General features: G+C 36.7%; 1 long non-coding RNA gene across 1 annotated transcript; it reads right to left on the minus strand.

The window, feature by feature from the left end:
* Positions 1-11,668: 11,668 nt before the first annotated feature.
* LOC138174491 (uncharacterized) lies at positions 11,669-12,391 on the minus strand. Its single transcript, XR_011171741.1, has 2 exons — positions 11,868-12,391; positions 11,669-11,805 (listed from the first exon to the last, which is right to left on the minus strand). It is a non-coding gene; the product is annotated as an uncharacterized lncRNA (long non-coding RNA).
* Positions 12,392-63,196: the final 50,805 nt, after the last annotated feature.

The following is a 63,196-nucleotide window of genomic DNA, read 5'->3' on the forward strand; positions in this document are numbered from 1 at the left end:
CTCTCTCTGTCTCTCCTCTCTCTCTGTCTCTCTCTGTCTCTGTCTCCGTCTCTCCTCTGTCTCTGTCTCTGTCTGTCTCTGTCTCTCCTCTCTCTCTCTCTCTCTCTCTCTCTCTCTCTCTCTCTCTTTCTCTTTCTCTCTCTCCCTCCCCTCTCTGTCTGTCTGTTTGTCTCTGTGTCTCTCTCTCTCTCTTTCTCTCTGTCTCTCTCATTCTCTCTCTTTCTCTGTCTCTTTATCTCTCTCATTCTCTCTGTCTCTATCTTTCTCTCTCTCTCTCCTCTTTCTTGTGCCTCCCCACTTTTCTCAATCTGTTTCTTCCCCCCATCCCGTCATCTCCAGTCTCAACCTTGAAGGAAGAATGTCTCATACTTTAAAGAAAAAACCTTAAACACACCCCAATCATGTCACAAAATGAAAATGAACTCATGAGCCAGTGGTTGAAGACTGTCAAAATGGCAACAGTTAGAGAACAAAAACCTTGTGTTGTTGCCACATTTGACCAATAGCTAAGAAATAACAATTAAAAATGTTTGTTTCATTTTTTTTTCTCTTTCCCTCTCACTCAACAGAAGGGAGCAGAAAATAATCACCTGTCAGTTAAAGCAAAAGATGTGGTGGGGTTGGAGTGACTCAGAGTGGGCCTTTGGCTAAGCTCCCATTAATGGGAGGGTGGGTGGGAAACAAGTCAGTCTAATTTCTCTACTGTCCACTTTCATTCTATATGCCTATCAGCTTCCAGTAATATCTGGCTCATTCCTTCTGCTTATGTGTCCAATCTGCAATAGTATCCTACAAAGACTAGTGCTTGGGGAGCTTAGGAGAGATAGATACCCAACTGACTCCAGTATTTGCTCACTAGCCACCCTGCCCCCATTCCTTGTGTGACAAAACAAAGGGTGTTTTCTAAGTCTCCTCTCCTTCCTAGCGTCATCTCCAATACCAAATCCAACATTATGGGTCCTGTTGACTCTTGGTCAAAAGTCTGCTCAGCTGTCATACTTCTATGTCTTCCATTCCCCTGGCAACATGAGCAGAATAGCAAACTGGGGCTACACAGTCTTAAAATTCATTTCCTCCCTTCAGAAACTCTTCAATCTAGCCAAACTCATTTTTCCCACATCCCAACTACCATTTCCCTTCATTTAAAAAAACTTTACCTCCATGGTTGGGAGTCATTCTCTCTTCTATCCATATGTTATTCTATCCATATCCATATGAAAACTGCTTCAGGATCAAGAAATTATTGGTGTAGTAAACCAAACCCCATTCTATTCTGAAGCATATTCAGGGATCTGAGTTAATCCTGAGGGAGCCAGTCTCTGATTCAGGATTTCTTTACCAGGGGTTCATAAGCTCCTATTTGCCTTTAAAAATTTGGATACTTAGGGGCAGCCAGGTGGCTCAGCGAGTGAGAGCACCGGCTCCAGTGTCGGGATGACCTGGATCAAATCCGGGCTCAGATACTCAGCACCACACCCAGAAATAGCTGGCCGTGTAACCTTGAGCAAATTACTTAAACCTGATTGCTTTAAAAAAAAATGAATTCATTTCAATTTAATTGGTTTCCTATATAACCCTACATATTATCTATGTAATCGCCTTTGTAATTCTATGTATTTTATTTTATGCATTTAAATATACTATATTTGAAGTAATCCATAAGACTTCACTAGACCACCAAAGAATTCCAGGGCCACAAAAAAGGTAAAAAAAAACTCATGTAATTAAAGTGGGCCAGCTGAAAGTTCTTTGCAAACCTCAAAATATAAAATGTATATACACATGTATACATATATATTTGCCTCTGTACATATAAAATAATATAAAATATGTGTGTAAATATGCATACATAGCACATGTATCTCTATATACATTTATATATGTGTATACACACACATACATATATATACATGCATCATGGAAATGAGGGAGACCTAAACCTAGGTAAGTTCCTGTAAATATTTTCTGCCAATTTTTTCTCTTTTCATAGGTTTATTAATTTTGTTAGTTAAGAACACTTAATTTTTTATGTAATCAAAGAATGCATTATGTTTTCTATGATTCTTTCTATTACTTGTTTGGATATTACATTTATAACAGGGGAAAGAGAGAAATGGGAGACAAAAAAAGGGAGCTAGGGAACTGAATGGAGAGACAAGAATATAGAGACAGTGACAGAAAAACAGAGAAGATAGAGAAAAAGAGAGAAATGAGAGAAGTAGAGACAGAGATAGACAGAGAGACTGATAGAGACTGAGATAGGTGACCACAGGAATGAACAATAAAATCAAGACTTGCAGTAGAGCAGTCAGTGGAAGCATTAGCTTTGGTTACAATCATGCTCTGAGATAAACTCGATCTATAGGATAGAAAAGAGAAGAGAATGTATGGATTAAGCAGATAATAAGTAAGTTTATAGAAAATGTTTACGTAAATAAAGGTGAATAAAAAATTGCGCAGCAAAGTACAGTAGTAATTTTTTTTAAGAAATAAGGAATAATGAGGTGACTATCCAGTGATTACCTGGAATTGGGAGTTATCAGAAAGTCAAGTTAGCAAAGGGGTCAAAGATGGAGAATATTATTGAAATAGGGGATGATATGGGGAGGTTCAGGAGGAAGGGAAGTGAGATCCTTAAATAGTATATTGACTAGGAAATTAATCATGGATGGGGAGTTATGGTGAGGAGGAAAAACAAATCTGATCAGAGTAGTGGATTGTAAGAGGTAGAGGAAAAAAAAAAAAGATGGTGGCCAGAGAGGGAAATGTGAGACCTGAGCATGGGAAAAGCCAGTTCCAGGATAAAAACAACACTGATTTTCAAAAACAAATGTTGTCTGAGACTCCACAGTGAGGAAAAAAAATAAAAACAAAACCTAGATAGGGAAGGGTATATATTATGTTTATAATGAAGCTTCAACTTGCTTTTATTTTTTCCTTCATCACAAACTCATAAATAGTCAAAATATATCTTGAAGTACACAAATTACACATCATGCTACCTAAAAGAGAGGAAATCATTTCTTTTAAAAATTATATTTTATTTTTCACAATTCAATGTAAAAATAAATTTTAGAATTCATTATTTTTAGATGAGTTTCATTTTTTCCCATTCCTCTCTTCTTTGCTCTCTGAGACAATAAGCAAGTTGATAATAGGTTATACATATACAATCATGCCAAGCATAATTCCAAATTAGTCATGTTTTGAAAGAAAACAGAGGAAAAATAAAAGAACAAGAAAGTGAAAAAAAAGTTTTGATTTTCATTCAGAATCCATCAGTTCTTCCTCTGGAGGGGGAGAACATGTTTCATCATAATTTCTTTGGAATTGTATTGGGTCATCGTGCTGCTGAGAATAGCTAGATCATTCATATTTGACAATCCTACAATATTGTTATTACTGTTTATTATGATGTCCTGATTCTGCTTAATTTATTCTGCATCAGTTAATGTAAGACTTTGCAGGTTTTTCTGAAAGCATCCTGCTCATCATTTCTTATAACACAATAGAATTTCATTTTAATCACACAGCACAATCCATTCAGCCATTTCCCAATTGATAAGCATGCCCTCAAATTTCTAATTTTTTGCCACAACTAAAAGAGCTACTACAGATATTTTTGTACAAAGAGGTACAGTTCCTTTCTTAAAAAAAACACTTTGTAATACAAAACAAGTAGTGTCATTAAGTCAAAAGGTATGTAGCCTTTTAGACATAGTTCCAAATTATTCTCCAACATAGATGGATCAGTTCACAATTTAACAACAATGTACTTTTCCCAGGTTTCTCATAGTTCCTTTAATATTTGTCATTTTTATTTTCTGTTCTATTAGCCAATCTGATAGGTATGAGGTGGTATTCAGAATTGTTTTAATTTGCATTTCATCTTTTTCTAAATCTATCGATAGTTTTAATTTCTTCATCTGACAACTTCCTGTTCATATCCTTTGATCTATCCATCATGGAATGACTAGTATTCTTATGAATTTGACTCGGTTCTTTATGAATTTGAGAAACAAAGTCTGCATCAGAAACATTTGAAGTATTCCCCTCCCCACCACCTTTCTGTTTTCCTTCTTTTTTTAATATAATGGACCATTTGTTTCTCTCTTTTTTATTTTTTAGTTTACATCTTTCTTTTCCACAAGATTTTGAGTTACAAATTTTCTACCTATTTTTCCCTACCCACCACCCCAAAACAGTGATCCCACTGAATATCCCCTCCCCCAACCTGCTGTGTCCCATATCTTCCATATTTTCTTCCACACCCCTCCGATATTGCATTAGGGCACGATGGATCTCTGTGCCCCAGTGCCTATATATCTCATTTCCCAGTTACATGTAAAATAATAATAATAATAATAATAATAATAATATGTATATGTATATATATATATTTAAACATTTTATTTTAAAACTTTGAATTACAGATTTTTTCCCTTCCTTCCTCATCACCCACTTTCACTGGGAAAATAAGCAATTCAATATACGTTGTACATGTGTAGCTATGCAAAACATTTCCATATTGGATATATTGTGAAAGAATGACTACATTTCCCTCTATCCTATCCCCCCCCTCAATTGTTCTATTCTCTACTTTGACCCTGTCCCTTTTCAAATGTGGGCACTTCCAAATTTCCTCCCCCGCCCCAGCCTGCCCTCCCTTCCATTATCCCCCCTCTCTTTTCCTGCCCCCCTACTCTCCTGTAGGGTGAGATACCCTATTTAGTGTGTATGTCATTCCCTCCCTAAGCCAAATTCTCTGCTTTCCTTCTAATCTTGGCTACATTACCTTTGTTTGTTCAAAATTCCTTTAAAAAATGTAGTAAAATCATTTTTTATTCCATAATGCTCTCCATCACTTCTTTGTTTATAACTTCTTCCCTTATACATAAATTTGAGAAGTGATTATTTTACATGTTCTCCTAATTTGCCTATATTATGACCTTGCATGTCTAAATCATATACTCATTTTGACTATGTCTTGGTATACGATATGAGATGTTGGTCTGTAGTTGCTTTCCGCCAGACTTTTTCCTAGGTTTCCCAGGAAATTTTGTCAGAGAATTCTTGTTCCAATAGCTTGATTCTTTTAGTTTATCAAACACTAGATTACTATGATTCTTTACTACTGTGTATTGCATACCTAATATTTTACACTTATCCATCAGTCTACTTCTTAGCCAGTACTAGATTGTTTTGATTATTGCCACTTGATAATACAGTTTGAGATCTGGTGTACTAGGCCACATTTTTTCATTATTTACTTCACTATTTTTGATCTTTTGTTCTTCCAGATGAATATTATTATATTTTTCCTAACTCTATAAAATAATTTTTGGTAGTTTGATCAGTATGACAATCAATAAATAATTAATTTAGGTAGAATTATCATTTTTATTATTTTGTTTCAGCCTGCCCATTAGCAATTAATATTTTTCCAAATGTTGAAATCTCATTTTATCTTTGTGAAAAGTTTTTTTAATTGTGTTCATATAGTTTCTTGATTTGTCTTGGCAGGTATATTATATTGTCTGCAGTTATTTTAAGGTAAATATCTTTTTGAATCAGATGAACTTTGTTGGTTATATGAAGAAATGCTGATGACTTACTTGGATTAGTTTTATATCCTGGAATTTTGCTAAAGTTGCTAATTATTTCAACTAATTTTTTAGTTGATTCTCCAACTCTGCATTGCATTAGTGGCAAAGAGAGATAGTTTTTTTTCCTCATTTCCTATTCTAATTCCTTCAATTTCTTTGTCTTTTATTGTTATAGCTAGCACTTTTAGTATAATATTGAATAATAGCAGTGATGATGCACATTTTTCCTTCATTCCTGATTTTATTGGAGAAGCTTCTTGCTTATCACCATTACAGATACTGCTTTTTGATGGTTTTAGATAGGTGCTACTTGTCATTTTAAGGAAAAGTCCAATTATCCCTATGCTTTCTTATGTTTTTAAAAATAGGATTACATGCTGTATTTTGTCAAAAGTGTTGTCTTCAGGTATTGAGATAATCAGATGATTTCTGATGGTTTGTTATTGATATGGTCACTTATGCTCATATTTTTTCTTAATATAGAACCAGACAGAACTTGTTTCTTCTTCCCAAAGATAGCCTATCTAAGCCTGAATTGTGAAAATATAGGGCTACTATATTTGGAATATGTAGTATATATATAATATAACTATTTCCTATATATATATATATAGGAAATAAAGCAGTTATGGTCTTTAAAAAATCCTGAATTCTTTACTTGATCAGAATAATCGTTAAGGGCCAAGAAGGGCCAAACTTCAAATGTTTGGAAGATTAAAGTTCTGAAAAGGTCAAATGTGGTCTGCCTTAGGAGAAAGTACATATGGAAGGAAAATAATTTCTTACAGTGACAAATGTTAATGTTTTTCTTCATCCTTTGTTTTCAAGGAGAATCAATGACATCCCAAGGGTGATGCCTTGACATGAGCATAAAACAGATTTAAGTGAGGCAGACTTGGCAATTGTCAGACTCGCTTTCTCTTCCAGAATCATTGAAGTCTAGTGGCAAGCTACAAAAAAAAGTATATAAAGATTGGTTGCTTCCTTTCTTGTTATGTTATCATTCATCTCCTAAGGAATAATAGGATGAAAGTGTGGGTGTCTCTGTTTTCCAGCCTTCTAAAAAGTATGTATCTATTCCCTACTTTTGCAGACTTATGAGACTATGATTCAGTTCAGTGAAATTTAACTAAAGGAGAATTTATGGAGTGTCTGCTATGTTCTAAGGCAAGGCACTGTAAAGTAAGGACTATAGAATGGTATGATTAAAGCTACATGTTTTTTTGAGGGGTGACTCATTGTTAAAATTATCTCTTTTTCCCCCACATCTCAGATCAGTGATAGGTTGGATGGTTTGTCTGCAACAACCCTCAAACATTAACCAATCTATTTTTTTTAATCTTTGTTAATTCACTAGACATTAGGTAAAAATCTCACACTTGGATATTTTTAATTCATATTTTTTTATTATCAGTGAATTGGAGAACTGTTTGATATGATTTTAATGATCTGTAGTTCTCTGGACAACTGCTTGGTGATAATTATTGTTGATTTTTTTTTGTATTATATAATTATTAGTTTCCTATGTGTCTTAGTCATGAGATCCTTACAAGAAATATTTGATCCAAAGGCTTCCTTTACCTTCAATCCAAATGCTTCTTTATTTTTTCCAGTTTCACCAACATTGTTTATATAATTTTCCCCAATTACATATAATTAAAATCATGTATTTCATAATTTTATTGCCTTTTCCTTGATATATTAAGGATTAAATCTTTAGATTACATATGAATTGTATATTTTCTGATCTTTTTAGAAAATGGTTTCATGGTTGAGTGGTTTTGAAAACTTTAGCATTCAATTCACTTGCCTATTTTGAATTTATTCATGAGTACGATATAAAAATTGGTCTAAGCCTCATTTTCGTTTAATAATTTGCTTTTTAAAATGTCATTAAATTTTATTTTTAGTTTCAGAGTCTCACCTTTCCCCAACTCTCCACCTCTTCTTGAGAAGTGAAGAAATACAAAACCCATATGAATACATGCAAAACAAATTTCAGTAGCAATCATGGGCACACACATACACACACAAATAAGAAAAAGAAAGAGAGCAAGAAAACAACAATAAAACTGAAAGTCACAAAATAATTATTTAAATAAAGTATTAGATTAATTGGAAGGGTCTAAGTCAGTTGGACTTGGTCTAGCCCAGGGGTGGGGCACCTGTGGCCTTAAGGCCATAAATGGCTCTCTCTGTTCTCAAGTGCAATCCTTTGATTGAATACAAACCTCACAGAATAAATATCCTTAATAAAAGGATTGCTTCTATAAAATTAGATCCTATCCACTTGGGAATATGGATGGGTGAAGTGATAAAACCTAGTGTATCCAATGTAGAAGAGGAAGGGGGATGTAGTGAGGTATAGCATGGCCTTTTGACTGAGCGCTTTTCATCCCTTATCTATTAAACCACATTTTCTCCTGTTTTTTTTGTTTGTTTGTTTGTTTTGTGTCTGGTCCAAAGATCTTAATCAAGGCTTTCTTTTCAACTCATCTTCCAAGTCTCTTACTGAGGCAGATTGGTTGAACAAGATTTTTTTTTTCCTTAAGAAACTTGTGGTTAGTCTCTAGTTGTCCACCATCCATTTATTTTTAAAATATTTTATGCTTTCAGGTTTGTGGAGTGGTATGTAAAATAGATATAAATATAATAGTAGATAGAGATATACACATATATCTATATCAATAGATGTTCAGACTTATATGAACACACACATACACCCTCTGATAAGTCTATATAATTTCACTCTCTAAACCTGAAAACATTCTATGAATGTCAGTTATTATAAAGTAAGAAAGTAAAGAAAAAGCATAATCACAATATGTGGAATTTTATATATGTATATACACAGATTATACATATGCATCCATAATACATACATCCATATATCCATACCTACATATATACGTATATATAATTTCTTTCAGAACAACCCTATGAGTTGATGCTATAGATAGTATCATACCCATTTTACAGATAAGGATATGAAATCCAAGAGAGGTAAAGCAACTTGACTAGTGTCACACTGTTAGGAAGTATCTTAGTTGAATTTGAACCTGGGTTTCCCTGATTGGAAGCCCAGTTTTGATCCCCTATCCATTATTCCACACAGTCTCTGTCTGATCTCTAAAAGAATTTAACTCACCTATCAATGTTCTTCAAGGAACTGAACATGGTTAAATGTAATGTATTTGGGGGCAAAAATTAAAGATACATTCCATTTTAGTGAGGTTGGCTGTTCTGCATTTTGATTGTCATTATAAAGTATAGATTAGTCATGGAAAATCAAAGCTGAGAGGAGTAGCTGTTCCATTTTCCAAACATTTTTTTTTAATTTTGGCCACCATGACTTTGTTCAGTGACTTTGGCCATGATCCTCTGGAATCTTCACTTCTGATTAGTGTAAAAGACCAGCATTACTTTGGGTCCTGACATGATGGTAACAGGAGGGAAACAGGCATTCACCTCAAAAAATCCTATTTCCACAGGGATTTTGGTCTTTACTCCTTACTTAATAGAATGAGAGCACTTGCAGGGTCTTTAAGGAAACAGTATACTAAATCTCAGGTAGAGTGAATAGGTGATTTAATGAAAAGCATATCAGCAATATATCAAAAATTGAACTCAGATACAGTTCTTCTGAATCCAAATTCATTGTCCTTTTCATCAGACTTTGGATAGGAATGTTTCAAAGGGGCATTTTCTCATACATCACAAGAAATTGGATAGTTCTGGAACTTTTCAAAGTTGTGTTTTCTCATATCTCACAAGTACTTGTCTAGTTCTGGAATGTTTCAAAGCAAACTTTTCTCATATACCACAAGAAATTGTATAGTTTAAGCATGAAAATAGGCTCTGAAAATAGGAATATGCCTCTCAAAAACTCTCATTTATCTGACTATCACCAGCTCACTCAGCCTACATCAAGGAAACAGCATTAATTTAATGTAGGACTCTGTCACTAGATAAATTTTATGGAAAATTGTAAGATAATCCTAACAAAAGTGTGAAAATTATCCTGAGTGTGGGAAGTAGGCATAAAGAGGAGAAAGAGAGTTTGTCTTCTTGAAATTGTTTTATTAGATACTGTAGCACCCTGTCTTATGATGGCACAAAGGTCCTTAATGTTATAACACTCTAAACATGAGAGATCTAACAGGAATTAACCTTTGATTTTGAAAGTCAGTTCAAGAAGTCAGGTGACTTTAGTATGCACCAAGCAGGATCAACCACCTTCTCCTCCTCACTGAAAAATGAAAAAAAGAGAGAGAGAGAGGTACAAAAAGGGAGGGAGAATTGTGGGCCTAGAACAAAGCCTCAGATAAGGAAATCAGGCTGGAGAAATGAATAAAGAGAAGAAACTGATCACTATAAAGAAGTGCTCTAGATCATGAAATACCTAGAAATCAAACCTAGAAGAGATAGAGATTAAGTCTTTAGGAAGTACAAATGGGGATTCAAAATGTAAGGGGGGGGGTGGATTTTCCAAAAGGACTATGTGAATTACTAAGAATAAATTAAACATTGAATATAAATTAAATAAACTATTGAGAAAATAAATGGAAGAATAAATACCTTAATATCTCCATGAGAGATCAAGAACCATTATTGATTTTTTTTTTATTCAGAGAGAACCAAAATGACATAATGATGATGGACTCAATGTACAGTGTACCTGGCTATGGATGATAATAGCCTGATGGTTTAAGAGGTAAATATCTCTAAATTTATGCATCTAACATTTCTTTTGTGTTATTGAAATTCTGCTTTGTTCATAGAGAATAGTGTCTTTGATGTGGGCATGTTATGCTGAAAAATCCTGTGAATAGTGCTTCCCATGCTTCAAATCAATACTAAAGTTCTTCAGAGAGACCTTGAGAGAGACGTTGATTGTTTCTTCTGACCTCCATGTGAGGTCAAAATATAACTTCATTCAGAACCTTCTGTGGGTTCTCTGTAAAACATACTTTAAGTTAAACACAAGGATTTATTTTTTTAAAAAATAGGCAAGAACTCTGAGACCAAAATCAGAAGAATGGGAAAAGTAAAACAGAATGTAATGTATCAACATTATAGACAACTGAATTGGAAAAAAAGGATAAAGAAGAGAAAATTTAAGAATTATCAGTCTTCCCAAAAAATCCTGATTAAAAGCAGAAAAACAGAACAATTAAATGTATTCTAAAATAATTAAAATTTATAAAGTTAGAATGAGGTGGCAAAGTGAAAACAGAAATAATCCATCAATAATTTTTTTGAAATAGACTGGGAGGTGGAGCCAAGAACACATATTAGAGGCAGCAACCCAGCCAAACTCTATAAACATTCCCCTCAAAAGAACTTTAAAATAACACCTCAAATTGAATTCTGGAGTGGCAAAGCCAACAGAAGCTCAGGTGAGACAGTTTTCCAGACCAAGATAAATCAGGGTCTGCAAGTTCATTGTTTGTTGTTTTAATGCTTCCAAGGTGGCGTTATCCTGGGAGAAATATGGTCTCTGACATCCTGGACTAAATTCTGGGTTTTACACAGAAAGGGCCTCTACTCCCCTGCATCGTCAAGGGCTAGTCATTTTCTTGGTTCTGGAACTTGCAACTAGGTCCCCTACTGTAGTGCAGCTGTAAGTACTAGGGCTCCTCTGTGCCTTTGAACTTCCAGCAGTGCCTCAACTTCCACGTGACTAAAGGCAAGTCCTCATCTCCATACTTTATTTCCACATACAGGCAATAGAGTTGCTGATCAATGCTAGCAAATTGTTCATTGTAATCTCTTTTTGAACAATTATCTGCCAGTTCCCCCTCCCCGCCCCATTATGATCACTTGTTGAAAAGCTCCTGAAGCTACTGCTACTGCCACCTTAGTATTTCCAAGGTCCAGTGCTTGTGCCATGTGGGCTCCAGCCCAGGTACCACCAGTCAGAGACCTCTTTTGCCAAGTACCTAACGTTTTGCTTAACTGCACATGTACAACCTGTATTGAATTGCTTGTCTTCCCAGTGGGGAGGAAGTAAGGAGGGAAAAAGGGAAAGAATCTGGAAATTAAAGCTTAAAAAACAAATGTTTCTTTTTGTTTTTTTTTAAGTTTGAGTTAAGCTTTTCATTTAATGTTACAAAAAATATTTAGTCAAACAGACCAAAGCCCATGTCATCATCGGACTCTTTGGATTCTTATTTTTTTTTTTTGCTTCCTCTTTCTTCTTCTCCTCAGCTGGGGCAGCTGTGCTAGCAGGAGCAGCCCCTCTAGCAAGGGCAGCACCACCAGCCGCTGGGGCAGGTCCACCAACTCCTACATTGCAGATGAGACTTGCAATGTTGACATTGGACAGGGCCTTGGCAAATAATCCAGGCCAGAATGGTTCAACATTTACACCTGCTGCTTTAATGAGGGCATTGATTTTATCTTCTGTGACAGTAACCTCATCGTCATGAAGTATGAGGGCAGAGTAGATGCAGGTGAGCTCGGATACAGCCATTTCAGTAGACAGATGAGGAGAGGCTTGTTTGTAGTGGTGCTAGTAGCCGGCTGAAGTGAGGGTTCACCCCAACGTGGCCTTAGCTTCCGAAGAAGATCCAAGCACCTTACAGACAACTGAAGAGCTTATAAAACAAATGTTAAAAAATTACATGCAACTGGGAAAGAAGATATACAGGCACTGGCATATAGAAATCCATCTTGTCTACAAGAAAATTACAGGGTTTGGGGAATGATAGAGGAGATTGTGGGAAGGGATATTCAGTAGGCTTTATATCTTGAAGTGGGGGTAGAAGAATGATGGGGAGAAAAATTAGAAGTCAAAATCTTGTGGAAATGAATGTTGAAAACAAAAAAATAAATAAATAAAAGTTTATTTTTTAAAAATAAATCATCAAGGAAAACTGTCCTCATAAGCTAGAATCAGAGAAAAAAAAACTGAAAGAATCCATCAATCACCACCTGTAAAAGATCCCAAAATGAAAACTCCCAAGACTATTATATTCAAATTCCAGAGCTCCCAAGAAAAGGAGAAAATGCTGCAATCAGCAAGAAAGAAAGAATTTAAATATCGTGGAGCCACAGTCATGATCACACATGATTTAGCAACTTCCATTAGTTTAAAGGAGCAAAGGTCTTGGAATATGATAGTAGTCTGGAAGGCAAAGAAGCTAGGATTCCAATCATGAATAACACACACAGCAAAAGTAAATATAATCCTTCTTGGGGAAAATGAATATTCAATGAAATGGCGAAATTTTAACCATTCCTGATTAAATGAATAGAAAATTTGACATTCAAACATAAGACTCAAGAGAAGCACAAAAAGTATGCATGAAGGAGATATTATAAGATATCCAGTAAAGTTAAACTATTTATATTCCTTTATGAAAATATGATACCTGTAATTTCTCAGAATTTTATCATTATTGGAGCAATTAAAAGCAGTCTACATATGTAGCGAGTTTGCTGGATGTCAATCAATTATTTTCAGATTATCAAAAAAAAAGGAAGAGTTGAGAAAAAGAGATGTACTGGGAGAAACAGGAATAGAGAGGTAGAATAGGGAAAATTATAGCTTTTAAAAAAGGCATGCAAAGAAGAACATTTAAGTGAAATGGAAAATGGTGTGGTGATGGGCAGCACTTGAACCTCACATTTTTCAAAATGTATTCAAAGAAGGAAGAAAATATATTACATTTACATACATGCACAAATATGTATTTTAATACATAAATACATATACATGTATGTGGGTAAATATATATGTCTGTTTATGTGTATCTGTATATACACATACACACATGCATATGTGCATGTGTTTAAGTATATGTGTATGTAAATATGTATATGTATCTCTATATATACACATATGTATGTATGCATGCATGATAAAATGGAGGGCAGATTAAAGAAGACAGTTCTCAGAAGCCAAACAGACTCTTAGGGAGGGTATTATATAAAAGAGATAGAGAGATAGCGAAAGAGAAATTGAAGAAGATTAGATAGAGATACACAGTAATCACAACTGTAAATGTGTATAGGATGAATTCATCCATAAAAGAGAAGAAGGTAAGAGAAAAATTAGAAAGCAAAATCCAACAATATGTTTTTTATATGAAACACTCTTTAAACAGAAAGAGAGGGAGGGAGGGAGGGAGGGAGGGAGGGAGGGAGAGAGAGAGAGAGAGAGAGGAAGAAGAGGAGAGAGAGAGAGAGAGAGAGAGAGAGAGAGAGAGAGAGAGAGAAAAAGAGACAGAAGCAGAATATATTATACTTAAGCTGAAGTTAAAAAAAAAAAAACAGAGGGAGCAATCATGCTTTTAGACCTAATTAAAAGATATACAAGAAAGCATTTTACTAAAAGGTGCTATAGACAAAGAAGAAATATAATAAAAAAAATACAGTGACTTTACCTGATAAAGGCCTCTTTTCTCTACTTTAAGGAGAACTGGGTTAAATTTACAACAGCAACAAAATAAGATCCACTCCCCGGTAGATCAATTGTCAAGAGATATGAAGAGGCAGTTTTCAGAAGAAGAGATAAAAGCTACCTATAATTATGAAAATATGATCTAAATCTCTATTGATTAGAGAAAGACAAATTAAAACAACTCTGAGGTACCACCTCACATTCATAAGAAATGACAAATGATGGTAGGGATGAGGGAAAATTGGTATATCAAATACCTGTTGGTGAGATTGTATATCTTAATGAAACTATGAGCTATTTCATTCAGGGTTACCCAAGATAGACAGACCATAGTGGAAAGTTGTGACAAAAAAGTGATCCATTAGAGAACAAAAGAGCAAGCTACTCCAGCATCTTTGGAAAGAAAACCTCATGGACAGGATCTGGCATGCTATGGTCAATGGGATCATGAAGATTCAGACACAAATATATGAAAAAGACAAATATTTTGCTATAAGAAGTGATAAGGGGAATAGTTTAAGAAAAAAAAAATATGGACAGATCCATATGAACTGATTCAAGATGAAGTGAGCAGAACCAGATCACTGTGTACAGTAATAGCAATGTTGTAATGATGATCAACTGTGAAAGACAGATACTATTATTAGTATAAGGATCCAAGAAAATTCCAATAAAATCATAATCAAAAATGCTATCCACTTCCAGAGAAAGAATTAATGAACTCAAACAGCAAAATGAATTGTAAATTTTGTCACTTTATTTTTCTTGCTTTTTTGTGCTATGGCTAATATGAAAATGTTTTGTGTGACTTCACAGGCATGATTGATATATTGGTGACTTTCTCAGCAAGTAGGGGAGGCACAGGAGGAAGTGAGAAAATTTGGAGCTCAAAACTTAAAAAAAGAGATTCAAGATAAAAAAAAAATCTATGTTGAAAGCAAATAACTATTACTTTTAAATAGATTCCCAAAAGAAAAAAAAATTACAATAATGTCATAGACAAAATCCAGACCTTCCATGCCAAAAAAAAAAATAATGCATATAGCAAGAAAGAAAATTTCAAATACAAAGGAATGAAAATCCAGATGTAATATATCCTAGAAATTTCTACTTAAAACAAGAGGGGTTTAGAGATACAGAACTCAAATATAAGAGCAATATACATAATAAAAAGTAGCATATCGTGCAAATATGAGCATAATCCTAGAGGAGAAAAATAAGTGGTACATATAATGGCACATGATTTTCAATTGTTCTTAGTAGAAAGGCAAGAGCTAAACAGGAAATCTGAAATGACAACACAAGAGTCAAGGAAAACCTGGAAATGTATTTTTTCAATGTATTTTTATTTTTTCAATTAGAAAGTGACTTGTTAAGCAAGGGTTAACATTCTAATAGGATTATAAGGAACAAATGTCTCTGCAATATGAATGTCATGAAAGGATATTGATGGAGGTAAAATTGGTATTTTTTTTGTAATGGGAATACATAACAATATAAAAATGTTAAAGGAGTAGTGGCGGAGCAGGCAAATAATGAAAATCACCCTTCTCTGAATTGGACAAATTAGGAAACATATGCTCATGAAACCTCAATATTTGTTGCTAATATACATTAAAATTAAGAGAAAATAATGAGTGGAAAAGAGAGAAAGATTATAAAGGAGGATAACAACAGAAAGGGAACAGTTGAAAGGAAAATATTTCATGATGCCAAAAAAGGGATTAAAGGAATCTTTTAAAATGAAAAACAAAGAACTTGGGTGCCCATAAATTGGGAATGGTTGAACAAATTATAGTATATAAAGGTAATGGGATATTTTCATGCCTTAAGAAATAACAAAAGAGAGGATTTCAGATAATCCTAGAAAATATGAACTGATACATAATAAAGTAAGCAGTAACAAGAGAATAGTTCATAAACAGAGAAAAATCTCTAAGGAAAATAAAGAAAAAAATACTTTACAGACTTAATAACTCTGATCAAAGCTATGACCAAACATTATCTCCAGAGAACTTATTATAAAGCATCCCTCTTCTTGACTGATAGTTGATGGGCTCAAAATATTGAGAGAGGGATACATTTTTGAAAATTGCCAACATACACTGTGGATTTATTATGAATAACTATGGGGACCATATACAAGAACCTTACCCCTACCCCCACATTTCTTTCTACTTGTAACTGGGGTAGAAGTTTGAGAATGGGAATAAGCAATAAGGATACTCTGTCCCCAACCTTCCCAGCAAAAAAAAAAAGTGGAGAACCATCATCGTCATTATCATCATTAATCATGGTCATGATCGTTGTTTTTTAATGTTTAATGCACAAAGGAGTACTTAAGAAACTTATTTTCATACAGTGTCCTCATTTTGTTTACTACTTTGTCTGTGGAAATGCCCTTCTTTTGGTGGGGTGAGGTTATGTTCAGCAAAAAATAATTGCAGACAAAAAGCAAAGAAAAAAATTAAACTACATCAAAGTTCAATGAAACTCAACATTTTCCATCTTACTTCTTTTAAATATATTGGTATTGAATGTATTGCATCCCCTTCCAATAGTCAATCATTATTATTCTTCCACAGGAAAAAAAATCTTTAAAGTGCCAACTCTTGAGTCAGCTACTTGGTGGAATGTATAGAGCATGGATGTTGATTCAGAAAGACCTCATGTTAAATTTGGTTTCATACACTTACTGGCTGTATAACCCTGGGTGAGTCACTTAATATCTTTTTGCCTCACTTTTCTTGGTTATAAAATAGAGATAATATCAGCACCTACCTTGGAGAGTTATGAGTCTTAAATGAGATAATATTCATAAGGTGTTTAGCAAAATGCCAGGCATATAGTAGGCTTCATATAAATTCTTATTTCCTTATCTTCCTCTGTACACTAGGATATTTTCTTCTGAGTTGGTCAAAAGTAAATTCAACTAATCATCCGTTGAGTGTCTACTGTATGCAGAAAACTATGTTAGATCCTGAGGGAGACACAAATTTCAGAAAAATCATAACTCCCTACCTCAAGAAGCTTAAACTCTAGTCAGCCTGGAAGAAGTCAATACAGGTAACTCCATTATACACTATTACATTTAAATCACTGGAAAGATATAAACATTGACTAGACCTGGCTTTTGTATTGATAAGCATAAGTTCAATCGATACTTCAATTTAATAGCAAACATAAGTTAAATGCTAAGTGTAAAAGATATAGCTATATTTCTTTATTTTTAAAATTTTGGGGTTACCTTTTCATGAGGATTCATTCACCATGCATTCATTAACAATTTTTTTATGTGTTAGAAGCTGTAATTAGTGTTATGGATACAAAAATAATCTTTGTTCTCAAAAACTCTCATTCTATGGGGATGAGGTAGAGGAAAAATAACATATGCAGACAGGAAAGTAAATACAAGTTATTGCAGGGAAAATACTAATAACTGGGAAAAGGGCTGAAGATCAGGATAGGTTTCAGATAGGAAGTGTCACTTGAATTGAATTAAAGAATGACCAAAAAAATCTGGAAGAGCCCCTGAAGATCCAGAGCTTTTTTTAATTTTAAACTTCCTCAGTTCAGCAGAGTGAGTTATGACACACACTTATGCTGGCCTCTTGCTTCCCTCCACCTTCCCCCAACTGGACCTGATGGTAATGTCAAATTCCAATGAGTAAGTTGGCAGACACAAGGGAAAGGCCGCTTTGTGCAAAGAGGATGTAGCAGTGAAACACAGCCTCCTCTCACAGCAGCCAGGAAAGGAGACACTGGTCAATTAGTCCCAAAGGAAATAAGGAGTTATTTTTTATGTGGGAGGCTAAAATAGCATTAAGAATAGACCACTGGAGACTGAACTGAAAACTTGCATGCTCTCCTGTGAAAAAATCAGCTACTTAACATCGAGACATATGGTGTCAGGGCACTGAATAGAAGCTATGATTTCATGACTCCACTTTGTCCCTTTTATGGTGGTTTTAAGAAATTATAATTTCCTCGGTGGTGATTTATTCTCTCCTCCCTAAAATTCATACACCTTTATTAAAAATGGAGAGGGAAAAGATGTGAAAGGTTATATTTCCCTCCCTTTGGCGCTGCCATTTTGTTGCCACTGAGGGACTATTGTAGAAAGAGGTGGCTACTGCTCTTTCATTAAAGAATCCTTTACAAAGCCCAGGTGCAAAGCATGTGTTCTGCTTTTATGTGTAAAGTCACCCTTGAAAAATGAATTCTCAGGCCAGTTCATAGTCCCATAGTCAGATTTTCTCCTGGAATTATTTCTGTCCCAACCCCTGGGTTAAGTCTATAAGGTATTACATATCAGCTTAATTAGTCAACCTCACCAATATCATTGAAAAAAAAAAACAAATTATAACTGTTTGGAATAAAGAAGAATGAATGTAACAGCAACATCTCTCTATTACTCAGCTTGAGCCATAACCATAAGTCTTAGGAAAGAGTGGTTGCCTATAGATCCCAAATCAAGTAATGGCTTTAAATTTCTTAATAAGTCAAGACATTACTTATCTAGAGCTATTGTCTCAAATAAGTCATCAGACTACTCTGAGGAGGTATAATTTTTGTTTCTAAGTGAGATAGAACATAGACTCCCTTATTCAAAATCACATCTTCCTCTGGATATGGGAAACCCCCTTCACTGACCACCAAACCTGGCTAAGGTTTGTGTGTAGAAGATGCAATAGCTTACCAGCGAGGATTAAGATTGTGAGAAAGTCCTACAGGGCTCTTAGCATGAACCTGATTTGATCCGGAGTAGTAGGTAAGGCCTTAAGACATGAGCCTATTTGCTTTTCTCTCTGGTAGAACAAATTATGGATGATTGGTTCTGCTTTTGTTCTCTCATTCTGCCTCTTTCCTTTCTTTGTCCCACCTCCTTAGCAGTCCAGAAATAGTTTTGGTCTTTCTCCATTTCCTGTACCTAGCTTCACTTTTAATGGGCAAATATTCTCTCTTTCTGGCCAGCTTAAAAAAAATCTGAGTGTGCCAAGGAGTGTTTCTACATTCTACTGTTGGGTGTAAGACAATTCTCGAGTTCTTATGCATCATTACGTCCTTTTCTGTAATAACTAGCTTTTTTTTTGTTTTTACAGTAAGTGTTAATAAGTACATTTTTATTATTCAACATTAAAGCATGGAAGCTGGGCCTAAGGGACTGGGGCACTGGATTCATCTCCTCTGAAGTCCCTCTGTTCATTACAGTATAGCTTAAGTACTAGGGCATCCTTGGCTTTAGGGAATAGGGCTAAGTCCCTTTCTCATACATTTTGGTTTATTAAATCTCCACCCTAGAAACATACTATGAAGCTTAGCTTTAAGTTGATGTACATAGTGTTTTCTGCAGGGGAGTAGAAAGATATCTGATGCACAATATGTCCAGATATAGGACAGTTATTTAATTCATACACACAAAAGAAATACCAAAACGGAAACAATTCTCACAAATATTCATTGGCAAAATGATTTAAAATAACTAACTTGCTTTAACTAACTTGAAGCTGTCTTAACAAAGAATATAAAGCACTTTGCAGAACTCCTGATTAGGAATTTTACTTTCTACCTTAGATTTGTATCGTCCGACTCCCAGTTATCTTTTTGCCAATCTTCATGTTATTGCTAAAGAAATTTTCCTTGCAAATCTTTAACTGAACCTTTGAAATCCTCAAAGATCCAAGGTCACCCACAGTTTTGGACATGTACACCTAAAAAGCAATGCCCCATTATTTACTTAGTAAATGAAGCACAAAATGGAAACATCACTCTGGTATCCCAGGACAAGCTTACGTGATAATGATAGTGCCCAGGTTCTACATGGGAGAAGTTGCAGGGTGGCGAGATAGAACATAGCTATCCTGATATCCCTCTTACCAGGAGTCTGTAAGCAAAGGACCTTGATTAGTACACAGAACAGATGAAGCAGAGACCAAGCCAGAAGCTATCTATTCTCTTAACTAATAGAGCACCCTATCAACCATCCTCATATTAACTGCTCTCAACTCCCTGAATTTGTATGGGGTGGTAGAAGGTTCAGAGGAGCACTAATGTCTTGCCAGATCATACTAAAATAAGTCATTTTAGCATTATGGCTAAAATAATGCAGGACATTCTCATCGCAAACTTAGGCAGGTCCTGAGTTATACCTGTGTCATTCAGAAGGAAGGAGAAGGTTATATGTGTGTGTGCAAAATGATCCCCATTACAAGTACATAGCTATGTTTATGATAGATTCATATATTTATACTTAACTAAAATATACCAAAATAGATTAAGATACAGAAGATATCAGGTAAGCTGTCCATCTCATTTTACAGATGAGGAAAGTGTGGCTAGTGGGGTTAGGTGATTCCTCCAAAGCTTACACATAGGCATTAAGTGCTAGCTCTAGGGTATTGACTCTAGCAAAGTTTTTCTCCCCTACCTCATTTCTCCATAGAATACATAGTTTTTATAGAACTTAATTAAAACTGGGGTTTTCATTGAAATAAGAATTTCCCTGACAGCTCCCATTACATTCCTATTAAGAAAAGATATCCATGGAGTAAAAGCAGGTCCTCTGCTCAGTTCCATCTTCCACATTCCACAATCCATGTAAAAGGGGACTCTGAACAAACTTTGGAGCTGTAGAACAAACAAAATGACACAGAGAAGCTAACCTCCCCCTGAGAACACCCCAGCAGGCCAACAGGAATCAGCCAACGCAGAGCTCTGGGAGCCGAGCCAAGGCCTCCATGAGCCAGAGGTTTTAGCCCCAGGGTGGGCCTGACCGACCACCTTCCAGAGAGAATCCAGATCACCAGCAGCTGTGGCCGTTTCCAGAATTATTACCACATAGATGCAAAGGACAAAGTGAGAGGTGAGTGCAATGTGGACTTTGGGACCAGTAGTTGGGAATGCTTCAGCTTTTGCCCCCAGGGCTAGAAGCTGCTGAGACACCTTGGATCAGCTGGTGCCACTTTGTAGCTTCAGCTCCTGGCCTACAGAGAGTAGGTGGACCAAGTGACCAATGAAGGGGGTAATTGCTCTTGCTTTAACCTGCTTGGATCTGGATTGCAGTATAGGGTGGAGGTCCTGGGGTGTGTGACCAGTTTGCCAGAGCATGTGGAGTCCTCAGAGAGGGCATCCAAATAATCCCTCCAGCAGCTGAGAAAACCCCAGCATTTGGGATGAAAGCTCCCCTGTCTGTTGGCAGTCCTACTGTGGCAAAAAGCCCAGGGGTCAAGTGACTGAGGGGCAACATACCCAGGTAAAGGAAAAAAAGCAAAAAGAAGAATCCAACATTAGACTCCTATTTTGGTGACAAAAAAGAGCAAAGCATGGGACAGGAGGAAGACAGTGAAGTCAGAACTCCTGCTCCAAAAGCTTCAAAGGAAAATACGAGCTGGTTACAGGCCATAGAGGACCTAAAGAAGTAGATAAGAGAAGTGGAGGAAGAACTGGGAAGAGAAATGAGAAATATTCAAGGAAATTACAAAATGAGAGTCAACAGCCTGACTGAGGAAAATCATACCTTAAAAAAACAGACTAACTCAATTGGCAAAAGAGGCTCAAAAAGGCAATGAGGAGAGGAATGGCTTAAAAAGTCGAATTTGCCAGATGGAAAAAAAATCTCAAAAGCTCAATGAGAATCATTCCCTCAGATTTAGAATGGAGCAAAGGGAAGCTAGTGACTTTATGAGAAATCAACATGATATTAAACAGATCAAAACAAATGAAAGAATATAGAAGGCAATGTGAAAAATCTCATGGGAAAAACCACTGACCTGGAAAATAGCTCCAGGGGAGATAATTTACAAATTGTTGGACTTCCTGAAAGCCATGATCAAAGGCAGAACCTAGAAATCATCCTTCCAGAAATTCCCAAGGAAAATTGGCCTAATATTTTAGAACCAGAGGGCAAAATAGAGATTGAAAGAATCCACCAATCACCTCCTGAAAAAGATCCTAAAAATAATACTCCTAGGAATATTATTGTCAGGTTCTGGAATTCCCAGATCAAAGAGAGAATATTACAAGCAGCAAAGAAGAAACAATTTGAATATTGTGGAAACACAATCAGGATAACACAGGATCTGTCTCCTTCTACACTGAGGGATAAAAGGGCCTGGTATATGATATTCCAGAGGACAGAGGAGCTGGAATTCAAACCAAGAATCACCTAACCAGCAAAGCTGAGATTTTTCAGTGGAAAATATGATCATTCAGTGGAATGAAAGCATTCTTAATGAAAAAAACAGAGTTGAATATAAAATTTGGCATTCAGATACAAGAAACAAGAGAAGCTTGAGAATGTAAACAGGGAAAAGAAATCATAAGGAACTTATCAAAGTTGAACTATTAACATTCCTAAATGGAGAAACAATAATTGTGACTGATGAAACTTTTCTCAGTTTGAAAATAGCCAAAGGGAATATATCTGTCTCTTTATATATAAACATATATGTGTGTGTGTATGTATATGTCTATATGTGTGTATGTATATGTATATGTCTATATCAGAGGGTGTACTGGGTATGAATACATATGTGAATATGTGTATATATGATTACAGGTATACATAGATAGAGGGCACGGGACCAATTTAGTAGGAAGGGATGATACTTAAAAGGTGAAATTAAGAGGTGAGAGAGGAATATAATGGGAGGATATGGAGAGAGACAGAATGGGGTAAACTATGTCATATAAAAGAGGCAAGGGAAAATGGTTATAATGAGGGGAAGAATAGGATGGCAAAAAGGAATGGGTCAACCTCATTCTCATTGAATTTGGCTCAGGGAGGGAATGACATACACACTATATAAGGTATCTCACCCTACAAGAGAGTAGGGGGGGGGAAAGGGGATAAAAGGAGTGATGATGGACAGGAGGGCAGGCTGGGGGGGAGGGGAGCTGGAAGTACTCACTTTTGAAAAAGGACAGGATCAAAGTAGAAAATAGAACAAGTGGGAGGTGGGACAGGAGGGAGGGAAATATAGTCCGTCTTTTACAGTATATCTACTATGTTAATGTTTTGCATTAGCTACACATATACAACCTATACTGAACAGCTTATCTTCCCATTAAGGGCGGGTTACAATGGAGGAAGGGAATGAATCTGGAATTCAAAGTTTTAAAATCAAATGTTAATATATACATACACACATACATTATATATATATATATATATATATATACTATTATTAATACTATTTTACATGTAATTGGGAAATAAGATATATATGCACTGGCTCATAGAGATCCTCCATGCCCTACTGGAAAAGTCAAAGGGGCCATGGGAGAAGATATGGGAGAGAGCAGATTGAGGAGGGGATATCCTGTTGGGACTGCTATTTTGGGGTGGTGTGTAGGGGAAAAACGGGGAGAAAATTTGTGACTCTAAATCTGGTGTAAATGAATGATGTAAATCAGAAGTTAATAAGGCATTTGAAAAAAATGAATAAAAAGCTACCCATATTGTGTGGGGCTTGGCTGCACCTAAAAACCATCAGTAGATTTGGGATGTAGTAGGCTTAGTTACAGATGGTGGAAAAGGTGAATTTAGAGATTATTCACTATCTTCCTGTCTTTTTATTTTGGTTACAAAGCAGAGACAATAACAAGATAGCAATGAAACCCTCATAAATGGACGTTCTCACTGTAATGTTAACTGAAATGCAGTAACACATTTTTTCAGTTGTGAGGAAAATCAGAGATATCCAAGGTGAATGATGTATTAGTGAAGGGGGCAGGTACTTCGATTCAATCCTACTGCACCCATACTATGCTGAGAAATGCCAGTGAAATTTTCAGCAGGACACAGCTGCACAGAGAAACAACTTTCCAGGTATGAAAGAATGTGGAAATAAATCCTTTTGCCTCCAAATCACCATAGTTTGCATCTATTCTGCATGTTAATTAGGATTTCCAGTCAAGTGATTATTAGAATCATTGTCCTTGTGTTCTCTGCTATAGATAATCCCTGGGTTTGTCACACAATGAAGGATAAGATAAATGGCCATCATCTCTAATCAGAGGGCATTGTGGGTAGAGTTTACTTTCACAGCTGTGAAAGGAATACCCTGCCAGAGAGCGGCTACTTACAAAATATAGAATGAAAACTGGACTGTACCACTCTCATATTATGTTTACATGAGAAAAAATGAAATGTATTACCCCATTCAGTGAATAATCTAAATGAATAATTCAACAAGGGGTAAAGCATTATTTTGTTTTCTTTATGACCATAGTGTTTGGAGATTTATTTGATTACATGATTCATGTTGTTCTAAGCTTTATTTTTTGTTAGGAGGGGGAGTTTATCAGAGTCATGCAGTCATTCTGCACTATTTATTTTATTTTATCCTTGAGATATATATTTTTTTTAGAACACAGACAACAATAAAATAAGAAAAACATAAATAAGAACACATGGAAAATTGTTCTTTATGTCAAATACCACCTGAAAAAAGGTCAATAATAGCTCAAAAACATAGCATTTTTTTCAGAGAAATAAAATGAGTACATTATGGTTTTAAGTTCCAGACAGGGCAAATCCAACTAAAACCACAAAGAATGAAATAGATGTCATTCTAATGGGCAGGACAATTCTACTTAATGATTTAGGAATTAATCCTGAGTAATTTGTCTGTGTATAGTCTGACAATTTGTTGGAGCTAACAGTAGAGTTATTATTTTTTTTCTTTTAAAAGAGAAAGAATAATAATGATATAAAATAGATACAGATCAGAGTTAAAATTAAATCCTGAATTGCTTTAACATGTAATAAAAAGAAAGGAATATGTCATACAAGTGATATAGAAACTGACTTTAATAATGTCACTGAGAAATTTTATCAGTTTAATTAATCATGTAAGGAAGGGAAAGGGTGAAAGTAACAAGGATTTATTAAATACGAACGCTGTGCCAAACACTTTAGAGATATTACCTCATTTGATCTTCATGGCTATCAGTAGAAGTGATCATAGTACATGAGTAAGATATTGAGTAGGGACTGAGTCAAAGGCTTTACTGGTGTTCATCCAGGCACTCTACATTTCTAAACTTTGAATAAATTGATTTTTACATTCCTTGGTCTTTTTTTGCACATCCTTTTTACTCCTCAGCCAATATGTTGTTTCATTGCAAGTATTTTAATCTATTGCCTTGAATATAAGAAAGAATTTGACTGGACAATAAAGAGCTTGTCCAGCAGTTTCTGTGACAGACAATGAGTTGAAAGGGATGTTAAAACAAAGTAGGACAGTGACGTGTATTGCCTTTAGGAAATGGAAAATCTCTTTAAGGACTACATTGCTTCTTATTAAAATAAAGGCATATCATTTTTATTATCAACATTCTACCAGTATCAAAGTAGGATGTTAATACAAGGAATTTAATAATGCATAAATAATTAAAGATGAATCCCTCAAAACAGAAAATGTGAAGGCACATGGTGATTGTGAGCAAGCCGCAGCTTGGATCCAAGGAGCAACTTGAAAGAAAATAAAGCTAAAGATGCTATCAATGAAATGTAAAAAAAAAAAGGGGGGGGGAGTCAGTGCACATTTGAAGGTTAATTGGATTTAAGGGAGGAAGAACTTTGCAAAGTCACTGGCCTGACTCTCCTCCAGAGTCATCGGGGTCCAGTGGCAAGACAGGGGTCAAGATGATGCAATTGGAAACTTTGGCATTTTTAAGCTAAGATCTTTCCCAGGTCTCAGTTTGTCTGACGCAACACTCATTCAATAGTTAAAGGTTACGTAGCTTCATACAGTATTGTGAAGTGCTTTGAGCAATACTTAGACATTTTATCTGACCCTGGCATTTCATAGTTTTTCAGAGAAGCTAGTTTGAATCACCTTCCTTAATCTAGTTCTTCTCCCATTCATTTGGTGAGCAGCATACATGTGTTTTATTTCTTTTTCGATGCAATTTGCTTTTTTGTGGGGCTGGATTTTTTGTGACAATACATTTTTCGTGGCAATATATTTTCCACATCTTCTAGCTTTTGATTTTCCTATTCTCTCTCTCTCTCTCTCTCTCTCTCTCACTATATGAATCTCTCTATCTCTCTCTCTCTCTCTCTCTCTCTCCCTCTCTCCTCTCTCCCCTCCCCTCCATCCCATCTACCCCTCCCTCCCTGTTTGTTTTACTGATCCATTCATGGTAGCAAAGTTTTTATATTGGTCTTGAGTTGTTTATTTTTAGAAGAATTTTGTTACTTTGATATTTTGTGTCACCTTAAAATTTTAACTTTTATTTTCATTTGCTAAAAAGAGAATCTAAAACTTTGACTCCATTTCTCTCGCAGATTTTGTTCCATGGGCTTCTATTTTATTGCTTTAATGAGTTATATGACATTCAATTTTTCCACTGCCCTCATCAATTAGACAATTGTTCCACCACTTCAGATCATTTCAGTCATGTTGATCTTTTGGGATATTACTTGATAACTTCATCTTCCTCCTATGACTTTTTTATTATTGGGATACATTGATGGTTGTGTACAGGTCTAGGAATGGCTTAATATTTTTTTGCTAACTTTCTGTATTTTGAAAGTATTTTCTCCCCATTCCATGTGCCTTGGAGATCATGAGAAGATCATATGGTAATGATGTCTATTTAAACTCATTCTTAAATCTTCATGGATCCATATCATATCTTAAGGATTGTGGGCCATAATTGTATCCATGTCAGTGAACCAGTTCTAGTACAGTTTTGTTGTTGCTGAATTCTCAAGGATAGTTTGATATCTGTGTTTGTGCTAAGATGATTTATCAACTGATAGATTTTATCAAAGATAAGAAAGTAATGAGTTAAAATTCTAGAACAAAGTCATATCTTTGTGATAGCAGTTATGGTCCTTTTATTTGTCCATTTACAAGAATTATAGACTGAAAATACATGGCTTTTTACACTACAAACACATTTTGTTTCATCATTTTTGCTCTTTGGTCAATATAACTTTCTAATATTTATAGATTTTTTTTCAAAAATTACCCTGTGTGTCTTTTTTTCAAAGTGTATAACCATGTAATGACCCTATACTTGGAGGGGCCACTAGTGTTCTCATTTTTTGATAGAACCTGCCTGATATATCTGTTAAGAAAGGTGGGATAAAGGGTTGTGTCTGAGAGGAAGTAGGTCAAGCCTTTATTCATTCATGAAACACTGTGAAGTGTTTAAATCATTAATCTTGGATATTATCCAGGCTTGTTACTTTCCAGTTGGCAGAGAAGCTTGGTTATTAGTTGCCTCCCTGAATTTAACAATCCTGTTGTTCATTATATTAATGATATGCAAGCTTTTTGTTTCTAATTTTATACAACTTTTTTTTTCATTGTGTTGGACTTCTTGTAACCATATAAAGAACTAGAAATTTTTCCATATCCTCCATAACCTAGATTTCTTTTTCTTTACTACACTCTCTCAGACCTCTGTCTCCCTCAACTCTACCCCCTCAGTGTCTCAATATAGAATTACCCACCCCTTCAGTTGAGCTCACTTGAATGCCTACTCCATTGTTAACAAAATTGCTTTCACCTTAAACCTTTTGCTTTCTCACCCTTTCCATCTTCTGTCATCCACTGAGAGCTGGCAGAGTGCTCCTTACCACAATGCCCCTGGCCACACTTTCACTCATAGCCACAACTCACTGCTTGTAATGGGAGAGTTGGAATATTTCTTGTTCCCCATTGGTACTTCCACTTTCTTCCTCTACTGTAATCACTCATGAACCTCTCATCCTTTGGGGTTCATTCAATCCATATTTATCACTGAATAAAACTTTTAGTAACCATTATCTATAGACTGCTAAGACAGTCTTCCTTCTTCAATGAGTTCAGTTTCTGAATCACTGCTTGACACATATTAAGAACGTAATAACTTATTGACCAACTGCCTGAATGGAAAAGTAAGTCAGTGCTTGCCCTCCAAGTAAGACGTCCAGGGAGTGACTGCATGAAAAACAGTTCTGGAGTTAAGGATGGCTAATGGCCGAACAAATGTCATTCAGTGGTGCCTTACACTAATGGATACAATCATGGCAGAACTTGAATCACCTCTGCCTTACCCTGGACTCCAGATTCTTTAGGGTGTAATTTGTCTCTTAAGGTCACTCTATCAAGAAAATAATAAAAAAAATATGCAGGCTATTTCCCCTTAGCATAAGGGTTTTACTTCCTGTGTGGCTCAATGTCTTTTGAGGCAGAACAAAATCATAAGATCATGGTCATTTATCACCTCATGATCCCTTGATTTAGAACCAAAAATGAACTCAGGAACCATTTATTCCAGCCCTGCCTTTATTTTCCCAAGCACTACTGAGGCACAGAGAGGCTGTTACTTGCCCATGATCCCACAGGTAGTAAATATCAGTGCCAAAATTCAAAGTAGCATCCCCTGAATCAAAATCCAGGCCTCTTTTATTTTGTAATCACATGGCATTATTTTATACTGTAAACATAAACTAGATGGAAAAATTCTGACAGATTTGCATAGAACAGATTTGCACGAAGTACATAAGGGTAAGCAGGGAGTCAGCCACAACCTGTCATAGGAGGGGCATGAATTATCTCTAAAATAGGATAGGAGAAAACGAGAGAAGCTAATTCCTAGCAAAGATGAAGTTACAGAATTGCAGAAGTTCAGAGTGTAGGAATAAACCCATCAAACTGGTAGTAACTGGAATTAGTCCAATGATGCATCTCCCCAATTGTGTCTGGACAAAGAAGTCCAGGACCAGGTGCTGTCCTCCCATGGGGACTGAACAGCAGGCATTTCCTAACATGGGCTTCCTTAATTCTTTCTCCAGTCAAGAGTGTAATGTAGTATCAAAGACATCAAATAGATTTTTAATGTAACGAGTAACATATCTTCAAAGTGCTATTTAGTTGTTTTAAGATTATAGAAGTTGGAAATTTCAGAGCACACCTGGAATTTTTACAAGGCAGAAAAAGAAACATCTGTAGTTAGCAGTCATTCTTGCTCCCAGACCCAGTATGAGATTTCGCTAACCAGTGATGCTGCAGGTGAGATCCTTGTGAAGCCTGAGCCATCACCTTCACACTCCTGAAAGGATGGCTAGACCAGCTGATTACAAGCCATATTGAAGACTTTTGACTCATCCTAGAAAAACACTTCTCAGATTCAGAACGAATGCTTTAATCCAGAATAAGAAATGATATTTCCTATAGGATACAGGCAAGATCAGCATCCAAGAGAAACTCATTCCTGGGGAAAAGACCAAAAAAAGAATTTAGAAGCATTCTGGGTTTAGAATCAGAACATCTGAGTCCCAATTTTGCCTCCATCACTGTATCTTTGTCACCTTGGGCAAATCATTGAAAAATCTCTCTGACTTGTTTATGTCTTCAATTGTCTGAGAAGACATGACTTTGTGTCCCTGAAAGAAGGTGCCAATTCTATAATATAAACTTTTCACAAGTAGTTTTCCTTTCATTCTTTGTACTTCTATCCTTACCACCTCCATAGTGCCTGGAATAGAGTGGATACTATGAAAACCTGTCATGTGATTGATTAATATCAGTATACTCCATATTTCAATTTAGCACTCATTTTGTAAATGTCTCCTGAGTGCTAGTACTGAGGATATAGTAAATAGTGAAAGTCTGCCCTCATTGGGACTTCTATTTTATTGGGGGAAATAACAGAAATGCAAATGCAGAAAATGAAATGTAAAATATGCACAAAATAGATCCAAAAGAAATTATAGAGGTATGGGTTAGGGATTAGAAAAGTCTTTCAGAAGGATATAGTAACACATGAGATAAGCCTTAAAAGGAGACAGAGACATCATATCGTGTCATTCTGGTAGTTGCTGAAATTAGCCCAATAACACATCCTCCAAATTATGGACACAGTCTTCTGGCCCCAAGTGGTGGCATCCCACTGAACAGTAAGCATTTCCCAAAGCTGGGTTCCTTAGTTGTGTGTATTCATGTGTTCATATATGTGTATATATTCATATATGCATATGTATGCATGTGTTTTCTCCTCCAATCAGAGTGTAAGTTCCTTGAGAACAGGTACTATGATGCATTTTATTTTTTTCTCTAGTGCTCAACCCTGTACTTGACACAAAATAAGCATTTAATAAACATTTATCCCTTTAATTTTGTCATTAATTCATTCATTTATTTACTAAGTTCTTCATTCACTTATTCATTCATCAGTCTCCTTGTTTGGCTTTTGAGTGAGATTTCCACTTACCATATGTGGTGATCCTGGATTCTTTTTATGCCCTAGTCTTTCAATAACAGGAAAGACATACCAGGAGGGAATGTAACACTTACTTTTTATAGCTGCCCTGGCATGCAAATAATTTAGAATTATTTAATTTATTAGAAATCGGAGGTTAACATCTGTTTATTTCATCAGGACATGGTAGTAGAAAAATGGCTGATTTTCTCTTGTCCTGGAGCAAATGTGCTATTTCTGGACATGTGGGTGGCATTTTAATTTGATAGGGAATTTATGACTATTTACCTTAATTATTTTATTGCTTTAAGCTCAGCTGATGGTGCCCTAAGAAAAGAGAATCTAGAATATGCTGATAATAGCTGCATTTTACATCTTTTTTTTCTTTTAACTCATGGAAAACTGAAATAATGCCCTTTTAAACTTTGTTATCTGATTGTGCCTTCGTGAAGTAGGTTCATCAGTTAGATTCCATCCTTTTGGTAATAACCATCTCATAGTGAAGATGCTTATATGAACAAACAATAAAGAAGAGATATAGAAAACTGAAGAGTGAAAACATGAAATAATTTATTTACACTTTCCCAGAATCACGACTTTAGAGCTGGCTCATTTTAGAGATAAGGCAACTGAGTCTCAGAGAGGCAATTTACTCATAATTTCACAGCTAATTCGTTATTTGAGGGAGGATCAGACCCAAATTTTCATAGTCCAAGTTCAATGACCTGTCTGTAACTCCATAATACTTTCTTCTTCTGTGTTACTCATGTACCTTCATTGTGTTCAATTCTCTGTGGAAGATCCATGAAATGTGCTGAAGGACTTTTCTTCAATCTCTTAAGCCTGCATAAATATTAATGGACAACATGAGCTGTCCATCAGTTACTGTATGCCCATAGCACATGGCTGGACCACTTTATTTTTTTTTTATTGTAAACATAATCATAAGAAATCACAAAAATTTTAATGTAGAAAGAACAAGAAGGAATAATGTCTTGGAAACTGCAAATTTCTGTTATTGAATAGTTCTATCGTGTGTGTGTGTGTGTGCATGTATGTATGTGAGTGTTTGAAGTCAAGTCAATAAACAACAAGTATTAGCCATGTGACTCTGTGCAAGTCACTATCCCCAGCTGGCCTCAGTTTTTTCACCTGTAAATTGGGGATAATGATAGCACCTATTTCCCAGGGGTTGTTCTGAGAATCAAATAAGATAATAATCTTAAAATACTTTATATATACCTTGCCTGGTACATTGTAGGTGCTATATAAATATTATCTCTTATCATTATCATCTGCATTCCAGGCATGGTGCCAAGTGTTGAAAATGCAAATAAAGGTAGAAAGGTAACCCCTGCCTTCAAGGAGCTTGCATTATAATGGGGGATGGTAACACAGAGCAGAAAAAAATAACCTAGAAAAGGAGCATAGTAGAAAAAGACCAGAAAGTCAGGATACAGAATATAGTCAGGAGAGTAATGAAAACATAACTGGACGTATCTGGGCGTCCACTTTAAAGTCTAAATTCTGATGAAAACCAGTCAATAAGAAGTGGCAAGAGAGAGAGAGAGAGAGAGAGAGAGAGAGAGAGAGAGAGAATGTGTATGCATATATACTAAGCACATATGCCTACATTCATAATAATGTATATGTTTTATATATGTGCCTAAACATCTATGTACATGCATACACACATACATATATGCATATATATATACACATTCGTTATATTGTATCTACTTTACATTGTGTATATGCATGCATACATTTATATAAATACATGCATACATTCATGACATTGTGTGTTATGTGTGTATGCATGTGCTCCGGTTTTATCTTAGGTTTCCTTTGGCCAACATTATTTCTTCATTATGTTTATTTTTCTTTTCTATTCATTTGTGTTTTCAATCTCAGATCCCGAATTAGGTCTTTGTGTCAGTGCCCAGGTCTGTTCCTTCTTCCACTCTTTGATTGAGTGGTTTGGTCTAGGACCTGTCTTTCATCACAGTTGCTAAACTGGCATTCGATCTTGCTCCTGCTATGACTCACTTGCTGCTGTTCAGATTTGCTTTGGCTCAGATGATTCAGTTCTGGTCCCACCTTCCCTACTGTGCTTCTTGGTGGGGTGGTTGCCTGTGTCAGGCATTGGTTCTTTCAGCAACTCTCCCGTGACCTGGAGCTATTCATGGAGCTGGCACCAAGCCCTCCTACCTAATTCTGGAATCTTGTTTGATTCTCCTTGAATGATACACTAGCCTTAATTTGTTTCCTATAATAGTAATGATGAGAGGACAATGTACAAGCTTTTAGTTTGTTTCCTTTTGATACTGACTGTAGTTCTGCAGGCTGCAGTTCCATTTCTCAATGGCTCCTTTGCTTAAGTTCTGCTGATCTCATTCTGTTTCCTGCTGGCCCTTGACAGTATTGATGTTGGTGTTAACCTACCCCTTTCGTGAATCCCAACATAGAGTTGTACTAAGTTGTTTTAGTTCTTAGAATCTGTAATGTCAAATCACCCTGTGCTTTTGTGCACTGAATCATCTCAACTGTTGGTGTCTAGATGCTGGAAGGATCAAGTTCCCCCAACTTCTCCCTCTTCCAAAAGCTGGTTGATGACTTTGGGCTTATTCCTTTCAGTTATAATGAGCTGAGGTTTCTCTCCTGGAGGGTTTTGGAATCTGGTTATGTGGGTACAGTTTTAGTTTTTAGTTGCCTCCAAATGTAGGTGTATATTGAGCGATCTGTAGTTTTGAGGCTCTTTCCCTATCTCATTGCCCACCTGTCCATTGATTCACCAGATAAGCTTTGAGTAAATTACTGAACAAGATTGAGTAGCTTAGTTGTATTTCTCTTTATTTATTTCCAATCCTAATTCTTTTGGCATTCCATTTCATTGGTCTGGTAAATGAGGTTTCATTGAACTCTTCATATAATCTGTACTGGAAGGCTCCAGAACCTTTGTTTCCAGTCTCACATATCTCTGAAGAAATATTTTACAATGTTTTTTTTTCCATGTATAATTACTTATTGTAAATACACTGCAGCCCAATCACACAAATCATGTTCTTCTCTATTCTCTTCTAGTTGACAAATAAAGCTCATGTGCAAAGTAACAAGACATGCAACTCTGGATTATTTTCCTAGCTTTGAGTCACTTCTACCATGTGCTGCTTTTGGTACTCTACATGCATTTTTGGATGAAGGTAGAGAAAAGAGTATATTGTCTTATAGAGTATCTTCTCTTCTCACTTCTCACTGCTGTTTCACTTGGAGATTTCATTAACTCCCATGGATTCAAATGTTTTCTCCATGCTGAAGATGCTCAAATTTACTTACTTAGCCCTTTCTACTGACATTCAGTCTCACCTCTCCAACTATCAATTGGCCATCTCAAACTAGATGTCTCTTTAACTAATTATTTCCAAAATAGAATTCATTATCTTTTCCCCCATATAGCCCATCTTTCTGACTTGTCTATTACTGTCTAGGACACCACCATCCTCCCAGTCCTTCAGGCAGCTGCTACTGCTGCTGCCACTTCTTCGTCTCCTCCTCCTCCTTCTTCTCTCTGTCTCTCTCTCTCATCTGTCACTTTTATCTCCAGAATATCTCTCACATAAACCCTCTTCTCTATTCTGATACTGCTGCCACTATTGTCCTGGCCCACATTGCTTGCCTCACACTTGAACTATTACAATAAACTGCTGGTTGGTGTCCCTGCTGAATATCTCCCCACTCCACTGTATCCACAAATGATAAATAGACATATGATGTAAATGGACAGTTCTCAAGGGAAGAAATATAAGCTTTCTATAACCATATTTAAATATATGTATATGTGTTTATTTATGTATATGTGTATATATGTATATGTATATGTGTGTATTTCAAACTACAAGTAATTAGAAAATGCAAATTAAAGCAATTCTTGCGTTGGCTTAGTACAGTTTAAGAATAATGAAAACAACAAATGTTGAAAGCACTGGGGTTGGAGGACAAAGCATGCTGTGAATTAGTCCAGACATTCTGAAAAGATATTTGGAACTATGTCTCAATATTTTACTGATCCACGTCATGCATTCTTGAAAGGTAACACAGAGAGAAAAAGAACCATATGTCCAAAAACATTTGTAATTTTTTTTGAAGTCACAAAGACTTGAAAGAGGACATCTATCAATTGGGGAAATGAGACTGGAAAAAATAGTGGTATGTGTGTGTGTGTGTGTGTGTGTGTGTGTGTGTGTGTGTGTGTGTGTGTAATATAATATTCCTGTGTTGTAAGAAATAATGAAAGGGATGATTTCAGAGAAACTTTAGTTAAACCCGGAGAACAATTTATGGGATAACAAGATCATTGTAAAGACAAACATCTTTGAAAAACTTAAAAAATCTAATCAATGCAATGAGTAATCACAATTTCATAAAACTCATGAAGACACATTCTAGTTAAGTATTAAATAAAAGGTTATCAACTGCAAATGTTATCAATTCAGACTCCCCCGAGATTCTCTAACCTTCCACCATTACTGCCTGAAACATAATGAAAAAAAATATTAGAAAAGGGCTAGTTTGATATTTAGATAGAGATAGATAGATAGATAGATAGATAGATAGATAGATAGATAGATAGATAGATAGATAGATAGACAGACAGACAGATAGATAGAGATAAAGGAAAACAAGGACTGGGAGAATGTCCTGTCTCCCATTGGTCTCTCCAGGACTGGGAATTCTCAGAGCAGTGGCAAGTCATTGCTGTCTTCTCCAATCTGGGCCCCACAGCAGCTCTTTTTGTGTCTTGCTCTTCCAAAAGTGCTCTAGGTTCACCCACATAACCACTGCTGATTTCTAGTCTCTATATTGACTTATTTTGTGTGCCCACCTCAGATAGGAGGGACAGACTCTAAGTTTTCTTGTTCCACCAAGAGTTCTGAGAAGTTTCCCCTATCCCAATTATATGGAAAGCAAAGCCTAGAATGATTCTTTTGGCATCTGAATTTGAAGAATTGATTGCCGGTCATCCTTCTCAAGGGCAAAGTCAATCACAGACCCAAAGGGGAGGGAGGCAACTTGTTTACCAGCAGAGGATATGCCAGGGGAGAGGGGAGTGAGGAGTGACTTCCAAGTCTTACAGCTTCTCTGCTTATACTCAGGCAGTGATCCCAGTTATGCCCACTTCAATAACCCTTCAGTATGCACATAGTTCTTTGTTCTAACCTTTTCTAATTCATTAACCATGAAAGTAATAATAGTAACTCCAAAAATAATATATTAATATAATTAATAAGAAATATAACAAATATTATATGATATGACATGTCATGATATATATGTTATGCTATGATACATTATGTTATATTATATTATACTATACAGTATAATATAATATAAAATTGTCATATTGTATTTTACTATATTGTATATAATTATTAATATTATTTTCTGTTATAGTACTATTGCAAGCCAATGTGAGAGTTGGCTTAATTTGCATTTCCTAATTATTTGCAGTTATATATATGTATATATATATATATATATAACATTTTTTATTCTCTTCTGTTCTATATCAATAATAACAGCAACAAAAATTTAACATTATGCTGTAATTCTCTTAAGGGCTAGACTCTCGTTGGCCAGTTCCCTTGCACATCATTCTTTAGATAACTATTGCTTTAGCTAATATTTGTATGGGTTTAAAGTTTCAAAAGACCATTACTTATATTATCTTGTAACAGCCCTGTGAGCAGGCACTTTTATTATCCCCATTTTACAAATGAGGAAACTGAGGCTAAGAAATGTTAAATTACTTGTTCAGATCACACAGCCAGTACAGATTTGAGAAGGATTCCATTTCAAAGTGGTCTGGCAGCAAGTCCAATGCTTTATCTCCTAGGTCACTTTATTGCCACTATAGATATACTAAAACATTTGTCACTTCCCTACTAGACTTGGTCTTGTTTAAATTTTGCACCTTCCCCACTACCTATGACAGCGACACTCACGGATTAGGCTTCTCAGTACTATCCATGGCATTTGTTGATTTCCAGTGACCATAATTGAGCATTTTCCTCCATATTAAGTTCAATAACTTCTCCAGAAGGGATTGATCAAAACGTTGGCTTTAACTCTTTTGCAGTAGATCTCAAGTCTTGGGCTCAAGCCAGTCATCTCTTTGCTCCCAACTTCTGCCTCCCAATCTAATTAGGTCGCAAGTGGGGAAAAAACATCTAGCCCCTTGCCTTTAAACATTTAAAGGTACTCTGGGGCTTCTTAGCAATTTACACCCACAAACAGAATGACAGACTTGTAAATCCCTAAGTTTTGTTCTACTTCCCTCCCCTTTTTCCCTCCCTTCCTGGGAGATTAGTGGCTCCCAGGGGGAAAAAGGACACTTGTAAGCTCCAAGATTTACAAGTGTGCAGTGCCCTTGGAGGTGTAAATTGCTAGGAAACTCCAGAGCGCCATTAAACTTTGAAATGTGGTAACCGTCATGCCCCCTTATCCAAACGGGGCAAGGAATAGTTACAGAGAGGCCCTCCAGAGCTGAAGGTAAAGAGGTGAAGGAGGCCAAAGGCTTCAGTACTTTCTGCTCCCCATGGAAGAGGGGAGACTCTTGGGAGTTAGATTTGGATCCTGAAGGATGCTGAGTTCTAAAATGGCAGTTAGGGTGGCTGGGGGGGGGGGGCAGGAAGGAAGCAGGACTTAAGGCCTTGGAAAGGGAAGCTTGCCTTGGAATTTTCCAGTATGTTGATTTAAACAGGCAACATTTAACCAGATCTTAAAACATTTGAAGTTAGTCTTTGGAGACAGCAGGTTTGAAAAGCCAATGCTGTGTATATTCTCACATTTAATAAATACCAACTAATGTGTCTTTAAATTGTAAAAAAGTAAGACAGTGGCATATGAGTCCTAAGGTCTGTGTTCATATCCCAGCTGTGGGAACAAAGACAAATTATTTGAATTCTCTGAGACAAATAATTTTTTTCTGTCAGTTAAATGGTGATAATGCCTTTATTTTACCCACATCTGACAAGTTTTGATGTATTATTTTGATGTATTGTTGCTGGACATCACACATGCGTGTTTATTCAAATCTCCCAAGTCATGTTCATATTGACAAAATGCCTACTATGTGCCCAATATTGTAATTTGCATATGTCACATTTTTAGCTATTGATTTAAATTTTACTTAAAATAAAACAGATGAAAATTGTGTATATTTCAGACTTTTTTCATTGTCCTAATTATGCTGACTTATTTCCTCTTCTTTTTATTATCTTTTTTATCACTAAAAATAGCATTTGTTATATCAAATGGTTAAGTGGGAAAAATAAAGGGATGGTAATGGAGGAAATTAAGGTGATATAGTTTTAGAAATCAATAAAAAAAACTTTTACAAATACGACACAGGTATCTATCTAGAGGCAGCATAATACCCTGGAAGGAATAAAAGGGTGAGAACCAGAGATGATTGTTATCAAGTCATTTCAGTTGGTTCTAACCCTTTGTGACCCGGTTGCAGGTTTTCGTGCCAAAGATACTAGAGTGGTTTGCCATTTCCTTCTCTAGCTCATTTTATAGATAAGGTAACTGAGGAAAACAAGGTGAAGTGACTTTCCCAGGGTCACACTGCTAGTAAGTGCCTAAGGCTGGATTTGAATTCAGGAAGAGAGCCTTTTATACTCCAGGCCCAGCACTCTATCCACTGGGCCACCTAGCTGTCCATAACTAGAGAAGCTGGGTTCAAATCCTGCCTCTGACATTTGGGTGACTGAGTGACCTTGGGCAAATTCACATAACTTTCCTGGGCCTCAGTTTGCTCATTTCTAAAGTGAGAAAGTTGGACAGCTTTGAAGTCCCTCACAGACTAGATCTGTGTCATTCTGGACAAATCACTTCTCTTTGGAAATCAGTTTCTCCACATCTAAAGGGAAGGGATTGGATTACATGAACTTTAAGTGTCTTCCACCTGTGAACCTAGGACCCCAAGGTTGCTGAAGAAGCAGCTATTCAGCACATAGCTTATTATTCTAGGAGGATTTTTTTGCAGTCTTCCCCCCCCCCCCCCCCCCCTGCCCCATGACAGCACTGCTTTCATTCCTCATCCCTCCTAAGCCCTGCATTCAGTAAGAACTGCAGCCAGACATCCTCTCTAGAGGCCTGGAGATAACAAGATCAGAGCAGGTCCAGAGGGCTTACTATTTCAGCATATTGTACTCCACAAAGCAGGGCCCCAGGGTAACTAACACTCTTACCACCTTCCCCTTCTTTCAAAGTCTTAGTTCTAAATGCCAGATTTATCACCTGACACTCCCAGGTGGAAATACAGACACTTGCAGAAAATAACCAGCCTGGGCCTCCATGCTTCTTGGAGAAGGGTCAGTTTTCTTTCATTTGGCACATCATCCTTCCTTTCTACTCCTTTGAAGGTCAAACTTTTCAGCCTACGACTGTGGCTCAGAAAGAAGCAATAACTAATACTGTCCACATTGTGAAATCCCAAGGACGCACTTTATTATCTTGTGTCATGAAAATGATTGCTTTATTCCACCATTTAAAAATAAAATATGAAAAAATAGCAAATTTTCACTGTATGTATGAAAAGAGGATAAACTGATTCTATTTCAATTTATCCATCAACTGATAAGCTCACTCTGGAGATACGAAGTAAAAAAAAAAAACCTTTGCCCTCATGAAGCTTACATTCTAATTGGGAACACAACATGTATACCAATAGACACATATGGACAAGATATGACAATGAGAGCTCTGTTTTCTGGTTTTTTTAGGCAAGATTGCCAAGACAGTATAGAATTTAGTGGAAGCTTGGAATTTCAAATCCAGCAGCTTAAGAAGTTGAGGGGAAAGGAAAAACAGATGTAATTCTGAAGCATTTTACTGCCAAAGGAAATGTGAAACCCTTTATATTTTTCTTCCTTCTTTTTTTCTTTCTTGTATCTCTCTTTATTGTCTGATCAGAGTTGGAGTATTTTGGCTGCTCTTTGACCTATACATGGAAAATAAATATTCTTCTTACTATTGCCATCTCATTTCTTCATTCTCCTTAATTTCCTCTCATCCTCTTCTGTCCTAAAACCCCACACACTTTGTTCTTAAAACAGTGAATTTATTTCTTATACTTGTCTTTCCAACTTCCATCTCCTTTGTATTTATATTTTATTGTTAACATCAGAAAGTAGTGTACATAGTGGCTAGTCAGGAAGAACTACATTCAAATCTCACTTCTGACACTAATTGTGTCACCATAAAGAATTATCAACTTGAGTCTCCGTTTTCTGACCTGTAAAATGGGCGGCATACTTTCTGTCATACCTACCGCACAGGTCTCTTGTGAGTCTCAATTGATATTGCATATGACAAGTACTTTGTAAACTTGAAAGCATCATGCAAATTTCATTCAGAGACTAATAGTATTTTTCTTCTTTTAATGCCCATCTTGTCTTTCTTACAGGGTCACAGATCATAAAATTAGAAGGAAAATGAAGAGGCAGCGAAATGGAAAGAACTGGGTTTGAATTGTACCTTTGATAATGACCGTCTTATGTCAATAGGCAAGTAACTTACCTTTCTTGGACTTCAGTTCCCTTCCTTGAAAGTGAGATGGTGGGACTGTAGGGTCACTGGAGTCTCTTCTAGTCTGAGAAGTATGATTGTACAATATGACTACTTCGTAGCAGAAATAATCTTCAGGTTTGGTTAATCCTTCTAACAATACCAAAGGTAACTTTTCCATCCCTTACTTAGTATTGGAGTTCTTAAGCCTGGTTAAACTCACCATATACATATGCAAATATATACATATGCATATACACATACACATGCATATATATATATGTATACATATATAAACACATATGAATATATGTGTGTATAAATATATTAGTTAAGAATCTTTGATAGTAGAAGGTCATTAATAATTTTCATTGAAAGAACAGCAATTTTAAAAAAATCACCAATTGGCGACCAGCCTTCCACTGACCATCTTCCTAGACTGCTTTTCAGATTGGTCAGACACAAAACACCACCCAGCATGGGGACACTTTTTTTTTAACTTAGTATGACTTAGGGGACTGGTGGTCTGGTACACTAGCCTTTTGTAAGGTCTCTAAGCCAGGATTGTTCCATACTATGCTGAGGCATTGAGGTATGTGAGGGGAACTTTTTCCTCTTGCCCCTCCTACACATGCACCACGTGAACAACAAGCTCCCCACTTTGTTTCACAAGAGATTGCCCGCCTGCCTGGTCTTTGGCATTGGGAGGGTTGGGGGAGAACTGTCATGAATTCTGGAAGGATTAAGCATTGTATGTCCTGCCTTTTAGCTCCTCAAACCCCTCTGCTTTTCTACAACCTCCAAATTTAGTTCAAAAACAAGCTACAAGGCATTATGTTGCCTTCATCTTCCCCCTGCCCCAAAAAGCAGAAATAAATTTGTGAAATGCCCCCAGAGGAAGTAAGAATGAAATGATGTCATCATTGAGAAGAATTTGAGCCCTACATCCAGCAAAATTTCCAAATGTAAATTACTAGAAAGTTTCAGGATTTGTGCTTTTATGTGCACTGAGTGTGTGTGTGTGTGTGTTTTGATTGAGGGGAGTTGTGTGTGCACATGCAGGTGCAGTTTAATGTTTGTTTATACTTGGGATATGATGAGAGTTTGAGAGATGTTTAAGTAATTTACATCCAGAATAAAAAACACGGTTGCTTTGAGAGAATATGTCCGTGTGAATTTCTCACACTTACTCTCATTTTACAATATTCAAAAAAGACTATTCTGAACAAGATGATCTTGTTTTTAAAGAAAGGACATACATTAGAGACTTAGTTACATTTAAAAGAGTATGCTGTCATCTACAATAAACCACTTGATCGGTGGGCAACTCCCGCCCCCCCCCCCTTTTTTATCCTTTTCCCTCATGACCTTTTGAGTGGAATCCAGTCCAGAGCCAAGGACAAAGAGTGTATGACCTCTGGTGGCTCCTTGCTTGGAGTATCTGATTTATTTTCTTTAGGTAATTTTCACCATGGGAATGTCCTGCAGGCCTGCTGAGATTTCTGGATTTGATGAGAAGCCTACTGGGTCCCTAAGCCAGGGCAAGCCGTTTCAGATTACACCCGTAAAAATGACTGGATACCTCAAGGACAAAGACAGCCTGGAAGTGCCTCACAATTACTTATCAGAATTACTCAGTGCAGAATGTAAGCTGAACCCTTTTTCTGCACTTTATTGTTTTTCCCCCTTTACATGAAAACTTGGCTGGTTTTTTATATTGGCAATGATTTTTCAGTTAGCTTTTCATATGCCAACATTTTACTGCTGTGAGGAAATATAAATATTTCTGAAAGGCGTGAGTTATGTATTTAAGGTTTTATAGAGTCATTCTTCATATGATCCCACCCATTCCACATTATACCCAAGATCTGGTTCATAGCAGTCACTTAAGTCGATTTTATAAAAATGAATTGAATTGAGGGCAATGCATTCAATCTAACCCAGAGAATGCTGGGTTTGTCGGCCCAGGATATGAGTTCTAATCCTAACCCTTCTACTTGTTAGCTATGTGATGTAAGTAAGTCACAATCCCTCTGCACCTCAATTTTTTCCTCTAATAGGTGAGATCAGACCAGATGACCTGTCTGCTCTCTCCTAGCTTGGATTCCATGAATAAATCCTGAACCAAAAGAAAAATAGGCATTGTTGTTGGCCTTATAATGAAGCAGAATAAAACTCATAGAAAACTGGGTTTTCTTCTTTGCTGGAAGATTCAGTAAGTATTTCTTAAGCACCTACTATGTGTTAGGTCCTATATAAATGCTGGAGTTACAAAGAAAACAAAACACAGTCCCTACTCTCAAGGGGCTGAGGATAATTTCTGTAAAGTTCAAAGCATTTCCTTTGGGAAGAAATAAGGTGAAAAATATGAGAATGACATAGGTATTCATCCTGAAAACAGGCCCTCTGCCCAGTGGTGATAATTAAGATGTGGCCACCCAACATTCAGCAGACCAGACTTTCCTGCAACAAATCCTGCTGAATTGTGTTTGACCTTAAGCAATTTTCCATTGAGAGTTGAAATAATGAGGTTCCCCCAAAATGATAAATTCAATTGAAGACCAGTCCCTAGATCCAGCAAACCCAGCTGCACTTTAAATTCATTTTAGAATTACATTTTATTGGGCACCAGAATTGCTAACAGAAGCTCATATGAAGGCCAGGCCATCTCAGGTTGAATAGAAGGGAGAAGGCTAAATGTAGATATTAAAAGAAAGAAGAAAAAAGCAGAGTATAAAAGGGGTCAGGTATATATATATATATAATGTAGCCAGCACCAGAAATAAGATGTATCTGATTAACAAGGCCAACCTATTGCTTTAGTGACTCAGGAAGTACTTAACAAGGACCATGAGCAACACTTCACCAAGAAATGGGAATGCTGGCATGAAAAACCAATATTATGAAAGATTGAACACATATATAGCCAGAATGGATGAAAATCCCAAACCGGGGGCAACTGATTCATTGCTTAGACTCTAACTGTGGGAGCATTGTCAGAGCGGGAGCATTGTCAGAGGCTGAAGTGCTTTCCAGAATAATCTTGTCTGAGTTTGCCAAGAGAAAGCGGTTGTTAAAAATAATAATAATAGCTGAGTACAAGCCCAAAACTTTATATTATTTCTTAGAGCAAATAAGTTGGCACTCTCACTTTTTTGGTTATCATTCAAAACCAGTAGTAAATTGGCTTTAAAAATTCCTGTACTACTGAGACCTATAACTTCATATTGCCTTGAAACAGACGAGTCAGAATACTCAAAGTGTGAGTCAGTTAATGAGACAAGGCAGCAGACTTCTTTTTTTAAAGGAGTTTCTGTGCCCTAGCAAATCATTATTTGAAATTTGGGCAAAATTTAAAGAAAAAAATCTTATTAGAAATGAAACTCCCAGACTGCAAAGGCCAAAGAGAGTAATTAGCTAGTATTTGGGGGGAGTAAGAAAAAACAAGTTTAGACTAAATAATAACTAACGTGAACATTTATCAGATGTAGACGCTGTGCAGATAGGGGTAGTTTCAGACAGGAGCTGTTTCCATTCATGTAATTATTGAAAGAAAGAAAATTAGGAAACAGCACTTACTGAATGTAATTTTAAAATATTGATTTTTAACTCATTCTATTAAATTTTTTTTCTACTAAAAACTGTAAAAATCTGCTGTTGGAATAAGCATCCAATTGTCCAACAAGAGTGATTCAGGCGAGAATTACATCAATGCTTTACCTAAATTTTCTGACAATTGAAATTTCATCATTTATGAGCCTTGAGTTTCTGGAATGTTATAAGAGAAAGTGGAAATATATCCACAGAAATGGCATTTCCTATTCTTTTCTAGAGACTTGAGTCATGAAATTGATAAATCTTCAATTATCAGAAAATTTAGGTAAAATATTGATCTAATTCCCACCTAAATGACTGTTGTTGGACAATTGGATGCTAATTCCAACTGTACTCCCCCCCCCGAAGTTTTTTAGAAGAAATATATACATATTGGCACAAGCATGTAGGTGGTGCTATAGTGTATAGTGTGTTGGTCTTTGAGTCAGGAAGACTCATCTTCCTGAGTTCAAATCTATCTGCAGACATTTTCTAGCTGTGTGAACCTGGATCTCACTTAACTCTGTTTGCCTCAGTTTCCTCATCTGTACAATGAGCTGGAGAAAGAATTGGCAAACCACTCCAGTATCTTCGCCAAGAAAATCACAAATGCGCTTCCACAGAATTGAACGTGACTAAAATAATTGGCCAATCAAAAGAGTGTTGGCACATGGGCTGAACTATATGGGGTGTGGAGTGGAAAGGTGGGGCTTAAATGTTAAAATTGAAGAAGCCTGATCATGAATAATTCAAAACAGTTTTGAGTAGTAAAACATCCCCTCTTTATTTTTCCTCCAATTATACTTAGAGATTGAATCAGCATTTTTCAACTGGCATATATTATTGATTTATGTTGAATATGTAGTCTACACACACACATACACACATACACACACACACACACAAAATCCAGATGAACTGGATTCTAGCCACAATTCCTCTATTTTCAACTCATGAAGTTTATTTTTGAACCTACACAAGAGATTTTACATTTATTATTTTTTGTTTTTATATGCATTGACATCTTTTGTTTTTTATAACATTCATATAAATATGTCAAGCTTAAACCAGTATAAAATATAACTCATTATTTTTTCCCACCAAACTCAATCCTCTTCTTAATTTCCCAGTTAATATCAAGGAAAGATACCAACATCTTCCCAGTCAGCCAAGTTGGAAATATGGGCACCACTCCTCACTCTCATTCACCAAATAATCAACTAGTTGGGAAATCATTTTGTTTCTTTCTAAATGCTAATGGTGGATTTATGACAAGAGTCCAGTCTGGGTGACAAGTAGAAGTGGTCAGTGAGCCAAATTGGAATTCAATTCTATTGAACATCCATTGATTATATATTTACTCTGTTCAAGGCTAAATCTGAAGGAGAGGAAATTGTGTGTATATATACATATATACATACATACATGCATGCATACATATATATATATATATATAGTATACTTAGGTTTACGTATGTGTCTCTATGTGTATGTGTTTCCCCTTACATTAAATGAAACACTTTTTCAGCATGTAAATTGTTGTTTTTGTTTTTTTCTTTTCCATGATGTAATATTAGTGGAATATAAGATCTTCCCTGCCATTAATAGATCTCATAGTGGAGCCCATTAAAGGAAACTTGCTTAGGGGAGCCTTGCTTGTAAGAAGGCTTTCACACTTTTTGTTAATCTCTAATTAGTCACTGAGTCAGGAGGGTTCTGATGCCTTCTGGCTCTGAGAACTATATATACTCTGAGTTGGTATTTCACTTTGGGGGCTCATTTATGAGAAGGATCTTGTGATTCCCTGATCGAGATTTGGAGTGTGGCCATGTGTTCAGAGCTTCCTGACTGCTCAGATGTGAAGGCTGTCTTGATCCAGGCATGTATGTGAAATTTATAGTTGATTAAGGTAGTCAGAGCCCTGTCTATTGGTCTTTATTTCTCTACTTGTATTTTCTCTGAAATTAAGAGTGCTAACTTTTCCCCTGAGCTAATGAATATAATTTAAAAAATATTGTTGGGGCAGTTGTGAGGTGCAGTGAATAGAGCATCGGCGGCCCTGGAGTCAGGAGGACCTGGGTTCAAATCTGGCCTCAGACACTTAGTACTTACTAGCTGTGTGACCTTGGTCCAGTCACTTGACTCCAATTACTCTGCCCTCCCCCTCGCCAAAAAAAAAATAACCTGACAAAAAGATTGTTGACCCTTTAAACAGGAATCTTTCTTAGGGAAACATATCTAAGAACCTGTGCTAGCAGCCATCCTGGCTATGTCAGTGTGGTTGCCACTACAAATGGATGGAATGCTGACCTCACAGTTGTCTCATGAAAAAAACTTTCCATCTCTTAACTCCAATTTAATCTAGGAGTTCTTAGCTAGAGTTGACTGTGTAAGTTTTCTATTTGGCTTCATTCAGGCAATAAGATAATGACCATCTGGGTACCATGTCAGGATGAGCAAAGGGCCGGGCTGCCTAGAGAGAGGTGAATTTATCTTGGTTGGAAGAGGAGGTCCACAAAGCTAGTAGTGGAATCAGGCCCGAGAGAAGCTCCAGCAAGGACAAGTGTTCTAGCCTTCCCTCCAAAAGAAACAGAGAAAGAGAGAATCCAATCCGCGCTCGGCTACTACGTGCCAGGCTACTGCTAGTGCTGCAAATGCAATTAGTAGAAAGGAAAAAACTCCTGACCTCAAGGAGCCTGCAAGTCTAAAAGGGGGGACAACCCACAAAAGGAGGGAGGAAAGTGGGAAGCGGGGCATCTTGTTTGGTGTTGGAGAAACCAGGGAGAGCAGCAGATGCAAAATGTTGCGAGTCCAAAAGTCCAGTGTCGGAGATCCACACAAGAAAACATCAGGGGGAGGTTGGGACTCTGGACTCCAGCCCTCCAAAGAGACTAGAGAGGGCACTGAGGGTGGTGGCAGCAATCAAAGCTTGACTTATCATTATGGAGATGAGTTTACACATGATGAGCTCATCCTGGGAGGGGCATCTGGTTCCAAAGAGCTGAAAAGAAACCTTTGGCTGAGTTCTCAAGGTGACCAAGTTACCATGCATTTACCCATCTGTATCCATGCTGGAACACCTAAGGAAAACCTTGTATCTAGGGACAATGTTTTCTTTTTATCATTTTTGTGTTTTTGAAGTAACAATTTGGACAAGCTCCAGAAAGCAGTCTCAACCTGAAGAGCTAAAAGCAAGCTCCAAATTGCTGGACTGCGCTAGATTTTCAGGTGGTGACACAGCAAACAATCACCAAGTTGCTTGTCATTCCCACCCTGAAGGGTCAGGCTCTCCAGGTTTCCCCAAAACTTGGCCCAGGCTCATTCAGAAGATTTGTGAGCCATTCAGTGAATCTAATTCAATTTCCAAATTTGCACCTGGATACCAAACTCAGTGAGTTCTATTTGGGATGATTATACTTTTGCACAAGAATCACAGCCCTCTCAAAGCCAAGCCTGTTGATACATAAGCCAAGCTCCAAGTACATAGACAATTTATCTATTTGTGTCTTTATTTTTCCCTTGTCTGCTATCTAGGAGAAGCAGTGTTGTATCCTAAATAGAAAGCTGGCCATGGAACCAGGAAAATCAAACTTAAAATCTCACCTCTGAGACACCATCTACTGTTTAAACCTCTTTGGAATCTCAACCTCTGTTGGTAGAGGGAATTTTTCTTTTTGGGGAGTTCCCTGTACCAAAGGGGTGAGCAAGACAAAGTGAGACAGAGATAGAGAGAGAGCAAGAGAAAGAGACAGGGAGAGAGACAGAGAGACAGAGAGAGACAGAGACAGAGAGAGAGAGAGACAGAGACAGAGAGAGAGACATAGAGAGAGACAGAGAGACAGAGAGAGACAGAGACAGAGAGAGACAGAGAGAGAAAGAAAGAAGCAGAGACAAAAAGACAGACAAAGAGACTAAAGAGAGAAGCAGAGACCATTACACATAGGTAGAGATACAGAGATTTGGATTCATGTTTTCATGATGTTTCCCATGCTGTAGAAATATAAATTCATCAAAGGCATGGTGTACCCGATGTTTGCCTTTGCATCTCTGTTATTAAACACACTGCCTGGCACATAATTAATAAATACTTGTTGGATTCAGTTGAATTGAAATAGTGTCTATGGGAGCAAACATGTCAGTCAGCCAGAAATTATTGCGCTTACAATATATCAGACGCTGTACTTTGCAATGCAGATACAAGGTAAGACACAACCATCCCTGCTCTCAAGAAGCTTACAGTCTGATGGGGGAGACAACATGAAAATTGAGATGTGCATACTAGCTGCATGCAGAGGAAATGGAAAGTAGTACTAGAAGAGAAGCTTCTGGATGAAGAAACTCACTCTACCAATAATAGATAAGGGAGAATCAATGAAGAGATGGCCGTGTGTCCCAAGCCTTTTGTCTTGCTCCCGCTGCACTGTCTCATGGGAGATGTAGCCATGCTTGCAGTCATATTGGTATAAAAATCCCAAACCTAGACTGGAAATAGTCCAAGCTTATATAGACTCCACATCTAACAGTGGGGGTAATTTTCAGGGTCGGCACTAAACAAAATTGTGTTTCCAGACCTTCCTCCTTTACCATCGCAATCAGCAACTGCTGAGAGTTTGAGGAGGTCTGGCCAGCCTGGCAATGACTTAGCCTCCTAATTCATCCCTGACCATGCCTAACAAGGGTAGGCCTCATCAAACATTCCCTCCTAAGACTCTGGAATGGCAAGGCTGCCTGCTCCCAGCCCCTTCCAAATGCCTCAGGCCCTGGCTTCACACTTCAGAAAGGAGCTCATGCCCCAGTGCCTGGGCCCACACCCTCTTCTGGCTCATTCCAGACTCTGAATTGAAAATAGATTCGTTCAGGGGCAAAAAGTAGACTAGGAGTGTGCCCTCTCTTCATATACTCCCCTCTTCATGGTCTCGCTTTATTTTTTTGGTTGATTATGAAAAAAGCTTTTGAGAATGAAGTAAACAGAACAAGGAGAACAATTAATATAATCACTTGAAGAACTTAAAAACTCTGATCAATGTCAGCTCTTACTACAAAAGGATCAATGCTAACACATTGGCCCCACCTCCTTCCAGACACATGATGGACTCAGGTTATGGAATGAGGCATTTCAAGAAATGGGCAATGCATAGACTGGTTTCACTTGATGCTATTTATTTGTAACACAGGAGGGCTTTCTTTGTTGGAGGGGAAAAGGGAGGGTAGTGATATACGAAAAAAATAAATTAAAAAAAGAAGGGAACGGAAGGGAAGGGAAGAGAAAATTGTCAATTAAACACTTATAAAAGTAAACAGATGAAAAAAACCTAATGATTTCAGAGGAAGATGTAGACAATCTGGACAGTGTTCGAAATAAGGAGCTGAATTTTAAAGAAGTTTTACATAAAAGAAATTCATGGCTTTATATACAATCCTCTTTTTCTGTTCTTCTATGGAAGTGTTCATGTTTTATGATGTTTGTCAAGTTCATAATGACTAAATATCCCAAGTTACAAGGGACATTATTTCCAGGAAACACTGCCAGTAGTCTATGGCTGTATGTGACTGAGTTTATGAGAGTCTCTATGTATTATTTTCCATGACTTATTTTTAAGTTCTTATTGACAAGATCAATTTGTAAACACATTTTTGTTTAAGAAAAAAAAGGAAACACTTTTTATTCAGTAGATGAAAATGCTGCATCAGATGCTCTTGTGTAGTACGTGTTTCCCATCATACCATTGTTTGAAAGATATTACAACCGAAATAACTCTGTTCAAGCCTGGAGTGTTTTGACTGCTGCTAGGTGTGCACAAGGATTGCTGAGGAGATACTACATGCTTGCCTGAGGACTTGAGAGGAATTCTAGAGCTCTGGGGCGCTGAAGGGGGTCAGAGAAAAATTCTTCTTCAAGAGACACATTATTATTTAGAAAGTTATGATGATTAAGGTGTTTGCAAATGATAATGTTGAGAGAAGCAAAAAAAAATAAAAACAAAACATGAGCAACTCATGAAAAATGTGTCTGGGTTTGTGTGTGTGTAGATAGATGAGAGACAGACAGACAGACACAGAGAGGGGGGAGAGAGACAGACAGAGAGAGAGAGATAGAGAGACAGAAAAAGACAGAGTGAGACAGAGAGACAGAGAAAGAAGAGAGAGAGATGATGATGATGATGATGTAGGGAGATGCAGGTATCTGTATCTGTCTCTATGTATCTATGTATCTAGCTATCTGTCTGTCTATCTATTTCTCATTGCTTGAAGGCTGCTGAATTGCCTTTTTCTGCTTTTCTGGGAAGGACAAAGTCACCTTAACTTCTCATTGGATTTATTGATTACTATTCAGTGTAGTATGGATTTTAGGTTTTCACATGCTTTGGGTAGATGCCTCCATTCAGTAACTGATTTTAGCAAGAAGTCTGTGAAACTTACAAGGTATGTTAATCGAGGCAATTCACTTGATGTCTTCTGTGACAAGGGTATGTTGATAATAATTTTAGTTCTTAGCTCACAGGGTTGCAGTGACAACTGAATGAGAAATATATATATATATATATATATATATATGTAGCTTGGAAACTCTGTTGTATATATGCATATAATATGCTCACATACAAGTCTGCATGTGATGTGCGTAGTATGTACATATTTACATGTGAAATTCTGTACCCATGATCCTATACTATTTTTGTTATCATTATTTATTATTATTATTTTTTTTGCTTTTTGGAGGCCAATTGGGGTTAAGTGACTTGCCCAACGTCACATGGCTAGTAAGTGTGTAAAATGCCTGAGGTCAGATTTGAACTCAGGTCCTCCTGACTCCAGGGTGGGTGCTCTATTCACTGCGCTACCTAGCCACCCCTATCATTAATTGTTAACCAAAAAATTAGAACAGAAGAAAGTAGTCAGAAGAAATTTCCTTTGATGTCTAGGTAGCAAGAGTGCTAAACCCCAGGTGGTGGAGGGCCTTCTGAATGGGACATCAAAGGAGTGTTGGTGCCCTTTGGGGTCAAGAGAATAGCTTTACCTAGCTCTTCTGTGACTGTTTCTGTGATGGTATGTTGGCTTGATTTATTAGATTGGGAAGATTCCAGAAAAAATAATAATAGTGACTGTCCCAAGGAAGCCTTGGAAGGAAAGAACCCACTCTAAACTAGAATTGTGAGTACACAAGAAGAGGTACTTGAGAACTATGAACACTACTGTGACGGGCATATTTGTGTAACATAATTTTTTAAATGCCTGTTCATGTTTATATCTCCCTCATTCTCAAAAATCTCTCACTTTCTCTATCCATTTCCACTGATGATTGTTCCACATTTCTTCTCTTTGGATCTAAACTATTGAGAAGACCATCTATAGTTGATGCCTCTGCTTTTCTCAATCCTCATTATTTTTTACCTCACCATAGTTTTTCATGCTCTCCACCATCCTCTTTGTCTTGAGAGTGTCTTGTCTCAAATTTCCCATGATAACCCTGCTCTGAAGCATCTTGATGGGGAGGCATCTGCTTTTTTCTGAGGACAAAACACTGGCTCTAGTGTCTAGGGTCTGGAAGACCTGAGTTCAAAATAAGACTCTGACACTTACAAACTGTGTGATTCTATACAAGTCACTTAAACTTACTTTTTTCAGCTCTAAAATGGTAATAATAAAAACATCTACCTCACAGGATTGTTGGGAGAATCAAATGAGGTAATATTTATAAAATCACTTAACAAAATGGCTAACGCATAATAGGCCTTGCAAATGTTGAGTGTCTTAGCCTGGTGCCCCATTTCTGCCTGCTTCTAATAAGTCTCTTCTATTGGATGGTTGTCCAGGTTGTGCCTGCTAAAAGTGGGTGTCCCTAGGACTCTGTCCTGGGTCCTTTTCCCTTCTCCCTCTATAATACTTAATTTAATGATCTCATTAGCTCCCCTTGTAAAAATGAACATTTTTGATGCTGATGATTCTCAAGTCTCTTTACTGAAACTTAACGTTTCTCTGAACCTGTAGATTCACATCTCCAACTGCCTTTTCATCATCTAAAATGGATGTCCCCTAGATATCTTTAGTGCAACAAAACCAAAGCTACTCTTGTTATCTTCATCTGTCACAACCCTGTCTCATTCTGTATTTTCCTACTATTGTGCAAGGCATTGCCATCCTACCAGTCATTCAGACTTCCAAATTAGTTGTAATTTTCAACTCTTCACTCTCTTTTATTCCCCATATCCAATCAATTGCCAAAATCTGTTGATTTTACCTTCATAATTCCTCTTGCATAGCCTGCATTCTCTCCTCTGACACTGTAACCACCCTGGGCAAAACCTCAGCACCTCACACCTGGAGTATTGCAAAAACCTGCTGGTGGGTCTGCCTGCCACAAGTCTCCCCACTCCAATCAATCCTCCATGCAGCTGTCAAATTAATGTTCTTAAAATATAGATCGTACCATATCACACACACACACACACACACACACCATTTAATAAGCTACAGCTATACACTATCAGCTCCAAGTTGAATTATAAAATCATTATTTTGGCATTCAAAGCCCTCCATAGACTGGCCCCTTTAGGCATTTCTAGTCATCTTTCAGTTCTCCCCCATCTCCCCATCCCCTAGGATCCATTGACATTGGCCTCCTTGGTGCTCCTTGCCCTATGTACTCCATGTCCCAAACTCTGGGAATTTTCTCTGGCTGTCCTTCATGCCTCCATAATTTCCCTCATTTTCTGCCTCCTGCCATCCTTGCTTTTCTTCAAGCCCCAGTGGAAATCTTCCATTTTTCAAGAAGTCTTTCCTAATCCCCTTTTATTTCACTGCCGTGTTTTTGTAGATTATCTCCAATTCATCCTTTCTATTTCTTATTTGTACATGGTTGTTCGCATGTTGTCCTCCTCCTTAGACTTAATTCATTGATGGCAAGGGTTATCTTTTGCCTTTATTTGCATTTCCAGTGCTTAGCAGAATGTCTGACAAATAGTAGACTCTTGCTTATTTAAGCACCTAATTCAAATACTTATCTATTAACAAACTGTTAGTAGGAAACATTTCCACTGAAGTGTTTCTTAGATGAATTGAACTCATTTGTACATAGCAAGTCTAGTTAAATCTCCTTTCTACCATTTTCAGAGCATTTAGCTATGTCTTCTTCCAGAGTTGGCAGATCTTAGTCATATTATACTCATCCTACATGCCAGACTATCAAACTTCATCTAAATGTTTCGCTTATTGTTTTATTCATCCATCCATCCATTTATTCATATGTTTATTATCATGATATTTTATTCAGGAGCAATTTTGAAAGCTAACAAGCATTTGATCATATAGGATGTGTGACACATTTCTGTTCCTTTGTATATATGACACCTCTGCCTATAGTATCCCAAGTTTTCTTTAAATGACACATAAGTTATCATCTCCTAGAAGAACTCTCTTTTTTTACATTCATCCCCTTTCTTGAAATGACTTTTTATTACTTTGTATGAAATTAATTGTGTGTATGCACTTCTCCCAACGTACCCTATACCTAGTAAAATGTAAACTCCTCAAGAGTAAGGATTATTTATTTTATTATTGAATTCTACATACCTGACACAATGCTTTGCATTTCTTAACACATGTTTATTAAATTGAATGTGTTCAATGTTGACCATTTTAGTTCACAATATCTATTGTAAATATTAGAACTGAATTCATCTATTTCCTTGCCACAATTTCCTCTACCCATAGAAACTTGTTTTGAATGGCAGCAACCCTCAAAGACCAATAGGAGCCTCTTTCCATTCATTGACAGGTAGTGCAGTAGAGTGAAAGTTACATTGCATTTGGGGCCAGAAGACCTCATTTCAAATGATGGCCTCACTTCCAAAGATAGTACAAATGATCAAATTAATCCTCTTGTCTGGGATTCTGTTTTTCTGATCTTTGAAATAAAGTTACTGAACTTGACCTCTGGCAGACTTTCTAACTTTAGACTTAATGTCATATCTTTATGTTAAATATCAAAATTTTTGATAAAGGGAGAAATTGAGGGATAATTTTTTCAAGCACATAACTTACTATTGTCTTAATTACAAGGCAAAAGCTCCAAAGAGTGAGTCTACAGTCATCACACAAAGTGCTGAAATGGTCATTCCTTTACATTGTATAAATAGTTATTAAGGGCCATCTAGGTAGTGGGCATTGTGCTAAATACTTGGGACTCAAAAACAAAAGTTCAATATGGTGCCAACAATCAAGGCTGCAGACAAACATTGGAGGAAATTCAGTATACAGCATGGAATTTTAGGAATGTGCCATCCTTGAACATAGAGAATAATTAATTCCTTAACAACATTTTTCCCTTTTCTTATCAAAAAAATAACATGGTGTTATGTGAGGATGAGATTAAATAGAGTTATTTTTGTAGCAGTCTTGTAGTTCAATTGGGGAGCCCATTTTGAAAAGTAGTCTGGTTTATCTAATAGAAGTATATCAAGGGGCAGCCTTCCATTATTTATGAATGGCAAATCTAAACATAACTCATTTACTCTGTCTGCAAGTCAAAATATATTAGTCTGCAATGAAGCAGATTGATTTTTAGTCTTCAAATTATGTCTTAATCCTTTCCTGAGGCCATGAAGAATCAATGCTATTGACTTTCCTTAATAGTGCTGTATAAAGATAAAAATATTTGTACCTTTCCATCTGGGAAAAAAAAAACAGAAGAGAGATGGAGACAGACAGATAGACAGACAGACACAGAGATACAGACAGAGACAGAGAGACAGTGAGAGAGAAAGAGAGAGAGAGAGAGAGAGAGAGAGAGAGAGAGAGAGAGAGAGAGATGGAGACACAGACAGAAAGACAGACAATGACAACCTTGGTGTGTATGGAACAAAAGTAAAGATTGAGAGTGGCCCTCAAATCTTATCATATTCAGTAAACCCTTCATTTAATCTCTTTTGGAATAAATCTTTGAGAAATTGCAAACTCTCAATGCAAAAAATCCAGTATTCTAATCTCTGAGAGTGACCAAGAATGATCCAGTTTTCTGAATGATGAGTCAGTCTCTGCAAATAAAAGCCTGTAGGAGCAAAAAAAAAAAAAAAACATGAAACCAGTCACTAATCCTGAGCAGAAGCAGGATCCAACTGGGCCATACACAGAAGGAACTCTTATATACTTGTGAGACTTTATGGGCCAGTTTAGATATAAACATCCTGACCATCAGCCAGCTCTGCTTTTTTCATTCTCCACTTATAAAGTATCTTTGTGGTTGAAACCAACACCAGTGGTCCCTGGGACTCTAACACCCTGTCTTCAGTCCCTGAGACTAGACAACCATTAACTTCAATAGAAACAAAGACAGGACTTAAGGGGTTGGGAATGGAATAGACCCATACGGCCAGATCCAATCTGGGTTCGCACCAGTATCACGTCCCTGAAGTAAATTGAGATATGTATAGCTTTGACAGAGTCTCTAAGTAGGGAAAGAAAAAAATCTTGGGCCTAAGTAAAATAACAGAAATATAGAAATTGGTTTAGATTATTTTAGGCAACAGTCTTCGTCTTCAGCACTACCACTGTAGCTCATGAGCATGATCTTGAAGGATTACAAAGCCCTTTAAGTAGCATCTCACTGTATCCTCACAGCACTGCCTTCCATAGGAGCTCCTAGTTGCTAAGTGTAAAAGGCGAAATTTTGGCTCACATCATCTTGATTACAGATTTGGTATTCTATCTATTAAATCCCAAGCTGATCACAGCCCCCCTCCTGGGGGATTCTCCTCCATTACTTCCCCAAACATCACAATAGGGAGGGTCTATCCCAAATTTTGGAGGCCTTCCTTGATTTCTCCCAAGATTGTGGTGATGCCAACAGAGTACTCTGCCCAATCAAATGCCAACTCTTCCTCTATATAAGCAACCAATCTTCTCACTCTGTGGAAGTCATTAATTGAGAAGGTAAACTTGCTAAGGGAGGGGGCATTCTGTTTTTCTATCCCCAGCACCTAAAACAGTGCCTAGGACATGGTAGATATTATTCAATGAACTTTATGAAATGAAAGAGTCACCCTTTATGATGTTTGGATACAGTTTTAAATGTTTGGATACATTTTTCTTTTCTTTTCTCAAAGAATCGGCTTCTTTCTTTTCCCTACTTTACTGAGAATGATATTTGACTCCTTAATATGCCCTATTTTTCCTTTAAATTTATTTAATTTTAGTTTTCAACATTATTTCCATTAGATTTTGAGTTTAAAATTTTCTCTACCTCCCTGTCCTTCCCCCTCCCCAAGACAGCATGGAATCTGATAAAGGCTTTACATATACATTCTCATTTTAAAATTTTCACATTAGTCATATGGCTGTTACTGTGTAGTGTTCTCTAGTTTCTGCTCATTTCACTCAGCATTAGTTTATATAAGTCTTTCCAGGTTTTCTGAAATCCACCTGCTCCTCATTTCTTATAGCACAATAGTATTCCATCACATTCATATAAAACAACTTGTTCAGTCATCCCCCAATTAATGGGCATTCCCTCAATTTTCAATTCTTGGCCACCACAAAAAGAGCTGCTATAAATATTTTTGTACATGGAGGTACTTTTCCCATTTTTATGATCTCTTTGTGATATGGCCCTTGACGGGTATACCCTAAATTTAAAAGAAAGGAATTTCCCTTTTTTTCTCAGAAGAAAATCTTGACCTTGATTTTTGGGGAAGGATCTTAAACACAGTTTTTTTCAAATGCCTAAAAAATTTCTTTAGAAGAGGGAAAGAAAACTATTTTTTGGCAAGTACTCCAAGAGTTGAGTGGATCTGAGATGATACTTGTCCCTCCTGTTGGGCAGATAATAACCCATCCATGCCTGCTCATTCTTCACAATTCTTGTCCATGCACTATCATAAATCTACTGGAGGGGGTTCAATCAACATTATGAGTATAATGCTCACATCCTTTTTTCTATTGTGTAAAGTCCAACAGTCCATGAAAATTGTTCATAAATTATCCTTTTTCTTAGCCATATGAATGCTAATCAAACAATGTTATGTTGCTTTTTCTATATAATACCTCATTTGTAATGTGCTAAAAACTGTGAGCAACCACCATACACCTCTCTTCCAATTTTTAACAATATCCATTGGACTTTGAGAGGTGTCAGAGAATGGACATTGTAGACAGGGAAAGTTTAGTAACCTATAAGGAGGAAATACATGGGGGGAAAATCCGCTTAGAATTTCAACAGAACAATCACTTCCCTAATCAAGCACTGGGTCAAGAATGGGAGAGTTCAAGTAGGGGAGAGTTTCAGGGTTGTCATTCTCTTTCTCATTCTAATTTTCTTTGTGTCTCTGTCTCTGTTGGCCTTCTCTTTCTATTTCACTGTTTCTTACTCTCTCTGTCATTATCTTTCTTTTTTGTGCTTTTTTTTGGAGGGGGGATGGTAGGGCAATTGAGGTTAAGTGACTTGCCCAAGGTCATATGGCTAGTTTTGTGTAAAGTTTCTGAGGCCAGATTTGAACTCAGGTCTTCCTGATTCCAGGGCCAGTGCTCTATTCACTGTTCCACCTAGCCATCCCTGTCATCATCTTTCTTTCTATTTCCTCTCTCCCCACTTACCCAAGGTTCTTCCTGGGAAATTTCTGAAACAAAAGTATTATAGAGACCTACTCCAGAGTCTCTCAGCGATTTGAGTAGCTATCTTTCTCCCAGAAAATATCATCATCAGTAATAATGATGAATAAAAGAGAAGATTGGCTGTTTGATAAGCCTTTACAAATAACTGAGGAAAGAAGGAAAGAGAAAGGGAAAGATAAATCCAATGGAATGCAAAATTCAAGAGGATAGCAAGCAGAGATACAGAGGTTTTCTTAAATGGGCAATGCAAAGAAATAGAAAAAAATAGAAAGACAAGAGATTTCTTCAAGAAAATTAGAGATATTAAGGGAAAATTTCATGAAAAAATAGTCATGAGAATGGTCAAGATCTAACAGAAGAATTAGAGATTAAGAAGAGGTGGCAAAAATATACAAAATAAGTATGCAAAAAAGATTAAACATCCCCAATAGCCACAATGATGTGGTTACTGAGCTACAGCCAGATATCCTAGAGAATGAAGTCAAATGGGCCCTAGGAAGTATTGCCAACAATAAAACTAGTGGAGGTGATGGAATTTGAGCTGAGCTATTTAAAACCCTAAAAGATGGTGCTGTTAAAGTGCTGCATTCAGTGTGTGGCCAATTTGAAAACACAACAGTGGCCAGTGGATTAGAAAATATTTGTTTAGATCCCAATCCTAAAGGTCAATGCCAAGGAATGTTCACGTTATCAAATCATTGTGTTGTTTTCATAAACCAGCAAGGTTATGCTTAGGATTCTGCAAGCTAGGGGTGGCTAGTTAGCACAGTGAATAGAACAGAAACCTTGGAATCAGGAGGACTTGAGTTAAAATCCAGCCTCAAACACTTAACACTTAGTAGCTATGTGACCTTGGGCAAGTCACTTAACCCCAATTCCCCTGCCTTCACCCCTCCAAAAGGAAAACAAAACAAACGAACAAACAAAAAAAAAAAGATGCTACAAGCTAGGATTCTGAGGCATATGAACCAAGAATTACCAGAAGAACAGGCACATTTTCAAGAGGCAGAGGCACTAGAGACTGAATTGCCAACATTTGCTGTATTCTGGAGAAAGCAAGATATTTCAAAAAGAAAATGTCTTCTTCTGCTTCATAGGCTACACTAAAGACCTTTATTAATTATTTTATTTTCTTTATTTTTTTCTTTTCTTTTCCATTGTTTAAAGGCTTTATTAACTTCTGATTTACATCATTCATTTCTGCCATTGAGTTACAAATTGTCTCCCCATTTTCCCCTGCCCACCATCCCAAAATAGCAGTCCCACAGGATATCCCCTCTTCCAATATGCTCCCTCCCATATTTTCTACCATACCCTTTTTGATTTTTCCTGTAGGGCATGGTGCATCTCTATGCCCCAGTGCCTGTATATCTTACTTCCAAATTACATGTAAAATAGAATTAGTTATAATATATATATATATATAGTGTGTTTATGTATATATGTATATGTGTATATATATGTATGTATGTATATATTTAAACATTTGATTTTAAAACTTTGAATTCCAGAATCATTCCCTTCCTCCCTTGTCACCCACCCTTACTAGGAAGATAAGCAGTTTAGTATAGGTTGTACATGTGTAGCTAAACAATACAAATAACACAAAACAATAACATAGTAGATATATTGTAAAAGACAGACTATATTTCCCTCCCTCCTATCCCACCTCTCACTTGTTCTATTCCCTACTTTGATCCTTTCTCTTTTCAAAAGTGGGTGCTTCCAACTTCCCTCTCCACCCCCCAGCCTGCCTTCCCTTCATCACCTTCCCCCCTACTCTCCTGTAAGGTGAGATACCCTATTTAGTGTGTATTTCATTCCTTCCCCAAGCCAAATTCAAAGTGAATAACGATGACCCATTCCCTTTTGCCTTCCTATTCTTCCCCTCTGTTGTAACCATTTTCCCTTGTCTTTTCCATATGAAATCGTTTACCCCATTCTGTCTCTCCCCATCTCCTCTCATTATATTCCTCTCTCACCTCTTAATTTCACTCTTTAAATATCATCCCTTCCTATTAAATTGGTCCTGTACTCTCTATCTATGTATACCTTTAACCATATATATATACACATTCACCTATGTATTTTTATGTCCATATACCCTCATATATATATATATATATATGTATAGTTCTATTACATTCAGCTATTGTCACACTGAGAAAAGTTTCTTCAGTTACAATTATTGTTTTTCCACGTAGCAATGAATGTTAATAGTTCAACTTTGATAAGTTCCTTACGATTTCTTTTCCCTGTTTATCTTCTCATGGTTCTCTTGTTTCTTGTATCTGAATGTCAAATTTTCTATTTATTCAGCAAGAATGCTTGAAAGTCCTCTATTCCACTGAATGACCATATTTTCCCCTTAAACATGACACTCAGTTGTTCTGGGTAGGTGATTCTTGGTTTTAATCCCAGCTCCTTTGACCTCCAGAATATCATATACCAAGACCTTTGGTCCCTCAGTATAGACGCTGCCAGACAAACAATGTGACAAGTTCTCAAATTGATGAATTACCAGATCATATCATTTGTCTGATGAGGAACCTGTACACAGGCCAAGAAACAGGAATTAGAACTGAACATGGCACAACTTATTGATTTAAGATTTAAAAAAGGAGTACTACAGGGCTGTATACTGTAACCTTATTTATTTAACTTATATGAACAGTATGTCATGTGAAATGCCAAGCTAAATGAATAAAAAGCAGTAATTAAGTGTGTTGGGAGAAATATCTACAATCTTAGAAATGCAGATGGTAGAACTCTTATGGCAGAAAGTGAAGAATTATAAAGACTCTTGATAAGGGTGAAAAATGAGAGAGTAAATGCTGACCTGAAACTTAAGTTTAAAAGAAAGGAAAAAAAAAACAAACTAAGACCTTGGTAAATGATTTCATCATTTCCTTTCAAATTGAGAGAGAAGAATTGGGAGCAGTTGTAGATTTTTATATTCTTGGATTCAAAGGTCATGGCAGATGGCAGCTACAGACACAAAATTAAAAGACCCTTATTCCTTAGAAGGAAAATTATGCCTAATCTGCACAGCATACTAAAAAACAGAGACTTCACTTTGGTGACAAATTATGACTTTTCCACTAGCAAAGTACGGCTGTGAGAGTTAACCTACAAGGAAAACTGAGCAACAAAGAAGTGATGATTTTGAGTTGTGGTGCTGTAGAAGACTTTTGAGAGTCCCTTGGCTAGAAAGGAGGTCAAATCATTCAATATTTAAAGAAATTAATTCACACTGTGCACTGGAAGGTCAAATATTGAAGCTAAAGCTTCAATACTTTGACCACATAATGAGAATATGGGACTCATTGAAAAAAACCCTCATGTTGGGAAAGATTGAGGATGAAAGAAAACAGGGATTGCAGAGGAAGAAATGGAGAGGTAGCATCATGGAAACAATAAACATGAACTTGTAAAGACTTTGAAGGATAGTAGAGGAGAAAAGCATCTGACATTCTGTAGAGTCATGAAAAGAAAGACTCAACTGAACAACTGCACCAAAAGTGCTTACTGTGTTAGGTACTGTCCTAAACATGTCACTAATCATGTATCATTTGATCCTCACAACAGCCCTGGGAAGTAGGTGGCATTATTTTCCCCATTTTACAAATGAGAAAATTCAAATAAATTGAGGGAAAGTGATATAATCAGGGTCATACTTCTTTGAGGTCAGATACGAACAAAGGTCTTCCTAATTCTAGGCCCTATGCTCCATCTATCTAACTACCCAATTCATTCAGTGTAAACTATGAATACCAAGAATGTAGAGTGTGTATAAGTGCTGTTATTTCCTTCACAAAGAAAGAAAATTACAGGTGACCATGAATGAATTAAGATGTGAAACCTTCCCAATTGCCTGTCATACTCATTTAAAGGCAAATCCCTGTATGTGACAACTGAGATATTTTGTCTTTAACTTGGACATGAAATGTCTGAACCACTTCAAAGGTTAAGATCCCTTGACCAACGTGACTTTCTCTAGTCCTTTGACTATACTGTAATGCTGGTGGTGCTATAAGATGTCACTAATCGTGGGTAGAAGAAGATATAGGGAGAGAAATCCCTTTTCCTGCCATGCTGCAAGTCCAAGTAAGAGAAAGAGTGGGCAAAGATTTGAGTCTCAAAAGAGAAGTGCCCAATATATCAGAAAGAGGTGTTTCTATAGCTTTAAAGCTAATCTACCATCTTTATGGTTCTTAAAAATCTGCCATCTTAATTCTTAGAGGCCAAACATCTTCACAACCACTAACCCTGAGGACCAGCTGGGGTTTGTTGTAACCCTGCACCTCCTTCAACACAGGACCAGCTCACCTATGTGGCTCCATGAGAGACATGCCTGTCCATTAGTTAAAGAGAATAAAATTTCCCTTTTCTCACCCATTACAATACATGGGAAGGGGAGAGTCATACTAATGTTATTTAGCCTAGTGGTGGCATACCTCCCAAGACAACCTCATATCACATCATCTTACTAGGATTCTCAAATATATTTCTGATCCCCCTGTTGCAGAGCACCTTCACTTATCATGAGTAGACCATAGCCATGAAGTAAATGATCTATGCATTTATTCCCAGAAAAAAAAAAACAATTTTATGTGTGGAAGGAAATTTGTCTAGTTCTCAGGTACATTGTGTCATTCAGAGTGAATTATGATTTTAATTGTACCCCAAATAATTCCTTAGAATACAATATAATCTTCCTTGATAGAGAAAAATAAGCATTTCTTTAGTAACAAGATATGATTATTCAGTTCCTTTCAAATAAATAAAAACACCAAAATATTAATGAAAAAGAAAAAAAAATCAATAAGCAAAATGGCCATTGGTAAATAAGTATTTTGTCATCATGAAACATTTGCATAATGCAACATTTAAGGCATTTGAATACACTTTTATTAATTAGTTATTATAAAAAGAGATAGTGTGTCGTAATGGATAGAGAGTGAGCTTAGAAACCAGAAAAAATATGAATTTAAATACTGTCTCACACAAATCGACTTTGTGACCTTGGGAAAATAAAGTAATCCTTACTTTTAAGAAATTTTCCAAACCTTTGCATTATAGAGATGTTGACCTAAATTGGTAGAGGAAATTCCTTCACCAGAGAGTTTCTTTACCAATCAAATTACTTATTCAATCCTAATCATTATCCTATTGAGTTAAATATTGAAGTAGTTTTTATTTAGGTATAAAAATTAAATTTACATGGGGCAGCTAGGTGGCGCAGTGAGTAAAGCACCGGCCCCTGAGTGAGTGACTCATCACTGGGTTCGGATTGGACCTCAGACACTTAACACACACACACACACACACACACACACACACACACACACACACAACCTAGCAATGTAACGTTGGGCAAGTTACTTAACCCCAATTGCCCTCCAAAAGGCAAAAAAAAAAATTAAATTTACTTCTATAACTATATTAATATGTAATATATATATATATATATATATATACACATGTATACATATATTCCTCCACTTTTAATGATTGTAACCCACCTGTTGCTATTTCTCCCGTCTGATTCTTGGTTATTTTTCTAACATAAATCCTCCATAAAGTTTGTAAACCTTCCTTTAAGTCTTTTCCCATTAAATAGACATTAGTACAACATATTCACAAGTATTGTGGGTATTGAGGTGTCAAAGGGACCAATAAATAGTGCCATCAGGGGATACTTTCCTTCCTTCCCTTCATAGAAACCATACTTTTGTAAAAATTCTTCCTCCCTTCCTGATGAGATCTACTTGGAATTTGCTTCTCTCCCCTGGTCACACTACATTTTTACTCTTCTGCCTCTTCCATAGCACTTGCCAGTCCTTCAATGTCATAGAATGCTGATGTGTACTTCTCTCCCCCAGTAAACACACTTTAGGTGAACTGCTCCATGCCATCTTCTTGTCCTTGATTTTCCCAAGAGCAAACTCCTCTGTTATGGCTCTTGTGCAACAGTGGGGCTGTCTATCTGTTATGTCATTGTTTCATGATTAGTCTGTCATATTTTCTGATTATGCATTTCCTGACTGATGTTCTTATAATATTTCATGTGTTTAAGTCATCACTTGATGTTATAGCCTACTTCCAATCACCATTCACCTTGCCATTATCTTTGGGGTTATTTGCAGTTTTTATTTTTTAATGATGATGATGATGTTATACAATTTACATTATGAATTAATAATAA

The sequence above is a fragment of the Petaurus breviceps genome, unplaced genomic scaffold, assembly GCF_028583685.1.
Source record: "Petaurus breviceps papuanus isolate PSGF00001 unplaced genomic scaffold, PetGlider_PUasm1.0 689, whole genome shotgun sequence".
In the NCBI taxonomy this organism is placed as follows: domain Eukaryota; kingdom Metazoa; phylum Chordata; class Mammalia; order Diprotodontia; family Petauridae; genus Petaurus; species Petaurus breviceps.